The sequence below is a fragment of the Anolis sagrei genome, chromosome 3, assembly GCF_037176765.1.
Source record: "Anolis sagrei isolate rAnoSag1 chromosome 3, rAnoSag1.mat, whole genome shotgun sequence".
NCBI lineage: Eukaryota > Metazoa > Chordata > Lepidosauria > Squamata > Dactyloidae > Anolis > Anolis sagrei.
Window position 1 is genome coordinate 113308357 of NC_090023.1, and position 61829 is coordinate 113370185.

A 61829-nucleotide genomic window follows, 5' to 3' on the forward strand; every position below is an offset into this window, starting at 1 on the left:
AAGGGTTATGGGGATTACAGTCCAATGACATCGGGGAGTACTCATGCCTCTTCCCTTGCTTAATATGAACAAGAACTCCTATTGACTTGCAGCATTTATTTACAAGATTTCCATACTTTGAAAAACATTTTAAATGTCATACTACTAATCACTTTTTCATAAATGAATGTTGTCTTCAACTTTCATCCGGCTAATATAAGGGAGAAGACTCCTTCCATTGCCAGATCTGAGAGCTTGTACTGAATGGAACTATCACTGACAAGAGAGTTACACTTCAACAAGGAAACAATTGCATTACAATAAAGTAACCATTTAAGTTTGCAGAACACAAGAACATATTTTTATGAAGATTATAGATGTAGCTGTTCTCATTCTCTCTCATGTACAATACAAGCTAACCCAGAACTGACTACACACTAGCAGGCAGTGACTATCATATCTGTAACCCAGGGTTTAGATTACTTTCTGTGTCATAAATTGATGGCATTGGACAGTGTTACAGCCTGGCTGGAGGAGACTGGCTCCAAGCATACATTACTGTCTTAAGGAGCCCCAACATACCTTGACAGCAAAGATGAGCTAGGTTTTCTATTCCCGGTGTCTCTTACAGGGTAATGCCCCTGCTTTATTAAGAGGTGGATGAATGAACAAAGGGAGGAGAAGAATTCCCTCCCTCTGACATTCTCATTTCTCCACCTGTGGTCGGGTTCTTTTATCTGCCACACAGATAACACCTCTGCTATTGATACCCTTCATGAGAACAGGAAGGCTAGACTTGAATGATTCTAACATTCCACTGCAGGAATTTCTCTCTTTTTTAATGTGGAGATGTACTTAAATACAAACCTGCCAAATGAAGCATTTTGTGCCTTCCATGGTACTGTGGCAAGACTCACGCATATTTATTATTTCAGGATGTTCCCCCTTTCAAATCATGAGAAACGTATCCAAGAATTGATGTGGTGTTATGGTTTCAGAGTTGAGGTCTGGCAGACCAAGATTCAGATTCCCTGTTTGGCCGTGAAAGCCACTTGCTCTCAGAGGATGGTAATGGCAAACCCCTTCCAAACAAATCTTACCAAGAAAACCATATGAGATGTTTACTTTATGGTCACCATAAGCTGGATGTGACTTGATGACACAATGAGAGATGGGATATGGTTGTCATATTGAAATTTATGAGGCTTTTGCAGTCATTCCTCAGCTATGAAATTCAATGAGTGACCGGTGAGCACACATTTTCCTCAGTCTTGCATTTCACCCCAAGACTCTTGTGAAGGTAAATGTTGTACTCTTGTACCTTGAGCTTATTGATGGAAAGGCAAGATATGAAGATAACAAATAAATACATCATGATGATCAGCTGAAGATATAAAGCCAAACAGAGCACCTTGGCAAACACATTGTTTGGTCCATCCAGAGTTTGACAGAATCTTTTTGATCTGTTTCCAGAATGCTCCAACTGGCAAAACCACTTCAGAATTAAGCTTTTTCTAGGCTCTGGTTGTGATAATGTTCACATCAGTAGAACTACATTGATGTGAATACCACTTCCTAACATTCTTTTCAGCTGACATGGTCACTTGGAAAAGTAACTGTTTTCCTAATTTCTGGTATATTGTTGACAACAGGGAATCTTGCTGTGATCTGGTACACATCCTAAGCCAAAACAATGGCCAGTAAAAAGGGTACAAATGTAAATGACACACTGGTGGCCAATTAAGACAATTCCAGATCCTGTGTCATTCATACATTCCACCCTATTCAGTTTTCAACTATGTGGGTGGCTACTTCTTTTTCATTTTGCTTGAATCCCAACATTTCCACTGGATGGCAGCACATCTGAATAGGTCTCCTACATAACTCATGCATAAAACCCACCAAGGTGCATTTTTCAAAGGGCAAAGATAAAACAGGCAGGGGAAAGTCACTACACTTTGCACTGCATTGCTCATTATAATGACGATTTGCCAAAAGTAAATTGAAGAATTGCCATGTTTGGTTACTCCTGTATTACAGCTGCTCTAGAGAAAAAAAATGATAGAGCTACATCAGCCAATTAGTTAAGTTTGTTCAGCTAAGTACCGCATACCTTAATTAACTAATTCCACTACTTTGGAGTAGACCCAAGGCACTTGTGTTGACTAGACACCACTTTGGGGATACTGGGTTTTCTTCCCAGCCTCAGAACTCTCTATTGCAGAAGTCCAAGACTCAAAAAGCTATCAGTACCACCACCTCAAAAGCCAAGAATGCTATGAAGGAGAAATGACAGGACAAAACAAAGATATTTTGAAATTTAAGTAACTGAATTTTTTTTATTACCATGCCAGGCTCATAATGCCAGATTTTGGGAGACAAATTTCAATGTTTAGTACAGGAACAACCACAGGAATGCCCCTTACTCCATGTCACTGAAGTGATTCAACACAGGCAAATTTGTCAGCTGTGATCCCACTTGGTTTTTTGCTGTTTTCTCCAATTATATACCAATTCTTGACCTCAGGAGACAATTTCTGTCCATCTTCTTCCCCCACCCCCCATTTTCTAGAACTTTTGGGACACTTTTGTTATGATTTATGACAGGCACAGACAGGAAGTCCCCCTATTATTGTAGGATGGACTCTGACATACATCATTATCTTTCTGTTTTCAAAGTTTCTATAAATGGGGTGGGGGGCTGCATGGGATAATGTTCTGTGTAACCCCTCATGGTCCACTCACAGTTCTTAAAACATTAGGTAAATACAATTCATCCATGGTAAAATGGACCCAATTCTCCCCTGCAGCTGATACCTGGTAAAGTAGGTTGGGAAGGAGTTACTATCATGACAATAGTATCAGAATTAAGATTAAGTAATAATCATGAATATGAAAGAGTTGTTCTGTGTGTTCAGCTTGTTTCCAGCCTCTAGTGACTGTAAGAAAAACAAATGATGGGGGATGGGTTGCCATTGTCTTTGTCTGAAGATAGAATCATAGAGTTGGAAGAGACCTCATGGGCCGTCCAGTCCAACCCCCTGCCAAGAAGCAGGAATATTACATTCAAAGCACCTCTGATGAGAGAGTATGACTTGCCCAAGGTCACCCTGTGTTTCATGGCTAAGCTGGATTCAAACCCTAGTCTCCAGTGTCATAGTCCAATACTCAAACCACAACACCATGGAACAGTTACAGATGTATAGATGAGTAAATCTAGGTAAAGGTTCTGACATCACTCTTCTGTATCTCAGATAAATAATGCTGAATTATTAAATTAAGGGCACAAAATCTATGCCTTTTCTGGGTGTTGGGGGACTACCCCTCTCATTGTCAGCTATAAAGGAAGCAATAGTCCAACATCTGGCATAGAATCATAGAGACAGAAGAGACCACATAAGCCACCTAGACCAACCCCCTGCCATGCAAGAAAAGCACAAAGTACCCCTGACAGATGGCCATCCAGCCTTTGTTTAAAAGTCTCCAAAGGAGGAGTTTCCATCACACATCAAGGCAGAGAGTTCCACTGTTGATTGTGCTTTTCCCGCATGGCAGGGGCTTGGACTAGATGGTCCATGTGGTATCTTCCAACTCCTATGATTCTATTAACAGCTCTTACAGTCAGGAAGTTCTTCCTAATGTTCAATTGGAATCTCCTTTCTGTAATTTGAATCTATTACTAATCCCTAGGGCTTCAGAAAACTAGCCTGCTCCCTCCTCCTTATGACATCCTTTTGAATATTTATGCATAGCTTGGCTATCATATTTCCTTTCACCTTCTCTTCTGCAAGCTAAACGTACCCAGCTCATTAAGACACTTACCATTTACTATTTTAGCTGCTGCATCACATTGTTGACTCGTGTTTAATTTGTTGTCCACTAGGGCTCCAACATCTTTTTCAGTGTTCTGTTGTCGAGTCAAGCATCACTCATTCTGTATCTTTGCATTTCATTTTTTCCTACCTAAGTGAAATATCCTACACTACTCTTTGTTGAAATTCATTATGCTAGTTTTGGCCCAGCTCCCTAATCTGTTGAGATCATTTTGAAATTTAATCCTGTCTTTTCGAGTATTAGCTATCCCTTCTAATTTTGTGTCATTTGCAAACTTGATAAGTATGAGCACTAAAAATTACAGAAATCATTAATAAGGATCTTGAAGAGAACTGGGTAACCACCCTTTGGGTTTGGTCATTCAACCAATTACAAATCCACCTAACAGTAGTATTGCCTAGCACACATTTTTCTGCTTTGTTTTCAAGAAGATCATGGGGGATCTTGTCTAAGGCTTTACTGAAATCAAGATATACATCTACAGCATTCCCAGCATCTACTAAGTTTGTAACTCTATCAAAAAAAGAAATAAGATTAGTCTGGCATGACTTGTTTTTGAGAAATCCATGTTGACTTTTAGTGATCACAGCTTTCTTCTCTAAGCAATTACAAACTGCCTCTTTAATTATGTGCTCCAGAATCTTTCCTGTTATTGATGACAGGCTGACTGGATGGTAATTGTTTGGGTCCTTCTCTTTTCCCCTTCTTAAAGATAGGGACAACATTTGCCCTCCTCCAGTCTGCTGTGACTTCTGCTCTCCAAGAATTCTCAAAAATTATTGCCAGTGGTTCTGAAATGACTTCTGTTAGTTTCTTCAGTACTCTTGGATGTAGTTCATCTAGTCCTAGTTGAATTTGTTAGAGTAGTCAGGTATTCCTTGGCTACTTCTTTGTCTTTTTGAGGTTACATATCCCCTATTGCCTCATCCGCCCCATATTTCTCAGGTTGAATAGTGAGTTCCTTTTGGGAAAAACTGAGGCAAAGAAGGTATTGGGTCATTCTGCCTTTTCCCTAACCCCTGTCCACATAGAGGTCCTGAAAAATTACGTGAGAGCGTTTGAAAAAGATGGATTGAAACTGGATGCCACTGCAAATAAATTTTAAAATGTAAAGAGGAGAATAACTAAGAACTAAATAACTAAGAACACTAACCACAAAGATAGCAATAGTGAAAATAATATGATAATGCATTGTTTGTTGTTATGCACTTTCAAGTCCAATCATAGGATTCTCTGACAAGAGTTATTGAGAAGAGGTTTGCCTTTACTTTTTTAGGCTGAGGGCCCTTCCACACAGCCCTATATCCCAGAATACCAAGACAGAAAATCCCACAATATCTGCTTTGAACTGGGTTATCTGAGTCCACACAGCCATATATTCCAGTTCAAAGCAGAAAATGTGGGATTTTATTCAGCTGCGTGTAAGGGCCCTGAGAGTGTAGTTTGCCCAAGATCCTACTATCAATTTGCAACTATTAGTTCATTTTCTTAACCTGTATTATCTTATCCTATCTGATCTTATAGCCCTGTATCAGTAAGGATTGTCCAGATCATCATTTTTTCCATTTAGTTGATAGAAGGAATCTCAATATATTTGAAACATTGTGCTGAGGAAGAGTTCCATTAATATTGTGGACAGCTGGAAAATGGGTCCTAGAGAAAATAAAGCCTGAACTATTCCTATAATCCAAGATAACTAAACTGAGATTGTCAAACTTTGGCAATGTCATGAGAAAACATGACTCACTAAAAGAGATAATAACACTTGGTAAGGGAGAAGGCAAAATGAGTGGGAAAAGAGGAAGACCAAACCACATGTGGATAGACTCAGACCCCTTCTACAAAACTGTATAAAATCCACATTATCTGTTTTGAACTGGATTATCTGGCAGTGTAGACTAGGACAATCCATCTCAAAGCAGATAATGTGAATTTTCTGCTTTGATAATCTGGATTATCTGGTGGTGTAGAAGGGACCTCAGTCAAAGAAATCACAGCCCTGAGTCTGCAAAACCTGAGCAGGGTTGTTAATTTCACTCACAAGGTCAACATAAGTCAAAGCTGCCTTGATGGCAGTTAACAACAAATGATCTTGTAGCAATTAAATGGGAGCTGACACCATTAAAATAGCTTGGTCTAAATCCCATGAATAATTCCAACTAGAGTAAACCCAATGAATGAATTGTTAAATAGTGAATCAATACTTCTGTAAATCTTTTTGATCCAGTAGGTCTACTCTAGCAGAGATTTCTAGTAGGAGTTAGGCATTTAAAAAATGATGTAAGGTGTAATGGCATTTGATCCATGATAGATTATTCACATAGACATCATCCCTGGATATTGCAGTCAAGTTATGAACATGCATGTGTTAACAAGCCCTCTGACAGGAGTGTCATTGAGAGTTCTCACCACTTCTGTCACTGTGACAAGTAATACATAGATACTTTCCAAGGATATAGTTTTCATATGAATTTTTTTAAAAAATAAACTTTTTAGGTAATCCCCATTTTAAATATCTCATGGTTGGAGGTTATGAAAATGATGTTTTAAATATTTTAAAACATTTAAAAGGGATGTAGATCTACAGAACAGTCATGTTTGCCTAGCCAAAGAGTTTTACAGAGCTTAATTTAAAATATACAGAATAAAATTTTACAAAGAGCAAGATGGTGAGTAGTTGGTGGAATGTGAAGAAATGTTTTGGGGAAAGTTAGAGCAAAGTATGCACTCTGCAATCCAGTTATCACCTTAGTGTGTGCTGTTGACTGGTCCAAAAATATGATCAAATCTACCTTGAAAGTATCCACATAGGACTCATTTTGTGAAAATATTCTCATGACTGCGCCAAGGCATTTCGCTGTTTGAGTAAAAGACTATCTGGTCCCGGATGGATCTAGTATATGTAAGAAATATAATTGGTGACTTACTTGCTGTAATGTACAGTACTTAACAGTAAGATTTTTTTTCCCCCAAAATAATCAACAATAGTGATGACAGCAAGCAGGAGGGGAAGAAGACATGGCACCATTAATACTGCATCATGTATCTCCCATATTGTTTATTTACAATATTCATATAATAAAGCAAATTCAAATTCCTTCTGAACAAATGCTGGCAAAAAAAAAACATTATAGGTTCCCTTAGGGTCATGAATAATCAGAAATTACTAGAAGGTAAACAACAATAACAACAACAATCCTAATAACAGGTTGTCCTATAAAAAAGAAGGAAATGGCAATCATGGTACAACTGGTCGAATACCGCTCAAGATTTTTTTCTGATAGAGAAGCATATTATACCAGTATAATTCAGAGTTAAGTTGGTTCTGACCTTTCCATTCCACATCTGTTTATAGAATGGCATACATGTATCTTAGACTTATAGTGAACCATATTTTCATCAGGATTGTTTTTCAATAGTACAACTTTGAACTCTGAGCAGAGAATCAAATATCTAGGTGCTTCAGCAATTGTACACATTCAAAACTAGAGCTCAGTAAGAAGGGCTCTAATCTGATGGTTAGACAGCTAATTAACAAGTCTCAGGGTGCAGTAACTGGAGACCATTTTGGCCTGCATCTTCTCTTTGCCTTAAATAGGGTTATACTTAAGCTGGGGAAATCATTTATCACTTGCAGGTCAAAGACCTTTTTAAATCGGTCCACAAACTGGTTTTCTTTCTCCTGCCTGAACCTCATGGCCCAGATGATGACTGTGTTGTTCTTACACAAGTGATCAAAGGTAAGAAACAGTTCCTCCAGGTAAGGGTGGTGGTAGACGACATCTGCCGCTAAAATGTAGTCAAACTGGCATGAAGACTTGGGGAAATTCTTCTCTAAATCCACCCCCCAGAATAGTTCTTTCACCTGCGGTTCATGTTTGCATTTCATCTTGCTGTTTTTAAGAACATTGTACTGAAGGTTTCCTATCAATTCAGGCAAGTCTGTTGCGATCACACGTGCACCTGCAAGAAGGAACCACAGAACGAAAGTCAGTCTTAAGGACAATTGAAAAGGCACAGCAAATTTGGCTTTGCAGAAATTAAGCATAATTAAATTCAAGAATCCACTACTGCCTAACCTGACAGATATAGGAATGTCATATGTCCAAGTGGCAAAACTGCAAAGAAACATTATTTTTCTTTGGATAGGAGAGAAAGAACAAGACTGTACTTCCAAGTAACGACGCCATCACATTGGCAGTAGGCAGCGGCAGCACTCCTCTCTGTAGTGAGGCATGGGCAATCCGGTGACCCACACCACACCTCCCCTCATCACACATCACCCATTGGAAGGCCAATCGCATGGGGGGAAGCATAGAGAACATGTGGTTCGTGTGGCTTCCCCCCTTACATCTGCTAACACGGGAGGCATCACTTGTTGCCTGGGTGGCAGCGGCAAACCGGTTCCGCCCCTCTGCATCCACAGAGTAGGCACAACATCATGTGAATGGAGCCGGCTGGCTCCATGGGTGACCAGGGCTAGATTGGCATTTGCCACCAAATCTAGCCCAGTCTGATGAGGTTGTTATTGTGCTTTAAATTGTAATTATTAGTTGCAATTAATAATTGTATGTATAAAAGCAAATTGCACACATAGGATATCCACCCGAGATTGGAACAATGGTGTCAGGCCACAAAAGTTTTAACTCTTCTCTTGCCATACAAAGTGGAGTTTCAGGATTAAAATCCAAACCTTCACCAAGAAGCAAAAAATCCATATCAGGTTCCTGAAAATTTGTTTGATTCAGAATTTAGTTACTTGACTTCATCTCATTAGCAAGGTGGTCTTCAATCAAACTAATTTTTGATCTAACAGGCTTTGGATCCACTTCTTGCTTTATGTTTTAGATAATATGAACATTAGACAAGGTATTTTTGAAACAGAGAGCATGGTTAAATACAATGGTTCGTACATACCAAGTAAGCTGGCTACTATGGAGACCAGACCGGTTCCAGCTCCAATTTCAATAACATTTTTGTCGTCTATATTGTATGATTTCACATTCTTTTCCAAAAAGTGGCATAGAACAAGAGCCTGAAGACACAAAACAAAACAAAAGACAATGAATAGTAGATTGACAAGGAAACTGTACAGAAACACAAAAATGAATATAAATGGATTTATAATCAACAAAAAGAGAAGGAGCCATGATAGCGCTTAGACTTGTTTACACTTCCAAAGAAAACCCAATTTGTTTACTCTAAATGGAAGGCTCATTGTCCCCACAATACACAGAATCCTCTGGTGAGTATCCTGCTTTGTTCTTTGCTTTAAACCATATTTAGGGGGAAATCAGGGGCTACTCCAGAGTTCGCTGAAAACTCCAGAGCTTCAGAGCAATGTGGACAATGGAATCAGATCCAATTCAGTCAAAACCACTCTCCAGATGGGACATTGGTGCCACCACCCTTTCCCTGAGGTTATTAACACAGTGAAAGGAGATGTATCTTGCCCATGTTTCCATGACTTGTTTGCCAAGGAGTACCATCCAAGCTCCTGGCCATCACATGGACACTGCTGACATCAGAATGGGGCACCTACACAATCAGAAAGAAGGGAGGCAGAGACACCCATGTAACTCAAATGAAGCAGCATCAGGGATAAGGAGGAGGTGAGATGTGAGCCACCCCAACAAAGCGAAGATACTCTCAGGCCAGCAAAACAACAGCCCCAGCTTCAGCACACACCTTCCAGTCTGACCCAGGGCAAATTTTCACCAAGCTAAACTGTCTGGGATAGATGATTCCATAGTGAAGATTTGTACAATTAGGAAGGTATATACTGGTTTTCAATTGAGTTTAAGTGTAATGGTTTTTTAAATGATTTTACAAAGTTATATGTAGTAATTAGTTATTGATTTCTTTGGGTACTGTATATTGGCATTGAATCTTTGCCACTGGTATGTTGTAAACCACCTTGAGTCCCCCCAAGGGTGAGAAAGGTGGTATATAAATGCTATAAATAAATAAATGCTGTATGTGTACATGTGTATAATGAAAGGAAATGGCACCGCGGTTTAAATGAATAATCATGTCCTTTGGCATGTTTGACATATGAAAAGAGCTTGTACCTTTAATAAAGGGAAATCCAAAGGTTCTTGGTATAGGCAATGATTCCCAACCTTTAGTCCTCCAAGTGTTTTGAACTTCGACTCCCACAGTTCCTAACAGATAGTAAGCTAGCTGGGATTTCTGGGAGCTGAAGTCCAAAACAACTAGAAGACTAAAGGTTGGGAACCACTGTTTTAGAGTACTAGTGTAACCTTTTTGTCCTTCACATGTTTAGGACTATAACTCTCTTAAATACCGCAGCATTATTAGGATGCTATTTAGAACATCCAAGAACCAAAATTCAAAACAGCTCTCAAGAGTCAAAGTCTTCATACTGTTCAACCTATAAATCTCCCTGTTTGGTTGTATAGTGTCAGGAGAAGGTGTTGAGACATCTTGTCTAAATCCATCTAGTAGAACTAACAACTGTAGCTTCACTTAATCAATGAAACTTACACAAGCGCTTACTTTTCAAATCCCCACAGATTTAATGGGACTCTTCCAACTTGAGCTAACAACTGAATTTAGCTCTTTATCTTTGTTCTCTACTCTACTGCTCTGAAAAAGAGCCCTGAAATTGTTATGGGTATTTGAAGTTTTTATCTTCTGAACTGTCTGTAACAGTGATTGTGAAGAAGTAAAGGCACCAGTTCCTGTATGATCCTATAAACTAAGCAGGATCAGCTCTGATTAGTACTTAAATGAGAGGCCATCAATGAATAACAGGCCATAGTTCAGAGGAAGAAGCTGGCAAAATCAGCTCTGAGAATTCCTTGCCTAAGAAAATCCTATGAAATTCATGGGTCACTATAAATCAACTGGTGACTTGAAGACACACATACACACACATATACAGCAACTAAACTGCTGTAGGAAGAATGTATGACTCCACCACTCCTCCACCCATCTACTAGGTTCATTTCTTTGGGGACGGGGGAAGGCTCTATCCTAATTCCATACTGGGCAGAAGAAAGGAGACTTCTTTTCATCTATCACCATCAGAGAACATGGTATCTTACATGGCATCTTTAAAATACCATTCCTCAGATATGATTAATTTTAGTGGGTTTGTGTATCACTATGACAAAGAATCACAAATATTGCTTTGTTTCAAATAACAGCACCAATAACATAGTTTGGCTACCTTACCGAAGGCCAGACCACAGCTCCATAACTGTCAATACCTTCCCTAATCTTTATCTTATGACCAGCAAAAGTAAATTCTTCCCAGGGTTGGGTGGTTATCACTGAAGGAGAGAAACATCTCCCCATGATTTCTGCAACTATCTCTTCATCTCCATTTTGTCCTAGTAACAAAACAAGAATAAGATTACATAGCATAACAATACTGAGAGGTAGCCAAGATAAGAATATTGAACTACTTGCCAGGCTACTAGCCTCCATTTCAGCACACAGCGCTCTTAGCCACCAAACCATTTGAGCTAAGCCACTGCCCATAAATGTTCCAAGCAAGGAATTGTTTAGTATGATATATATAGCCAAGAGGAATTGTTATCCATCATGCTTGCTTACTATATATAAAACTGTAACAATAGAAGGTCATTCCTCCCTTCTTCAGTACCAATGAAGGAAAGAGCCATTTCACACTATCCAATTATAGCACTATTATTTTTACTTTAACTGCCATGGCAACGTCCTATGAAATCCTTGAGCTTGTAGTTTGGTGAAGCACTACAATTTTCTGGCTGAGAATTGTAAATACTTCTCCTTCAATTGCAAATCTCAGATTTCCGTAGGATGTTGCCATAATAGTTCAAGTGGAATCAAAGCATTATAATAGTGTGGAAGAGTCTAAAAAAAAACAACTTAGAAACAACTTAGAAAAGTTGTAATATTCTTGTTGCTGGTTTAAATATCAGGAAAAGAACAAAAGTAGAATATATAAAAATGATATTAAGGACTATATCAGCCATTTCAGACCTGCCCTACAAACACAAGCTCATATGTTCCACTGTAAATAATTTAAGAAGGTAGTTTTTTTGAGGTCTATTTCCACACAGAGTGACACATATGCAATTAAAGATGTCCACATTTTTTATTCTTCTTTTGCTAAGAATCTAATAGACCACTGTTCTGTTTTACAAAAGCTGCAAGATACAGATTGTGCATCCCTTATCTGGAATTCCAAAACCCAAAATTCTCCCAAATCCAAAATTGTCTACATGAGTGGCTGAGATAGTGACACATTTGCTTTCTAATGTTTCGGTACATACACATTTTATTTTATGTTCAGTTACTTAAAAACAATGTAAAAACCCTCAGTTATGGGCCTCATCATGCGCAGCATGGCAAATCCATGGGGCAGTGGGGGGGGGAGGAATGAAGCATCCTAAAATGCTGCCAGGATGCTTCCTCAATGGAGCCCCACCCCAAGTAGCCTTACATGTGATGGTGTCTGGTGGGCTTTGTGGGGGAAGTGTCTGACAGCATTTCAAGAGGCTTTATTCTGTCTTTGTGATGAGGTGTTAAGTGTATGAGGCATATATGTGATACACATGCATTTTGTATTTAGAATGAGGTCTTATTTCTATAATATATCATTGTGTAGATATATAAAAATAGGGGTATTCCAAAATATGAAGAAAAAATCTAAAAACTTCTGTAATCACAAACATTTTGAATAAAATATATTCAACACAATAAACATGTTACTGTTCTAAATGGGTATAGGATATTTATTTATTTATATTCTTCTTCCTAAATGGCATATATCAGGATTCAATAGGACACTGCCATGGTAGACAAAGTGGAATGATATTGGTATTATTGCATGGCGTGAACAAACGGAGTGACTTTAGAGACAGCAGAAATCAAGATGTCAAGGATTTGGGGTAAAGGATCCAGCTATGTTCTCAAGTGTCTCACTAAAGCTCTCTCAAACAGTTCCAGCTGTCATCTACAGAAACCTTAGATTGTGGCGAAGTGGTTTATGTAGCACATGACCAGAGAGAGTTTGGCTTTTTGACAGCACATTCCTTCTATGGCATAGTGGCAATATAAACCCACATCACAGCTGAAATAGTACGAAGGCCAGATGACAATAGATTCGTGCAGTGTCACGACTCCAAAATCACCCCTCCCACTCTCCTTCCTCCCTCCCTCTCTCTCTCTCTCTCTCTCTCTCTGGCGGGGATCCCTAGATGCTCTTGGCTTGGCCCAAGCAAAGAAACCCCTGGATTCTTGGCCTTCTTCCCCACATTATGGCCTTTAAGTGAAGCCTGGGAAAATGGAGTGAAAGGTTTGGGAAGAGCAACATGTTGGTTGAGTTTGGGGAAACGGGCAGGGATCCAGGAAGCAAGTCTTTCTTTCTCCCCTTTATCAGTATTTTGCACATATACATACATACCCACACATCCAGGGCTGTATTAAGCTTTCAGCAAAATAATTGTTGTTGTTGTTGTTGTTGTTGTTGTTGTTGTTTAGGCCTCATTTTCAACACTTAAATGAAACTTTCTGAAAGTTGGGAGGGGAAAAAGAGAGGGGAGGGGTGAACTGGAGTAGGAGTCAATCAAAATTAAGCGAAGAGGGAGGTGGAGAAGGAGTGACCCACAGACATTTAATTTTATAAAATATTGGCCTTTTACTACTGCCAAGTTGTGCAGGGCTGCTTTCAAGTTCACACGTAGACTGGTGTTTAAAGGTATGATGGGGTGGTAGCGTATGTTACTTCTTAGCCTGCAGGGAGAGGCAGGTAATTATAAATAATAATTGTTGTTATGATTATTTGTTTATATGGTTTATTGTAGTTTTTATTTTAAAATCTCCAGATCTGTGGGTGCTTTTGTGTGTTTGTCATAAATATTGTATTGTTCTTTCATGTAGTTCTTTCACTACAAATAAGACTTACGCAGTGTACATAGGAATTCGTTCATATTTTTTTCAAACTGTCGTCTGGCTCCCCAACAGTCTGAGGGACTATGAACCAGCCCTCTGCTTGTAAAGTTAGAGGACTCCTGCATTAGGCATTTCAAAAACTTGGAAGTTGTGAGTTAAAAGCAAGAGAGATTGCCATAGCAAGTAACTTGGTTGTGTAACAAGGACATAGCCACATATTTTAAAAATTAAAATGAGTAATTAGTAGAAGATATTTTTAAAGGACATTTTTGGACAAATTAAAAAGTATTTTTTCAAGAACTTTTTTTCAGAAAATTAATGAACAATGCAATGAGTTACATTTTAAGCAATTAAAGACATTTTCATAGTCTGAAATCATGGAACACCTTTGAACTAACTGGGGGAAATAAGTTAGTGGCATACATTTTCACAGAAGTCTATTTTCTCAAATCCTTTCAAGCATTTTAAGGAGTAACAATAATGAATTACTTCTCAAACTCTATTATGAAAAACGGGTGCTAATTTCTTTTTAGAAATAACTTCCCATACTCTGACTATTTCTCTGCCATCATTTCACCCAATTGTGGACTTGCTGGTTCCCTCATAAGCAATAACATTGCTTTCCAGGGACCATACTAACATGCCACTTCCCACTCTGCTTCCTGTAATCTAACTTCAGCAATCAGGGAACACAAATATTTCAGGTTCCACTTGTTACCTTACTTGCCCTCTGAAGTATTTTTGATCACCTTTCATCCTCTTCCTACATCAGCACAACCTAGGGAGATCCTGTCTCGTGGAGGGCATCAGAAGGGTTAATATTAAGCTCATCTCAAGTTGCAATCAAGTATATTATCCTATTTACTCAGAAGTAAGTCCTAGAAGTGGCTTCTGATGCGAGAAGTCTAGGATTGCACTTGCCATGGTGCATTTAAGACCAAGCAGTTCAAAGAGGTTACTTTGGGACTACGAGGTGTACACATGATTATTTATGCAACATGCCCCTGCGACAGATAGATTAAGGTGTTAATGTTTGCACACATTCTATTCCACCCTATTGGATCCTTGCTAAAGTATCATAAATTGACGTGCTGTTTTATTTAGCTTGCACACCCAAGCATGTTCTTCAAAACCGCTAAAGGTCCACCTTCTACTCTTTCTTGCTTCTATTTTAAGGAAACTTAAACCTGTGAAATGCTGAGTTCACATTGACACCATCATCCTTTAGTGTAGTTTTTTATTCCTTTCTTATGTTAGCAGATTTTCCCCCCTCTTTTTAATTGCTTCCGGAAATGTATCTGGGAAGCGGCCTCCAATGCATATTTTCACACTAAAGAATTTAAGTGTTGCAGATTTCAACATGTGAGAACACTTCTGTAAAGTGAAGGGCAAGGAGTCTTTCAGAAGGTACTAAAAAGGATGCAGGAGTTACTAGGTTACGCTTCTTTAAATATGGCCCAAGAGAAATGAAATTCCTGCCAAGATCTTGAAGAGCTGACAATCTCAGCTGCTTCTTTCAAAGAGTCTTTCCTAATTCCTTCCATCACATAAAAATATGAGTTTTTCAATGCCCTGGCTTAAATTGGTTTTATAGACCTTACTTTTGTCTTATTCAAGATGTCAGTCATAATGGGATCAAGCCTAACCTACAACTGAAAAAAAATTGTGAACACAGGGCCAGACCAAAAGATGTAGCTTTTGAAGACAAAAGACAACATACCTCTATCATTTCATATACAGAATTGACTGGAGGCAGAGTCTTAATACATGTTTTTCAATCATACCAATCGGAACTGTTCTGTCAGCAGAACCAATGGGAGATTTGGAGAATAGTACTCCAGAAGAGTAAGCTTTCTACACTCTCATAGTATCTTCTATAAGCAGGTTAGTTTGAAATATATCTAGATAGGTCAGGCAGTGCACACACACAATTGTTATTATTTTATTCATTTAAAGCCTGTATTTTCTCAATAATGATAGTCAAGGTAGCTAACAAGATGTTAAAGACAATTACAGATTTAAAACTGTAATTTAATAAAAAGTTTTAATTAAAAAACCTAAATAAAAGTATAAACATTGCTTTAAAACAATGAAACAAGGGATACAATTTCACATATTAAACATTAAAAAATAAAAATATTAAAAGACAACCTACAAATTTTAAGAGCAGTATGAAAAGTCAACTGTGCATAAAATTGTTTTAACTTACTGATGGAAAAATTAAGGACATGGTCATTCTTGCCTCCCAAGGGAGGAGATTCAGAAGTCTCAGAGGAGCCACCAAGATGGTCCTCTGTCTTGTTCCCACCAAATGGACCTGAGAAGGTAGTAGGCCAGAGAGTGGGCTCTTCATATGGTCATGGGCGGTTCTACGCAGACTCCGTAATACTGTTCAAAGCCAGGTCAAGGGTAGAGTGTCCACAAAATGTAAATATGCCTTCCAATGTCAGAAACAATGCTTTTTTTAAAAAAGACACCAAAAAGTCCAAAATAAGCCAGATAATGTGCTGCAGCTGATCAGAGTATATCCCATGCAGGGCTCAAAACCAAAGTATACTCTGATCATCTACATTGCATCGGTTCATCTCAGTCAAGAGATGGTCAAGAACAAAAAATCCACATTTTTCTGTAGTTGTGTGGCTCCCGATACTGCAGTTTATAGTGTAATTTTAATCCGCAATTAGATACTATGACTACTGTCCTAGCCTTCAACAAGTACCTGGGCTGTTCATGTAGACAGTGAGCAGCAAAGTCAATCAGTTTTAATTCACTTCCAAACTACATTATAGTGTCTGTGTAGGACTGCTGTTAAAGTGCTAATGGTTTCATAAAGAAGTTAAACAGTCTTTCAAATAACCTCGCTCCAAGCTCTGTATAGGGCTTAATAGAGTTGTTCCTAGGAAAGTACTGGCAATCAGTTGAACTTTACAATGAGGGAATTGCATGTTCCCAGTATCCTGCCCCAGTTAATAATTTGCTTGCAGCTCTTTGGACCAAATGAAATTTTTGCACACTTTCCAGCCCCACACAGAGTACATTACAGTAATCTAAATATGATGTAACCAAGGCGTGTGTTACCATTGCCAGATGTGACATCTCCAGGAACAGGCGCACTTCATGGACTAGCTTTAATTGTGTGCATATACTGCTGTTCATTACCAAAACTGTGTCTCCAGGTGCAGGGCTGAAACCAGAAATATTTCCCAAACAAGAAACCTGCGTTTTCAGGAGTCTAACTCTATATAACAAGTTTGCCTTCTAATACATTGCCGCCTATTTTGTGACCCAGAGCAACTTCCGCCTAAGGTTGCTCTTTCACACTTCTAAAAAAAAAATTGCCTTGCATATGAATAAAAATGTGATGAAGGTGTTATTAACACTCTGAATTTTGTCATGAATCGATTCTAACATCAATAGCATGTTAAAGGAAAAGCCATTCAATACTAAATGCATACTAAATAAATGTGTAACGTTTGGCCCTGCAATGACATTTTCCACCACTTCCAAATTTCTAGTATTGCATTAACTTAAAAATTCATTTGAACATTTAGAAATACAGTTTAGGCATCCGAAGACAAGGGGTAGTCAAAGTTACCAAGGAGCAGTGAAGTATGTGAATATGCAAAGAATTTAGGGGAAAGGGGGAAATTTAATCAGGAGAGGAAATAATTGCTCGCATTCTCCGCTTCCATAACTACAGCTCTGCCAAATATGACTTTTAGAGAAAAAGACACAGTTTTAATTTCAGTCATTTCCTGCCCATGTTTCTCTGAATTGACATATATCAGAAAAATTAGGTATCTTGTACCCCTTCATAAAAATGTGACTGCTTTCTGATCTCTACTAGTTTGTGCTGAAAGAGCAGCAAACCAATCACCAATCAACCAACAATATATTACTGTCACAGATCTGCATAAAGGAAGACAATTTTACTATAAGGCACATAAGATGGAGTGAAATGCAATACTATAAAACCATAGCCCAATTATTAGGAAGAGTGAAGTGACCCTCTCAACGGAGGCTGCATACTTCAGCTCTCATAGAGGTCCCAAGTATTATCAGTTTATGAGTTTATAATCATAGTTTCCTGCCATATATAGGAAGTGATATTTGGGTTGAATTTTTGCCTCATTGGTTAAATATCTTGGCTAGGTATAGAAACACTGCCTAACTTTTAAAAAAATGCTATTAATTGCTTTAAACAATTGCTCCCTAATTGCTTTGAAATGATTCTGTGATTTACACTAAACACATAAGTCAGTGTGATCTGGCTTTAACTGGGGAAAGTTGCTTAACTTGTCTTTCACCCTGGGCTAAACCAATTTGAGGGGGGGGGGGGCAACTTCTGAACCATGACTCAGGTTCTCCCCTGTGTTAGGGCCTTTCAAGACAGTTGAGACTGTTCCCACTGGTTGTAGCTATCTTGACAACCCTCCTGTGTTCCCGAGAGCTCAGTTGGCCAGGAGAGGCAGGATGCCTAACCCTTTCTGCCCCTTCCCCCCATGCCATGGCTGCCTACGGTCACAACATGGACACATACCTTACTCTTGGGGAAGGGAAAACTGAGGAGTAGAGGGAAAGTATTCCAGGACAAATCAGCTTGTACATCACAGCCTATTGTCTGCCCTGTTGTCTGTAACCTAGCCGGTCTGATATTAGCATCTGCCAACCTTGGCCAATGGCTTGGTCTCTTGGGTTTTGACAGTGCAGTTGCTGGTGCTTGCCTGTGTCATCATTCTTTTCCCCCCTAGGACATGGTATTCCAAGCGGAGGGCTGGCTCTTCTTTTCCATCAAAATTTCACACAATTGCCCCAGCATTAATTTGGCATGTTGTGGGACACTTAAAAATATGGTCAGATCCAGTTGTTTCGAGTACAGCTATTGTGACGATGTAAACCTGCCAGTCTACTGACACAGGAAGGGACTCACCAGAGAACATTTGGTCTTTGTCCTCCTCAAAGTTGAACCAACTCAAAAGTAATGAAAGATGTAATACTATTACTATACTGAATATTTAAGCAACATCCCAATTGATTTTGTAAAACAGGGCCACTGTGTCACACTTTGATGCAAGCAGCAAAACTTTGCGCATTAGTTTATTTTCATGGCAAGGCAGCAGGACAAACCAATCAACCAAGCAAGGAGAATATTTACCTTCTTTGTGATCTGTCTTTCTAGATAATTCATCTGACACAAGATGTTTGTGCTGTGTTGACTTTGAATCCATTTCATACAACGTATTCAAGAGATAAAGATTCTAAGTACAAAAAGGGAGAACAGAAATATCCAAATACTAAGAAAAGAAAAGGATGGATTGCGAATTACTAATATAGTTAGACCTATAGCAATAATTTTCTTTGTCATGCATAAGCTTTAATTAATATGTTCTTCAGTAGGCTAAGGGAGCAACCATTGAGCCTTACATACTAGGAAGTGTAGTTAATATTAAGATGTGTCAAAGACATAAACAAAGTCATTTGGCCCCGGTACAGAATGAATAAAATGTCTCCATGGACACTGCAAACATGATATTTCTCACAGTGGTGTTAGAAGAAGATACAATGCTTGATGTTTTTTCCATAAAGGAAATGCTATCATATTCTGGGGGGAAATATCTGTATTTGCTTTAATAAAATTTGCACATGCATAGCTACAATACTTGGTGAATATTGTGAAATTATGTGTATGTATTATGTATATATTTGTGTGGAAGAGGGATCGAGATTTCTTCATCTATGCATCATATAATGCTGATAAATACATTTCAGTGCCAACTAACATTCCAATTCTACACCTTTGTCTGGAATTGTCAGAACCAATCCTATTTTATTCATACACTGTAACAGTAGTTGGAGTACCCGTGCTTTCCACTCAATGTATTTAACCTCCATGAGTATTGTTTACCCACAAAGACAACAGAACAGCTAATAGCAGAAGAGATCACAGTGAATAAGTTGGTGTCTAGCATTGTCAACACACACAACTGCATAGTAACAGTTGTCATGGAACAGCAATAGTAATAAATATTCCCACAACAGGGTTTCTTTTTTGCACAGGGGTTACACATACCAGGAATAGTTTTTGCCATTCTACTAGAAGTGGGAAGTCATTAATCCTGAGATTGTTTTCACAACTAACAAGAAACAGCAACATATACAAAGAATAAGCATAGACTTTGTCATATAGACAGTATGCTTACCCAGAAGTATATTCTACTATGAATCAGTATGCATAAAATCATGCAGTTCTCATTTTGTAGAGACACAGAGAAATAGAGATCACCCAAGAATCTTTCTGCACTTTGAGTGATAGCATTGTTTAGCATTACTGACTTGTAATCTGATAAAGTATGTGCCTCTGCAACTATTTATAAAACATTATTGTACAGAGCATTATCTGTAATTTAGAACAGCCGACAGAACTCAGAAATGTTACTTTATTGCTGTACTGGCGAGATTTGTACATGTTTCGATCATGACTGACATTTTTCCAAAAGGAACCACTCCAGAATAAAACATGCATAGCATCATATGAAATTCTAGAGGTATTAAAGGCTAATCAAAGTGATGACTGTTAATTTAAAAAAATTCCATAAAATCAGGAGTCATTTTAAAAATACTGCAACATACCCAATTAATTTCTTTTTGTCCCAGTTCCTAGAAAAAGTGAAGTTGAAAAAAAGTTACATCTGCAGATCTTCGACCCAATGCTGGCTACTTCATGAAGAACCATAAAGTTTGAAACTTAAGCCTGTTCATCATCAGGAGAAGCTAATAAACCCTGAGACAGCTGCAGTGTGAACAGAGTGGGTCCACCCCTTGGTTTATATAGGCATTGGGGGGGGGGGGGGAGAGAAAGAATTCAACAGACTTATGTAAGAGGAAAGAGGATGTTTCCAAGAAGAAACAGACATCTAGTGTGATACAAGGTATACTCATCACTCCCTAGTCATAAATTAGGAAAACAGGCATGCAATCCTATCGCCAACTTGCCTGGGAAAAAGTCCCATCAAAATCAGTTGGGTTTACATGTGAGTAAACAGGACTAGGACTGCTCTGTAAATTACATTATGTAACACAATTTTTGTTCCTCAGTAATAAATGTCATTTCCTAATTGGTTCTATCATGAAAACATGTGGAAAGTATTAAACTGAAAAAATTTGTCTTTGCAGGACATCCAGCAGCAGATTTTGCTACAGTTTTTCAATGAATATCTCATAGAGACTCGACCAATACAAAATGAAGTTTCTGGAGTATAGCAACTACTTTCAAAATAAGGGCCACATAATTAAATAGGAATAACACTTTCAAACTAGGAACAGAACATTTTTCAAATGTTGTTACATAGTGTTATATGTGCTCTTACTACTTTAAGTATCTTACATCTTATTTTGAATGCATCATTTTCCACATCCAGGTAACATTATAAATGGGAGTGCATGGCTGGGTGGTCAATATTATATTAATGTATTGATTTGATTTATACTCCACTTTTCCCCAATATGGAAATACTGGTAAATTCTAGTTTTGTTTTATAAAACTTCTAGTTTTAAAATGTTGGAAAATTGAAAGGCCATCCATTATGTGATATCTAGTCAGTAGAGGATGCTATCTTCAGACCTTGTATAATTGCTCAAACTGTAAGAACTAGACTTGTGCATGGATTCATTTTGGCCATTTTCCTTCAGCTTCTTGAAATGCCCATAATGGCAAGGACTCTGCCACCATGTTTTTTCAACAGAGCCAGACCTTGCGGCTGCTGGTCGTGGCTTCTTCTGCTCTATTCAGGAGCACACAGCGCACAAAGAGGCTGTGTGTGCTCACATGGGGTTGGCCTCTTGGGCCAGTCAGAGTAGAAGAAAGCTGTGATGTGTCTTATGCAAACTGTGTCTATGTAATGGGGCGAGCACCTCCACTACTCAGTTGCATCCTGGCTCTAGAGAGAGGTGCTTCAGTCCAATTGCCTTGCCATTCGCTCTCAGCTTTAGCTTTTGGCTTGGCCTCTCTGTAGCACTGATTTTCCTTTATTTTCTGGATTATTTATTTAGTTGGACTGGGAGTTAGAAAGTGTGGATGGGTGGGTGTGCTTTTATTTTAGGGTGGCTCTGAGCCTTTAACTTCTTCTCTTATCTCTCCTCCCTCCTCTCTTTCAGAAAGTAGTACTGTTAAAAGATTATTATTAATAATTATAGGAATTCCAGCAAACAACAGCGCCTTATTCTCAGAAAAACTACCTATACCTAAACTTACCACCAACACCTAATCATTTCTGGATCATACAAAGTGTTTTTCTACTAAGGGAACATGCTGCTTACCTACTTGCTTCCAACATGTTGTGAGAACAATAAATGCAAAAACTTCGGAAGAAGTTTCTGGTTTTTTTTATTAGTAAAGAAAGTGTAATAGTGGGCTGTGTGTGGAAGTACATCTTTGACATTTGGCAGGAAGAAATGTTGCCCTGGTGCTACTCCTGGAGAAGTTACGGGACGGGGACAGTGAGGGATACCTTTTTGGGAATTTAAAGGATATTTTATTTCTCCTTAAATAAATTCCTAAAAATCAGGGGATGACCCAACCGTTGTGAAACTTTATGGGCCATCAGTAGTCGGTGTGTCCTCCAAGTGTGGCCATTTACATCCCAATAGTCCTAAAAATGACAGAATGGAAAGCTCAGGAATCCCCCCCCCCCCAATTGTCACCAATGGGCCGGATCAAGCTGCATTCCCCCCACCCCCACCCTGAATCTGGAAAGCAGAAATGGCTTGAGGTTAAGCTGAAATGCACAAGTCTAGTAAGAACCAGAAAAATACTTATGCATGAGTCAGGGAGAGAGAAGCTGATGTGGAAATATATTCACTACTTTGAAGACAAATGTACTTTTCTTTCAGAAAGTGCTATGAAAGTTCTACAAATCTGTAGCATGCTTCCATTAAAGTTGTGGCAACATCAGGTAGGTTCTGAAATGTTATCTATAAGCACACCTTTAATCTCCCACAACACAGAGCAATTTAACAAGGATTTTCTTCTACATATCTACAATTCCTTTTGTTTTTAAGTGAATTATTATATAAATAAATATGCCTATGAATTTAGCCTCTCAATTGAAGCATCACACAAGATCCTGGGCTCTTCTAGCTGTAAATGTTTCATGCCCAATCATTGCACATCTTGGCTCCCAATTGCAGCCCAATCCATGGCTGGAAGCTAATGAAAATTGAAGTTCAACTACATCTGAACTACCAAGGCCCAGCCCACACATCAGAGAGGCAGCTGGAAGGACAAAATGGAACAGCATTCATCTTGTTGTAATGGCTACATAGCATATTTTAAAATATATATCCCATATATTTTCCAAAGTTTGGAAAACAGTGATAGATTAAATACCAGGGACTGGGGGATGGGCGGCACACCTAATATCAACCACTGCAGATCCTACATAGATGCATGAAAGAACAAGGGAGTGTCAACTGGTATGCATGTGAGCCTGTATGATAGTTTGATAGATTTTTGAACTCCTGCCACTGCTTAATGTAACCCATGAACATCAGCACTTAGCACTTAAATGGGGAACTCTTGATCCAGCAGATGAAGAAACAGTTCCATTTTCATCAGCATCAACAAGCCCAACCAATGCAAAGTAATACCTTGTTGACATTCTGCAGGGCTCAAGGTCTCCCACCTTGCTTTAATGGGTGTTCTTACTGCTACAAGGTTGCTGCTGTCACCTCCTGGATTTTTCTAATGTATAGAAGTAATCTGGCATACATGTTAGAAATAAAGCAACACACATTGCTACAATCAAGGGAAATTTCTGAGAAAAAAATTAATTACTGACTCTGACCAAATAAGAATCTCTAGCACTCATGTCGCTACAATCAGTCACCAATAATGAGACCATTCCCCAGATACTTTGGACTAGCTTCCACAATTCCCAGCACATTTTGTTCCCTCATATTCTATTCTCCTTATTTGACTCTCCCTTACATTCATGGATGAGTATATTTTAGTGACCAGGAATATTTTATACCTGTGCTTCACCTCAAAGTCAACCCAAGATCATAACACATTCTAAATAAGGATGGTTCCTGAAATGTCTTAATCCAAGATTAATTCTGGGGCAAGTGACGAAGGTTATATAAGTCAACAGTAACATCTTCCTACAGACTTTAGAAAGTATCAGCAGGACTGAACTGTGCTCAGATCAGCAGAGACATGGCTGATGAAATGCGACACGGTCTATAAAATCTCCATGCCTGAAAGGATGGATTTGTTACCGTTATGAAATACTACACTAAACAGAATGATAGGGCAGAGCTTTTGTAAGTCACCTTCACTGTTCATCCGCAGAAGGTAATTTCTTGTCGACTCACTATGTATGCAATCGGCCTTCCACATTTTCAGATTTAATTTTTGAGGATTTGATTATTCACAGATTTGATTGGCACGTTCTTTCTAGGAATCTTTAGGTCCTCTAGGGTAGCCATATGGGTCAACTTCCATATGGGTCAACTTCCAGCTGTCACCCTACAGCCTAGGGATTCCTAGAAGAGTGTGTGTATGTGTGTGTGTGTGTGTGTATACACACATACATGCAGTAAAAAGTCCTATTTGGACTAAAAAAAACGTCCTCAGAGTACTTGGAGCCAATGGGAAATGCCATCTAGATTCAAAGAGTAACTTCAAATGAAGCCCTTTCCTAAAAGCTGCAGCAAAATACATAAACTTTGATAAATTAACTTTATTTATATCCCACCACCATCTTCCCGAAGAGACTCGGGGTGGCTTACAAAAGCACACACATAAAATACACAGTACAAAAGCACAGAAAATCATGACAACATAAATTTACACAGAAATTGCACATAGGGAGGAAAGAGTTTATTTCCACCTTGACATCTGCTGCAATCTGCTCCAATGGTTATTATTTGTAACCACTACAACCTGATATTAAATCTTGGATTTAGCTTTGTGAGTGACTCTTTAGGTCTGGTGTATATCTTCCACCTTTCAGCTTCACTGGAGTCTAGGTTCTAGTGTTTTCCACAGCATGCTTAATACTGAACAGCTCATCAAATTCCAACCTTTGATTTGCCTTTTTATCCCTAGGCTAAATAAAATACAAATCTTGTAATTTATCCTAAAGGAAAAGTTATTCCAGCTTCCCAGTAATCCTAATTGCCCCTTTTCTGCAAAATGCAGCTGTTTCCCTTCAGCGATTCCAAATGTTATTGGGTCCATTTCTTGGTTTTATGAATTAACAAATCAGGTGTGTATTACTTTCCACACACTTTTCTTTAAAGCAGAAAAAAGATTTAAGATTTTTTTAAAAAACCACTAAACATTTTACAATTGTCAACAAGAGCAAAGCATTTCCTACTCTTTTCTGCCTGTTAAAATAGTGTTGAGTAGCTGTATTCTATTTGGGCAAAATGAAGAAAAAGACACCAGCTATGACTCATTTTATAAAAGAGTTTGAATGAATTGCCTTTGAACTTAGCAAATCTGACTAATTTTCTCTCTTTGTTATGCTAAGGGAAATGTATGCCCCTATTTTCCTTTTATTGTCTCAGCTTGATTTGCCATTATTCATTAATATATTTTTCACATGCTTTACAGCTGAAGAATAACCATTTGTCCCTCTCCCATAGGATACAGTTTTGCACTGAATGCTACACTTAATTGCTCTTGAGAATAGGCAAAAAATAAAGTATGAAGGAACTGAAGCGGGCCAAAATACTTTCTTCTAGCAGATTGCAGAAACCCTGTACGATAAGCCACTCATCACATTCCATGAAGTGTGAAGCTGAGTGACAGGCTGGCAACATTACAAAACAATTTCAATTCATTTATGAAGAAAACATACAACACATCACGATTTACCTTCAGAAATTTCCTGAGGTAGACTAATTCATATTTATTACTTTGGAAGTTTCCTTAAGGGTGGGAAATTTAGTATCACCTTGATAAAATAATTCATAGTATCACCTTGATTAGTATTACCTTCAACTCAAGCTTGCAAACATTCCTCTGATACAAATAAATAGTACCAATACATACAAAAACACAATACAGGTGGGAATTTTTACTTAGTGAAGATTACACTGTGTTGCTCACAAAACAATTTCTTTAAAAATCACATTGCTAGCTAACACTGTTTCTTTCGTCTTCCCCTGGAAGATTTGCCCCTTGCTTTCCCACCGCCAAATACAGGCCTGGCTCTCACCATTGGCATTTTTTCTTCCTCACTGGAGCTGCTACTCCCTGCTTCAGCCCATGCTAGTTCACATCCCAGATTTGTTTTGTGACACCCAGTGTCCGTTTTAAGCACCTTGGCTGCTTTTTCTCTTTTGCTCTTGCCCAAGATTTCATTCTCCAAATCTTCAGCTGAAGACTCACTAGATGCCTCTGAGAGTTGAATCTCTCCTATGAAACCTCCCCCCAAAACACTCTGATTCGCATGTGGCGGTTGCTTTTTTCTCTTGCCTCGGAGGCTCTGTGTAGTGCATGCCCCTTGCTCTTCACTTTGCTTGCGTTTCTTTCTTTCCCTTTTCTTAAACTCTTCCTCTAGGACTGCAGTAGCCTCCAAGACTTCAGTTTCCTCTTCTTCTCGCTCCTTCCTCCTCATACAAGTCACAGCCCTACGAACCCTATGGCTCTTGATGGCTTGCTTCTCGTGCTGTGCAAGCCTGAAGAAGGAGTCGATACGGAGTTGAGTCTACAAGAAAGAGAGGCATTCCACAAGACAGGTTAGCAGAAGAAAAGTTGTATTGTATCCTTACTCATTAGTGGGCATTCAGATTGGCAGCTAGTTACCTCCTTCTTAAGGACATTGTGAGTTCTATGCAATTTAAGCAGGCCAGTTCACTTTAACCCATTGGGTTTTTCATTCATTCTTCTCAACTGACACTCAATTAGTTGCTCACAGAATCATAGAGTTGGAAGAGACCTCGTGGGCCATCCAATATAACCCTCTGCCAAGAAGCAGGAAAATCGCATTCAAAGCACCCCAACAGATGGCCATCCAGCCTCTGTTTAAAAGCCTCCAAAGAAGGAGCCTCCACCACACCCCGGGGGCAGAGAGTTCCACTGCTGAACAGCTCTCACAGTTAGGAAGTTCTTCCTAATGTTCAGGTGGAATCTCCTTTCCTGTAGTTTGAAGCCATTGTTCTACATCCTAGTCTCCAGACCAGAAAAAAACAAACCTGCTCCCTCCTCTCTATGACTTCCCCATCTCATATTTATACATTGCCATCATGTCTCCTCTCAGCCTTCTCTTCTGGAAGCAAAACATGCCCAGCTCTTTAAGCTGCTCCTCATAGGGCTTGTTCTCCAGATCCTTGATCATTGTAGTCACCCTCCTCTGGACACATTCCAGTTTGTTAACATCTCCCTTCAATTGCAGTGCTCAGAATTGAACACAGTATTCCAGGTGTGGTTTGGCCAAGGCTCTAATAGAGGGGTAGCATGACTTCCCTGGATCTAGGCACTATGCTCCTATTTATGCAGGCCAAAATCCCATTGTCTTTTTTAGCTGCCGCATCACCATAGTGATGGATAAAAGGTGATTCTAGATGGAAGCCACACATTCCCAGCCCAGAATTGGAGTATCTTGTGACTTTGGATAGTCCTCTGTGATCCACATTAAGAGCAAAAGGAAGGTAGTGGGAAGAATCTATAGTACTGATCAATAAATATGTACAGCTGGCTTAATCCGGAGAACAATTGCTGGACTATTTGCTACACTTTTTACTTTGCTCTGAATCCAAGGAAAAGGCTTTCACAAGCAGGGATAAATCCAGCTCGGGGATAATAAATCTCACACAGTAGTTGATAAGTTTTTGTAGATGTTTTCAATGGGTTCTTTCTACATATGAACGCAGCTTTTCTCATCCAGGATGATACAATGGTCTTTAGATTATTTGACAAACTATGGAATGAAATTGTGTGTCATTTCTGTGTGTTTAGTATCTGCGCACCAGTTCATAAATGGTGGTCTTTTTAAATGGTGCCTCTTCAGCAATTTCTAGCCAATTGCTACATGAAGCAAGTAATCTGTTGTTTAGATACTTTTTGGCAGCTGTAAATGCAGGGATTATGAGCATCATACAGCGTGTGACTACTCTGCCATTTCATATGGATGGTTTCCTTCAATAAACAAAAGAGAGTTCTGTGGGAAAGTTACCTGCCCTAATACAGGGACAATGAACATGAAAGAAAGCAATCTGGATGGTTCCTTTTTTAACCATGACATCGCAAGTTATGTGTTGTAAGGAGGCCAATTACATCCTGACAATAATTTCAAGTCTACTGGAATAGAAGAGGAGTGTTATCATTCCTGGCAAATTTTCAAGCCACCTGTAGAGAGATTGTTCATGCCAATTCCTGAGTTTAAAAATCAGGAGCTTTGAACACAAGCCAACTGCAAATCCCTTTATGTCCATCACCAGGATTCTGGTTATTTATAAGTCGTTACTACTTGTAGTTGAATACATTTAGACCATTTTAACAGACTGGAGACTGTGTAAATTATGGCTTCAGAGCAGAATCCACATTTCCTCTAAAAAGGGGATTCGTTAACCAAATCAGATCCACTAAATGATTTATGCTTATAAGAAAAATGCAACGCTGGTGCTGTCTTGTACGAAAGGAAAACAAAGGAAGTCATATGGTAGCAGAACGCATGGGTACATCAACCAATGAAAACAGGAATCTCCTAAAGTAACTCTGACAAATGTAAATCAATGGAAACAATGGCATCATGTAGCTTCTGAGAGGCAAACTATAACTCCAGGTAATGAGTGGCCAACCATGTCATGCCAATACCACCACAGTGAATTAAGAATAGTGAGGCTTTTGTTTTGGGGTTTGTTTGTTTGTTTGTTTGTTTTGCCTGGTTGTGGCTAAAGAGTGGTCTCCCCCATGCTGCACTTGTGCTTCTTCCCTGGCTCAGTAGGGACAATCCACACTGAGACACCAAAAGGAAGAAGATATGTATTGCAGCAAACACTAGAAATGCAATTTATTGCAGCCTGCCCTGAAGAGATTTGCTCTGAAATTAACTTATTTCACTGCTTTCTCATATGTCATTGGTAGAATCTATTCAAGTTCTTCACACATTTTATAAATAGCGCATTATTCATTTTTCAATGTATATTGTGAAGCAACTGAAGTGGAACGCACCATTGTAATATCACTGTTGCTTATCTCATATTTTGAGATAGATCAAATTCTTTTTTCACCCATCGTCTGCTTTTTTGGTTTTATTTTTAATGATGCCACACTTTCAGAGTGACAATTGCCAATTCATGATCATACAAGATGGTTTAATTACAGATATATAGCTTCTCATTGCAATGTTTATCAGCTGTGAATAAAACTAACCTGACACTTTATTACTTATTATCACCCAGACAACTGCCTAAGTTCACAATGTCCTATTTTAATTAATACCTGTTGAGCATTCAGTTGTTTCAGAACAGGAAGCAAGACTTCGTCTGTTTTTAACTTATTCCAGCCAAAATGGCTCTGGCAAAAGGTATAAACAGTTAAGGGTCATCAACAGAACTAAATGAAAAAAAATTAAAGGAAATTCTTAGAACAGCACCATATAGAGAAAACAAGAAGTGTCATTTGTATTTCACAAATCTATAAAAGTTCTATGTAGTCGTGTGATGACCACACAAAAATTGAAACTTTCTTTACTACTAAAGGTTTAGGTAATTGTAAAATTTGTGAAATTATCTTCACTCTTAAAACATTTTCAAGCATTTCTCCAGCCAGAGAAATTATAGTTGCCTTTTGTACTTAAAAGACAGGTTTCCACTGGCTAACTATAGAATTTAACAACAACACAAACTGCACCCTATCATACATGGGTGTATACAATTCACCTATACAAAGCATCTACTGGAAAGTATATAGTTAATAGAAGAATGGCAGTTTAACAAGGAAGAGACAAACAGAGGGGAAAGGATATTCTCTGATCTCTTCCAAGTCGGGTCTTCCCCACACGAATGACCCCTTGGATTCATCCACCACAGGATGCAGGTACGCTTCTGCTACATCAGGATTTGGAAAACCAGGTGCAATTTCCAACTGCCTCAATTTTTTCTTCACTTTAGTATCATACGGGTTGGGCTGTGTTTTCTTACACTTCTGAGCTTCAGTCCACCATTCCCTGAAAAAAAATCACAACTCCATTAAAAATGAAATCTCTAACACACACGAAGTATCAAAGCAAGGCAGCTTTTTGGTCATTATTTTGGTCATTATATCTATCACAGGGATTAATAACTTCATTGCAAGGATTTAATTGGAAATCTTTAGAGTCCTCTGTCAGAATTGGCTTGACCTCTGTAATTTCCAAAAATATTCCCAATTCTGCAATATAATACAAACATTGGTTCCTCCTAGGCAAGAGGATTGCAGCAATGAAAACAGACCAAAGTTCTCAGTACACACTCAGTCCCCAAACACCAGTTGATTATTCTATGCAGCAATAAGGGCTATATGGAGGAAGAGGTTGCATAAATCCTACTGCAGCTAAGGCCAAGACTCTTTTAGAAATCAGAAGACAAACACCCAACACTGTGACTGCTTCTTTTGATTTAAGTCAATATTTCTGTGTTTGCAGAAGTCAGATCTCTGGGTTCGTAATGTTTGTGATGAAAAAGAAACAAACATTGGAAGACAGCCATTAGCTGCCTGAGAGAAAAATCACGTACGTCAGCTTTAAGAGAGGTTCCAGTCCTCGTCCGGGAAATTCATTCAAAATCTCCATCGCTGTTACATAGCCAACACTAGGAATGCCTTCTGTGTAATCACTGCCAAGGAGATAGGCCAAATTAATTAACTTGTTTCGATCCAAGCCTGAAAGAAAGAAGAAGTAAACCATATGTGACAGAATTAGTATGTTTGCACTAAGAAAGATTCATTCATTTTGTCAATTAGAAAAAGAGGCCACTGCATGCTCTGAATACATAGTATGCAAAAGCATTGAAGATAAAAAGTACATTTAACAGTTCATATCCAGAAATTCTCAAACACAAAGTTGGATTCTTCTGCTAAATCTTCATATGTTTACATAGTGATGATGATGATGATGATTTTTCTGTGTGTCAGGAGCGACTTGAGAAACTGCAAGTTGCTTCTGGTGTGAGAGAATTGGCCATTTGCAAGGACATTGCCTAAAGGACAACTGGATGTTTTACCATCCCATGGGAGACTTCATTCATGTCCCCGCATGAGAAGCTGGAGCTGACAGACATGAGTTTCCCCTGTTCCCCGAATCTGAACCGCCGACCTTTCTGTCAGCAGTTCTGCAGGCACAATGGTTTAACCCACTGCACCACCGGGGGCTCCATGATAATTATGATGATGTGGTGATGACTTCTATCTTACCCTCTTCCTAATTTGGGAATCAAAGTGGCTTACAATAAATTAAAAATATACATTTTTAAAAAAATGCATAAGATAAAAAAATTAGATGATTGAAAAATTGAAACAAGATTAAAGCAAACATTAAACATGCACATACACATCAGCACAACGATTAGTAAGACTCAGCACATTATTTTGGTGGAACAGGCTCATGAAGTCAATGAGTCTGGAGAAAGTCTCTAAGGTCCCAATTACATTGCCGTGTCATGCAGTTTGAAATTGCATTATATGATCTGTGTGGACTTCTATAATGCAGTTCAATGCAGTTAAACTGCATTGCAGTATATGCATCTACACCAGTGTTTCTTAAACTGTGCTCCTCCAAGTGTTTTAGACTTCAGCTTCCAGAAATCCCAGCCAGCTTACCAGCTGTTAGGAATTGTAAGAGCTAAAGTTCAAAACAACTGAAGGAGCACATTTTGAGAAACTCTGATTTACACTAACTATATAATGCAGTTTCAAACTGCATTATAAGGCAGTGCAAATGAGGCCTCTTCCACATGCCCACATGTGAGGGGCAGGACAAAAACAAGACAAGGGGCTATTTAGTAGCACAGACTGGTTCATAAGTGGAAAATATAGTCCTTCAAATACCCCAAACATGAGCCATATACGGCTTTATAAGTCAAAATCATCAATTTTAATTGTGCCCAGAAATGGATCAGTGGCTAGTAAAGCTATTGCAACAAGAGAGGTATGTCTTTCCTGTAGCCAACCCCTGTCAGCAACCAGACTACAGTTCTTTGGAGCAGATGAAGTTTCCAAATACCCTTCAAAAGCAGCTCCATGCACAGCACATAGCAGTACTCCAAGTAGGGTGTACCTAAGGTATGTGACCAGGGATGGAATAGTTCACACTAGTTTCTCCAGGTCGTTTTTATGGCATCTGGCCCCAGTATCCCTTGTTCGCTTTGACTAATCTTTCTCTGAAATCATGTTTTAAGAGTACTTTAATTAAAATGCTAAATTTCACTTAGTTCTAGCTACTCCTCCAATTCAAAACAGGTATTATTCAGAACTATTAGATGAATCCCAGGCCCCTTCCACACAGCTCTTTACAATCCACATTGAACTGGATTATATGGCAGTGTGGACTCAGATAATCCAGTTCAAAGTAGATATTGAAATAAGAGAATGCACAAAAAGACTTACTACAAAAAAGACAAATCTTCAATTTCTGAGTATACTAAAGCAATCAAATATTAGAAGAATTAGGGAAGGCAAACTGTTGCAGTATATGATTTATGGGCATTTTCTTTCCACACATCTGCCTTGATATTCTGGGTTATATGGCTGTGTGGAAGGGCCCCCAGAAAGCAACCTTGGAAAACATAGAGTCGTCTTTTCCCTAACCTAGCCTCTTTCTCGTGCATTAGACAATTCTCATTATACTTCCATGCCTACTTCCACTGAACACAAGGGCACCTGCTGCCAAATTAAGAGTAAACCACCAATCTAAAATCCCTTTAAAAAGGGGGGAAAAAAGATTCTATTTGGCTATCTACCACTTTGATGTGAAATAAATAGTGCTATACTCACACAGTGAAATCATAATGATCAAAATATACTACATAAATCGGATGATATGTGTGAAGTAGCATAGAAACACCCAGAGTACAAACGCTCTGTGTAAACAAGATATTTGGCCTTACCCAGCTGATTCTGAAAATCCACATACTGGTAATACTCCACATACTTGTTTTGACTGAAGAAGTTTTTATACACATGCCGTGCTCCAAAGAGCCAAATATCACTGTCATCTGTGATTGTCCCAGAGGTCTGATCAGTAAGGTCTAAGATGGCACACTGAGCCTCCGCTTCCATTGGGGCTTCAATGTATGGAATACCAAAGAGACGCAGAAGCTCCTGTAAAGAAAGTCAGATAAGTTCAGTTTTTTCCCTCTAATTGATTCCAATATTTTCCTCTAACTAGGTCTCGGTTTTTTCCTCTAATTCAGTGGTTCTCAACCTGTGGGTCCCCTGGTGTTTTGGCCTACAACTCCCAGAAATCCCAGCCAGTTTACCAACTATTGGGATTTCTGGGAGTTGAAGGCCAAAACATTTGAGGACCCACAGGTTGAGAACCACTGCTCTACTTGATTCCAAGATTTCCCTCTAATTAGGTCTAATTAAGGAATGATTCACCCATCTCTGCATATCACTTTATGCCATGTGGCTGAAATCTCTGAACTGACTTTACTGGCTCTACATTTGATGTGAAACTTCCATTTGTGTTTCTAATGGCTTCTTTATCACTGCAAGATGCTACTTGATGTTGTCACCAGCATCACATGAAGCAATGCAGGATTCTGCAAATATTCTCACTAAAGAAATCAATTTTGTAAAGTGCTCTATTATACGGATGCTTAAGCAGGCACACGAAACTTTGCTGCACCAATCTGAGTGCATAATAAAGAACCTTCCTCCATTATGTCTGATCAAAAACAAGCTTTTGCAATGGGAAGGAATCAACTGTGTGCTGTAAAATAGTTCTGTCATCTGCCATTAATCCACTTTCAATCATTACATTAACATGTTGTACTGTGCTATTCTTTGGGGAATATTTTCTAAAGACAACTCTTTTTTTTGGGGGGGGGGGGGAGTGTTCGTTTTTATGTATCTTCACAAATCGCAACTATATTATCTCATAGTGAAAACGCAATGGCATTCACACTTTTCTATTTAATGTGATTTGAATTTTTACCTGAATGTAATCATGTAGCAAAAGCTGCATATCCAGATATAATCTCAAAACTGGTCTCCATGGGAACTTGCTATCTACAGATTGTAAGCTGTGTAACTGAGTAACCAGGACACTATTGACACTAAATATACGACAGGAAATTTTGAGCTCAATTCAACCCAAAGCTTCTATTTGTTAAATGCATTAGAAAAAACTTAAAGCACTTTTCACAAAACACCCCCATTTTCAGAAGATGAAAAATAACTAGGGATGTACCTAAAAAGAAAAAGAAAATTTGGACTGATCCCTTACATTAGAGTTCCTAGAAAAATGTATAGCAAAGGGTTGAAAGCTTTTAAGGAACAGCTGTCAGACTTATGCTCTAGGCAACCGTGGTTCCCAAATTCTAGGGTTCCACAAAAGCATCAGAGAGGTTTCGTGAGATAGATAGATAGATAGATACATGCTAGGAGTATTAAGGTTTTACTGAAATTCAATGTACTTCAGCTTTAGAAAAAAAAATGGCTTCCCATTGTTTAGGAGAGAGTTAGTGTTCTGTGAGGTAAAACTTTTCTGAACTGTTCCATGACCCAAAAATTTGGGAACTGCTGCTAGGTGGGCTCACTGCTTCCAAAGGATTCCCAAAATAATTGATGTATGCCTTTTAATACTGTTTTATCTTTTGTTTTAATGATGCTGTATCCCACCTTGAGCCACAGGAAGAGGCAAGTAATAAATTCATTATTATTTGATAGATAACAAGATTACTACACAGCAAACAAAATCGCTATGCTGGCTTTTGTATTTGATTACACTTCGGACACTTCCTAAGTGTCTAGGACTGTGTGATGTATCAGCGAATAATGTGTTCAGGACCAGATAGGGTGGCCTTTTAGAGCTGACAGATGGTAATTTTGTCAGCGCCAATTGTTTCTAAGTGCAGGCCAGGGTCTTTAGGCACTGCACTCAGTGTGACAATCACCGTTGGGGCCACCTTTACTGGCTTGTGCCAGAGTCCTTGCAGTTCTATTATTTATTATTATTATTACCTTGTTTTACTAGCTTTTGCATCCACTTTCAGTGATGTTATTTTAAAAAGCTATATTTATTTGTATACGTCTCTTCCCTAGAATCATTCTGCCAGCAGCCTGATGCGAAAGAAATATTTAATATGCAAAGCGGCAAAAAGAAATAAGTAGGCAATTTGCTCCTTTTATCACTGACACCTCTCTCTCTCTGCCTTCAGAAGCTTCTTGAGTCCTTTAGAAGAATAAAATAGGAAAGAGGGCCACATACGCCATCTTGAGGTCTCTGAAGAAACAACGCGCTATACATGTAATAAATTGTACATATATAAATAAAATATGGGGTGGTATAAACACCTTAATATAAATATCATATCCACCATTTTTAAATTAAAATGTATTTTTTCTTTCTATGTTCAAAAGTATCTATTTCCAGCGCTTCACTTCAATTAGTACTAGTTTCTTATTAAGGCTCTTTTCTCCTTCCTTCCAACTCTGTCAATTGAAGCAAAACACTGTTATCAGTTGAATGCCTTTCCTCCTCAATATAGTCTGTTTTTATTTCACAATGTAAAAGGGAGGCATGTAAGCTACACAACAGCCTTGTAATACTTCCATGGGGTTGAAATGGCAACACTAGCACTAAACAAATTGTAAAAGAAACACTATTTTTCACCCCAATGAATACAAATGTATAAAGCGACTTATACCTGTAGTCCGATCCCTCCTTTCAACTGTGCCTGACTTGATATTTTTTCCAAGTCAACACGATCATACAGCTCGGAAACCACACAACACTTTAACTTTCAGAGTTTGTCCTTCTGTAAATTGGAAATTTCTAGGAACAAACAAGTTGGAATAGAAAATGGAATGTACCTGACTTTCTAAAAACATCTGTCCTGTCACAGTGGCAGCAATGCGTTCCTGCTGTTTTTTCTGAGCATGAAGTGTGTTTTGTTCAGCAGAAAGATTCATTTCCATGACTTCCAATTCCTCCTGTAACACAATTACTCTGTTAAAGGCAAAGTCTCAAAAACTGCATATTCAGTAGACAACAACTTTAAATGGAGAATTTGTTAGAAGACTCTGTTGATTTAGGTTACACATCAAGAGAGCTGGAATCTTAACTCAGAATTTCATTTCAAAGAAAATCCCAAATTGCTAATTCTCATGATTGCAGATAGAGCCAGGTAACTTACAAGTGGCAAACCAATCATGAGAAGGAAAACCTTAACCCCAACTGAAGAACAAAGTAAAGAAAAGTTTATTTCAGGATTATATGTAATATGGTCAATGGTCAGCTTCAGGATACTGGGAGATATAATCCAAAAAGCATTTTTTTCAAGACCTGTTCTAAGTTATAGGGAAATCATAGCGGCTGCCCTTGTGGAGAGCAAGTGCATCCTTTCAAATATCTGCCCAAAAAATTACTATCTTAATAGTAAATTTATGAGAAATACGAACAAAATATTTTAAGAATGCAATATTCAATGATTAAACTCCCAAATTCCTGGCTTCTTTTATGAAATTGTCAGTTTGATCAGCAAATTGTTGATATTTGAAGAGTGCAGTGGGATTTTTGGTAGGTGAATGGAAAAATACATTATGGAATATGGCTTTGAAGGGAAAAAAATGACCTATCAAGTAAAAAGTGTTAAAATTAACAGGGACCACGAATCTTTTGAGTAAGTTGGCTTCCTTTTCTTTCTTATGGTAATACAAAGAAAAATTTGTTCCTCCAACTATTCATTTCGGTTTATGGAATGATGTAATGTCATACATAATTAAAAGACATACACATGTTAATCTGCAATATCAGTATGCAAAGGGAACTTATAGCACCTTAAAGATCTACACTGACCATTTAATGCAGGTTGAAGCTTCAATCTATGGCAGCCAGACAATGAAATCCCACCAAAAAAGTCCTTAATTCATCAGTGCTCTGTGGTTTGTGTAATCACCATGAGTGCCTCAAACTGATTCCAGGATTTCCTATGTAATCATCTGTACAGTGAAACCACTTTCTTCAGTATTTTTTTTCCCATGTCAGGAGTAACTTAAGAAACTTACATGTCACTTCTGGTGTGACAGAATTGGCTGTCTGCAAGGATGTTGCCATGAGGATGTCTGGATGTCTGATGTGTTACCATCCTTGTGAGAGGCTTCTCTCATGTCCCCGCATGAGGAGCTCGAGCTGGTAGAGGGAGCTCAACCCCCATCTTGCGGATTCCAACCACTGATCTATTGTCAGCAATCCTGCCGGCACAAGGGTTTAACCCAGTGTGCCACCAGGGATCCAAGTATTGGTATGAAACTGCATTAAATGGTGAGTGTACATGGGGTCTATGAAAGCTTATGCTACCAACTTTGTTATCTCTTTAAGGTGCTACAAGATCCCTTTGTATACTATCATATGATGCTTGATCTTCTTTTGTAGGCATTTGTTTAATGCAACTAACTGTGTGGTTGATTTTGTTCTTCAGATGATTCAAATATTACTGTTCATGTTGTGGAACTGTTTTTCTACCACATTTAATAAAAATTACTGAAGAAGAAAAAAAGAAGGTAGCTTTCTCCGGTTCATGGCTCTTTCCTTATTATTTGCATAGCGTCAGTGATAGCAAAATTTCTTACCATACTAATATCTTGCCACTCATTAACTGCACCTTCCTCTTTGCCTTCTATTTCGGCATCCTGCAATGTAAGTGGCTCTGCATCTTCACCAGAACTTTCTGGCAGGCTCTCTATGGTGCTGTCACTTCCTCCTTTTATATCCACTGCATCTTTGGGCATCGTCTCCTCCATTTGAGCAGATGAGGAAAGAGGTGTCTCATGTGTTTTCTCCTGAAATTCTTCACTTAGCTCAGCATCCACTTCAATGAAGCTACCTGATCAAAGCACAAAAAAGCTTCTTAATCTCTGTAGCACACTAGTTCTGTTAGCAATCTGTTTGGGGGGGGGGGGGGAGGACCCCAGAGAATATTTCCATTGTAGAGATCTTTCCAGCAAAGTAACCTGCTTCTCCTGACAACTATATCTATAAAAGAGGAAAAAGGACAGCAGGCTGGTCTAGAGATCTCAAAATGGACGTACAAGAGGCAAAAGAATGGATGAAAATGAGAGGAGCAGAAGAGAAGACCTACAGACATATTACAATAGGATGCAACAGGACATGTGAATGGATAAAAAGAACCTGTAATTTTAGCACAGCCTCATATAGAACTATATCCCTATCCAAAAAAAATGCTGACCTTCACTTTACATCATTCCAAATATTTATTACCATCCTGTTCGTTGCCTCCGTTCTGTTTTAATTTTTATATTAATGATATTGTGGAATATTTGAATATGAAAGAATGTCACAGTCCAAAGATTATGGATAGGGAGACAAATATCTTGATATACGCAGATGACATATTATTGTTATCCACTACCCCAGTCGGGTTAAGGAGGTCCCTGCAAAATCTTAGCCAATATTGTACTGAAAATGCCCTCACTATAAATAAAGAAAAATCCAAAATAATGGTTTTTGGTAAGAAAGCTAAGGCTTCCAACTGGCACCTTGACGGGCACAAAGTGGAGCAAGTGAGGACATTTAAATACTTAGGTCTTCATTTTACGGCATGAGGGGCATGGACCCAACATCTAAAATTAAGTATTGCAAAAGCTGATAATGCTGCACAGGCAATTCATAAATTATGTATCCACAATTACCCGGGCTCTCTGCGCCCCTTTCTGAAGGTTCTTAAGGCAAAGTTGTTCCCCATCGCTTTGTATGGAGCTGAAATATGGGGTGAGCAAGGCCCTTTATTGGTAGAGAGATTCCAACTGCGCCACCTGAAAATTGGCTTAGGTGTGGAGAGATTATCCCTGTCAGCTGCAGTGAGAGCAGAGATGGGAGTACCCCCAATCTCCACCACAATTCTGAAGAGGCAGATCAATTGGTGGTACAAAATAAGACAAATGCAACCATGCACTCAGCCCTATGCCTTCTAGAACAAGAAAACCACAAAGAGTGGTCGTCTTGGCTTAGCAGATTTGGCCACAAAGTTAGTAGGTTAGGTTTTGCCCCCCATGAGTTAACAAATTTTGGGGCAAATGTATGCTCAATTGTATACCAAAGAGCTCTCGACATTGCTGCACAAAATGATCTAATGAACATAGCGCAAGCTAGAGCCACTCCATACCTGGCCAAATTTAAATGTAATGTGGGCATGGAACCTTACCTCTCTTTTATACTTCCACTCTATATTAGAAATTTTTTTACCCGGGCTAGATTTGAGCAGCTCGACATTAAGTCCAAGCTGGGACGACATCAGAATATCCCCTACATGAGGAGAACCTGTGGGTGCCATGAGGTAGATGCAGAAGTGGAGGACTCAGAACATTTTTTCTTAAAATGTCCCTACTACAACAGGATCCGGTCTTACTACCTAGAGCCTCTGCTGGAGAAACATACTTATTCAGAGAATAAGGAGAAATTGCACATCCTTCTTCAGGGTTCAGATAAAAACTCTATTTTAAAATTGACCCTTTTTACCCAAAAAGCGCTGGCCATCCGTGAGAAGATGGAAGCAGAGAGAGGCGAACTTGCTGCCATCAACAAAACTCAAACTTAAAAACTTAATATGGACACGCCACTAGTTTTACCTACCCATGCCCCCCACCCTAACCCTATTTGAAGGAATTAATCAATTTTTAATCTTTTAACCTCTTTATCTTGTAGTTGCTCAATTATTTAGGAGTGGGTTGACAGGCCAGTAGGCCATGATGCCTTGTATTCATATATGGTTTTACTGTATGTGTATGTTTTGTATGTTTTGCATGTTTTGATATGGTCAAAATTGACTAATCAATAAAGAATTGTTGTTGTGTCCCATCCTACAGCACATCCCTCCCCTCATCCCAGCTATTTTTCCCCTCCACATATATAAGATTTTAAAGTTTTGCTCCTTGAAAGACTCAAATTTTCACTTTCCCACACACTTATACACAGAGAAGCTTTGAAGTAAATTTTCAAGTTCTACCTTTTGAAATATACAACATGAATAATTGTTGGGTCAAGGATATTTGCTTTACTTAGCTCCTCGTGTATTTATTACATTTTTATCCTGCCTTTCCACTTTTTTAAAAAAGTGCAAGGGCAGCTAACAACATCACTAAGAAACAAGCAGTAAAACCATTCACCCTCACTAAAAATAGATTGAACAATAAAACAATTAACTTTATATCCAGCTATGGGTTTTAACTGCTGCTCTGAAATGCCTTTCTGTTTAGTCCTATCCTTTACTTTTCTTTCAGCAACACCAAAGCTATTCACAATTTAGATTTTAAAAGAACACCAAGAAACACTAAAAGAAAATTCACAGGGCCTGAAACAGTTTGATCAAAATATGAGCACATGCTATTTTAAGCAAAACATTTGCTTAAGAAGGATGCGGAACAATGGCTTCAAACTACAGGAAAGGAGATTGCACCTGAACATTAGGAAGAACTTCCTGACTGTGAGAGCTGTTCAGCAGTGGAACTCTCTGCCCCGGGGTGTGGTGGAGACTCCTTCTTTGGAGGCTTTTAAACAGAGGCTGGATGGCCATCTGTCAGGGGTGCTTTGAATGAGATTTTCCTGCTTCTTGGTAGAAGGTTGGACTGGATGGCCCACAAGGTCTCTTCCAACTCTGATTTCTCAATATCTGAAAGAACGCTAAAAATATATATGCCGAGTTTCTACAAGTAGGATGTTCCACCGAGGTATGGTCAGTTCTATTGCATCCAAAAATTCAACCATCAATGTTTTGAAAATATCTTTTAAAAATCCAAAAAGCAAACCTTGATCTTGCCATTTTATATAAGAGACACCATTTTACTATAAAACTCTTTATAGCTGGACTTGAAAATCCACTCATATTGTCTGTCTGTCTGTCTGTCTGTCTCTCTCTCTATCTATATATATATATATATATATATATATAAATGAGAGACACATGCACATATAAAATCTAATGTGACAGTTTGAATAGTCAGATGCAATCATAAATTCTTATTTAAAGTTCACATACCATCAGAATCACTCTCTTCAGACTTTGATGGAGATTCCACTCTTTCCTCACAAACGTTTCCTGTTTCTGAAGGAAATGAACATTCATGTTGCACAATAGAGGCACTTTTCTCCGGCTGGTGAACTAATTCCCTTAATTCTTCAACTTCATCATCTGACAAATGGGAATGAGTGAGGGCAACTGATGGAATATGTGCTGAAGACATCGTCAACTGCTGCCTGTCCCTGCTTGTGCTCTTGTCTCTTTGGAGTGACCATATTTCCACCCCTCTTTCTTTTTCTTTTTCCACAAGAAGGCTGTGTGGGCCTTCAGGAACACTCTGATCCTTACCCAATGCCCTTTCTTCATTCATGCTTCTCTTTTCAGATTGCTCTGTAAGTAAAAATGGAAATTCTTTTCCACTCTGGCTTTGAGGTACCTGACTTTCCTCATCTGAGCTGCTGACCAGAAAGCCCTTCACAGAAGATCTCTCATCTTGACTATTACCAGCACTGTTGAGAAAAGATGGCCCCAAATTATCTTCCTCTTCATACAAAGCTTCCTGAATTGCCCTTAGTGTTCTTGGTGACACATTGCCTGCATCTATATCAGAGACATACTTTTGTTTTGCCAAATCTGACTGGTTTTTGTTTTCATCTTCCATTTCTTCTTCTGAACTACTTCCCAGCATAGCCGCCTGGATCGCAAGAACTGTTCTGGGAGAAGGAGGTGTTGGATCTGTATTACTTGTTGACTCAGTCTTTGAGAGATCACACAGAGGTGGTTTTTCATGAACCAGGGTTTTGGAAGTATTCACATCAGGCTTTGAATCTTCAGGCATGGGCAAATGGCTTGCAGATGTTGTTGGTAGATCTCTGAAAATCTCTTTTTTGGACTGGATACCTGGAAGGGAAAAGCGAACAACCAATATTTTACTGCTATTACTAGTTTGATGCAATAAGAGTCAAAATCATACAGAAACGAAGATATGACAACTATTTGTGACAGTCCATTTGCCTTAATTTTAATACTTTATTGTGCATTATTTGAAGCCCATGTGAAATAGGAACATTAATGTCCTGCTACCTTTTATGAGGATGTAGTGAGAGGTATCTTCAGACACAACCCTCCTAGACTCCACTTCTTTCAAGAAGCCCCCGTCATCTTCATACTGACTCTGAATTTCACCTGTGTGCTGTTCATTCATCTCCTTTTGAACCTTTTCTATGTGCCGATTTAAGCTGCTTTTCTTAAGCAATCCTTTTAGCTGGTACTGGGAGAAGTCATTGGACTCCTTTAAATGAAAGAAAATAATTAAATGTCAGCTTGAATGAGCTGAACTTCCTGTATTTGGGGGGGGGGGGTGTTATTTACTTTGTGAGAAAAACAAAAGTCAGGAGAGAACATGATCCTTATCTATTTTTTAAAAAGCCATATACACACATTGCTTTCTGTTTTGAATATCATTACTTACATGGGTGCATTTAAAATATAAAAGCCTGAAAATCATCAGCTGACTTTGCAATAGTTATATGAAATGCAGAAATATTTCTTTCTCTTGTACATTTTTCAGTGTGGTGTCATGTCATATCCCTTTATAGAGACCTCATCAGAAGACAAGGAGAGAGCAAAAGGAGGAGTTAGCTCAGGTAGGCATACATTGTTTCTTTGGTTCTAGAAGTGAAAGTGGAATCATCCAGAAAGATATTTTTTGGACAGAAAAAAATATGAGGCCAGTATAGGACATTTGGGGCTCATAATATGGGATTCTGCCCTGGATAAATGATTCAAGTTATTTCTCAGCCATATGATCAAGCCATCGTGTAGTTCCCTTAATTTTCATAAATAAAATGGTTAAAGAGAGTGGTGTGTTGTACTAGTTTGAATGTTGGACTAGGACACTGAGAGACCAGGGTTCAATGCCCTGCCTGGCAATAGAGATCCAATGGGTGAGCCAGGGCAACATAATTTGTTTGTAACTTGGGGACTGCCTGACCAGGTTGGGTCACAGGAGTCACAGAGACTACTGTACAGAAGAATAATACCTGGCAAAGTCAATGAAAAATTAAATGTCTCTGACCTGGAATGCTAAGCAGGGCCAGTTCTGGTTAGTATTTGGATGGGAAGCCACAAATGAATAGCAGGTGCTCTATTTCAGAGAAAGAAACTGCCAAAACTATTTTTGAGTATTTCCTCTCAAAGAAAACCCTATTAAATTCATGGGGCCGCCATAAATAAAAGGAGACCTGAAGGCACATACACGCGCACACACCCAACCATGGGCTGCTGAAAGCAATATAGGAATACATAGAAAAAGATAGCTTTAGTATTTCTGAAAATAAAATAGTTCCAATGAAAATGAGGGGAAAAAATTATATTTTCTGTCATTTTGAACGTTGTTTTTTGGAATATGTAAGCATGAGTCCCCTTTCAGGGGGAGAAGGGCAGGGTATAAATATAGGAAATAAATCTATATAAATAAAAATGTAATGTTCATTTGTGGGATTAACAGAAATCAAAAACCACTGGACACGTAACAACCCAATGTATGTCCTTCACTCAAAAAAATTGATTTTGACATTTGGGAGTTGTAGTTCCTGGGATTTATAATCAAAGAACATTCTGAACCCCCCCCCCCCCCCACGATGGAATGGAACCAAACTTGGCACACAGTTCTCCCATGACCATGAAAATACTGGAAGGGTTTGGTGGGTAGTGTCCTTTGGTTTTGGAGTTGTAGTTTACCTACATCCAGAGATCACTGTGGACTCAAACAATGTTGGATCTGGACCAAACTTGGCCGGACCAGGCTTCTCCCTCCTTCCTTCCTTCCTTCCCCCTTTCTCTCCCCTTCCCCTTCCTTCCTTCCCTTCCTTCCCCTTTCCCCTCCCTCCTTCCCTCCCTTCCTTTCCTTCTTCCTTCCTTCTCTCCCATGTGGCAGGGAGAAGCCTACCAGGTGGGAACACCGGGCCAGGCGCTGCCTCCGCTTGTTCTCCTGCCGTGGCTGGGTGGGAAGCAGGAGGCACCTCGTGGCCACGGAGAACAAGAGAGCGCAGCAGAAGACGATCTGCGGCCATGAGGTGCCTCCTGTTCCCCTCCCAGCCGCGCCAGGAGAACAAGCGGAGGCGGCGCCGGGTGGGCGTGGCCAGGCAACGCTGGCTTCCCCGGGCCGGCATCCCCACCCAGTAGGCGTCTCCCTCCCACACGGAAGGAAGGAAGGAAGGAAGGAAGGAAGAAGGAAAGGGAAGGAGGGAAGGAGGGAGGGAGGGGAAAGGAGAAGGAAGGGGAAGGGAGGGAAGGAAGGAAGGGGAAGGAGAGAGAAAGGGGGAAGGGGAAGGAAGGAAGGAAGGAAGGAAGGAAGGAAGGAAGGAAAGAAAAAGGGAGAAGCCTGGTCCGGCGCGACCCCACCTGAAGCCGCTCCGGAGGGAGAGAGAGAAACGGCAAGGGGCTTTGTGCCAGGCCAGGCCGCGCGGGCCGGATAAATGCCCTTGGCGGGCCGTATCCGGCCCGCGGGCCTTAGTTTGGGGGGCCCTGATCTAGACTATAGCTTCCATATTCCTCATAATTAGACATAATGACTAGAGCTGATGGAAGCTGTGATACAGTAACATCTGGAAGACTGCAGTTTATTCTGTTAAGTCAGAATAGTGTGGTTTGAATGTATACACAAGATCTGTGGATATGATGTCTGATAGTAAAATGTCCTTTAACCTTTCCCCATCCTCAGAGCCACAAGTGCTTTTGGGTTGCAATTGCCATCATCCCCAATCTGTATTCCAGATAATCAAAAGTGATGCAAGTTATCATTCAATAATAACTGGGGGCCAAATTGGGTAAAAACGAAGAGCACTGACAACTATGAAAAACATATATAGTTGATCCTATCCAGATTCTACATCAATGGATTCAACAGTCCTTTGAAGTCACCCATAAGACTGATCTGACCCTCAATGAGTTTGACATCCCTAATCTAGAGCCACTGGGTGCCAGATCTTCCATAAGCAGAAAACACAAAGCTGGGAGCAGATTTGGGAGAGCCCTTTCTTCACTGGTCAAATAGCAAAAATAGTGCTTTCTTCTACAGAGTTCCTGTGCCCCTCAACAGTTTAGAGCAAAAACCTCTGTTGGGAAAACATTCTCATGCAAGACTTTTGTATATGGAGGAGTCAGTGATATGGTGCTTGAATGTTTTGGTTGAATCCCTAATTACTATAAATCTTTGCTGGAACAAAGTCAGAGAGAGCCTGAAGGATAGGGGAGTATGTTATTAGGCTGGCCTCTGGCTTTAAGGAGAATGATTTTAAGAATTCAGCTCAGCCTTAGTTAATTAAAGGAACCTGGTGGGAAATTACCCAGGAGGATTGGCCAATGCAAAAGAGGGAGCCTGGATGCAGGCATAAAGTTACTCTGCTCCATGAATTGGCCAAATTGAGGTCTTTCTTATTGCTTTTTCTGGGGTTCCCAAATGGAAAGAGGAAACTGGGTATTGTATAGCTTGCTTTCTATTTACCTCTATATTTGCTTTGCCATAAATACATTTCTTTCTTTATTCATTGATCACCAGTGTGTTAATTGTTTCTGGATCCACAAGAACTAATTTGCAATTTGGTGAAACAACCTCCTAGTAAAGTGGGGAGTGTTGAGTGGAGAAAAGGAGTGAATAAACACTATGGTAGAGGGCAAAAGAACATAGAGGTTGGGAGAAAACAAGGTAAAGAGCACCAGCAGGGGAATTAACAGGTTAGAACCTATGAAAACCTGATACTTCAAGTTGTAAGTAATACACAATCTAAGGATTGTAGAGCACTTTGTGTACTGTGCACTACAGAAACATGAAAAGAGTGACAAACAGAAGTTTCTAATTTCCTTGGAGCAAAGGTTAAGGCTGAAAATGTGATAACCATATTATTTTAAATGGTAAATATGATAACACACGAACTAGTTGCCTAGCAAAGGCAGTGCTCTAAATAGCCGTGATTATACAAATGGTAGGGATGGATTTAAAACACCTGCTTTGAAGCAGCAGGGTGCCCCTATCCATAGCTTATGTTTGGAAAACACTGCTAAAGAAATCTGCGGGTTGGTCAGCTGTTCACACACTGAAAAAACAAGTGCTCCATTTACTGTTTGCTAACTATGAGCGGGTGCTGTACATCTGAACATTATATGATTGCCATTCAATCACTTTGCAGGGGTCCTCAAACTTTTTAAGCAGAGGGCTGGTTCATGGTCCCTCAGACTATTGGAGGGCTGTACTACAGTTTGAAAAAACAATGAACAAATCCCTATGCACACTGCATATATCTTATTTGTCATGCAAAAAAAAAAACATAAAAGAAAAATACAATATTTTAACCAACGTAAACCTACCAGTATTTCATTGGGATATGTAGGCCTGCTTTTGGCTGGTGAGATAGTTAAGTGATTCAGATTGTTATTGTCATTTCTGAATTAGGGAAACCTTAAGTCTAAAGTGTAGGTCGGGTAAATGACCTTGGAGGGCTCTATTCGGCCTACGGGCCTTAGCTGGGAACCCTTGATTTACAGAATAATCCTATATATTTAAAAGGCAAGTTTAGTAGAGCTTAGTCAAGGAAAGCAAAGGTATAATAGCTGCATGAAACCTTTAAAAACTGGGAAAGATTTCTTATACGTAACTCTGGTAAAAGTTAATCTTTAACCTCTCATACTTAGGGCATCACTTCAGGCAAGCTTATTGAAGCACGCTTTTGTAATACCTTTTGTTTTTCCTAGATTTTTTAATTTTAATGGTTAACAGAAAAAAAGACACAAATAAACATATAATAACAATACATAAACACAGACATACCTAATAAAAATTACATATAGTTACACAACACACATCTCTACTCTAAATACATATAAATCTAAACATAAATTGATTTCTTGCATTTTCTCTTTTTCTATAACTTTGTATTTTTCTTTCACCTTATGTCCCACGAATAGTTTACTTCTGTTTATATTATTATTAATACATAAATGCCATGCAGCAGCAAAACAAAGCCAATGGGATTTTGGCTTTGCGGGCACCCCAACTGAAGGGAGATGTTGACAAGCTGGAATGTGTCCAGAGGAGCATGACTAAAATGGAGAACAAGCCCCATGAGAAGCGGCTTAAAGAGCTGGGCATGTTTAGCCTTCAGAAGAGAAGGCTGAGAGGAGACATGATGGCTATGTATAAATATGTAGGGGGAAATTATAGAGAAGAGGGAGCAAGCTTGTTTTCTGCTGACCTGGACATGGACCAATGGCTTCAAACTACAGGAAAGGAGATTCCACCTGAACATTAGGAAGAACTTCCTGACTCGGAGAGTTAGTGGAACTCTCTGCCCCAGAGCATGGTGGAGGCTCCTCCTTTGGAGCTTTTAAACAGAGGCTGGATGGCCATCTGGCAGGGGTGCTTTTAATGTGATTTTCCAGCTTCTTGGCAGAATAGGGTTGGACTGGATGGCCCACAAGGTCTCTTTCAACTCTATGATTCTATGATATATCTCAATGGTTTAGGTTTCCAAACCTATACATGAAGTATTTTCCTTTCTCTCAGATATATATTGGTAAAAAGGTTTCCATTCTTCTAAGAATGAGTCCAGTGACTTATCTCTCAATAGCATTGTTAATCTGTCCATTTCTGTTATTTCCCACAGCTTTCATGGCTTTTAACTGTAATTCCCAGGTTTAAAGTTTTTCTTTTGATGTTATGAATTTGGCTATATATAATTTATTACGTCTGTTTTAATTTGCTCTCTCAGTGATCTAGGAATGTTATGTAATGTTTTAAGTATGCTGTTAGCCTTCCTGAATACAATTTTGCACTGCAGCAGGGCAACATGTCTATTCAGTAACATTACAGAGGACATACGCTTGATAAGCATGATCCTAACATGATCTGGCAAGACTGCATGTTGTCCTTAATCCCATAAGAATATCTGTCAACAAATCCGCTCTGTGAAAGGAAGCCAGGAGGACAAAGTTTTGCCATTGAAATTGCAGTAGAATATCCACAAAGATAACAAGAAATGAAAAGCCTTTTCACTACAAAGCATTTGACTTCCACATAAGGTGTTTTGGTTCTATGGAGAGTATGAACTCTCTGCTGTTGGGATCCCCCTAAGCAAGGATTCTCTCATAATTTCAGGGAAATCTTGAGATTGATGTTGAGGGTTTTCTTACCAGATCTCAAATTAGCAAGATCCTTTGGTGGCACAAAAAGACAAAAAAAAAGTCCTGTGCTTTACCTCAGGCATTGCCTCAAATAACGTCCTTCTGCGCTTTGTGAATTCCTTCATGTCACTGAGGATCTCATGTTTTACCTCCGGGGGCAGGCTCTGGAAATCTTCTGATTCAACATCAACAGAATGAGGGTTTTCAATTAATTCTTCCTGTTCAGTTTCGGGGAAAGGCATCAGACAAAAAGTAGGTTTTGTGAAATTAGGCCAAAGAAAAGCAAAACACAGACACATACTAACAAGCTTCATAAGGACTGTAACAATAGAATTAAAACATTAGTTTTTCTCTTCTTAATGGAATATATTTGAGGAAGCTTTGGGGTACTATACAGAATTAGCTAAAAAGGACCCAAAGGGGTAGTGTGAAACTGACATATAAAACCATTTTACAGTCCATTGGAAGACTGATAATAAAATCAATGTCAGCTTCTCTACTTTATAAACAATGACTCAAGTGTATGTGTGTGTGACTTGCTTCAAGTGACTTGTTATTTTTTGGCATTCCCTTGAATTTTATAGAATTTTCTTATGTGAAAAACACTTAGAGGTGGTTTTGCCATTGGTTTCTTCTGAAATATTCTTCCTGGCTTCTCTCATCCTCAAAAGCCCTTTTTTCCTCACTTCCCTCACCCACAAAAGCCATTTTCCTTGCCCCCTCACCCTCAAAAACCTTTTTTTCCTGGTCTTCCTCGCTAAGCGGATCCTTTTCTCCTCACCTTCCTTGCTTCCTAAACCGTATTTCCCTTCCACCGCTCAATGTTTGATTGTGCTTTTCCTGCATGGCAGAAGGGAGTTGAATAGGATGGTACCTGGGATTTCTATTATTACTACTACTACTACTACTGCAAAGGGTAGGTGGTCATCTGTTGGGGGTGCTTTGTACTTTTCCTATATGGCAGAAGAGGGTTGAACTGGATGGTCCCTGGGGTTGCTCCTATTAATATTATTATTACAAAGGTTGAGTGGCCACCTGTGGGGAGTGCTTTGATTGTGGTTTTTCTATACGGCAGAAGGCGGTTGGACTGGATGGGCCCCAGGGGTTGCTCTATTATTCCTATTATTACTATTACAAAGGCTAAATGGCCATTTGTTGGGGGTGCCTTGACTGTACTTTCCCTGCATGACAGAAGGGGTTGAACTGGATGGCCCCATGGATTGTTTTGTTGTTGTTGTTGTTATTGTTGTTACAAAGGATGAGTGACCATCTGTTGGAGGTGCTTTGATTGTGCTTTTCTTGCATGGCAGAAGGGTGTTGGACTGGATGGCTTCTGGGGTCTTCCACTAAAATACTGTTAAGTTTATGTTGGTCAAAAAGTTTTCCCGTGCCTGATATACATATATAATAATAATAATAATAATAATAATAATAATACAAACATTTCTTGGGGCTACACCAGAAACCTTTGTTTCAAAAAGGGTTCCCCAGATGAAAAAGTTTGAGAACCCCTGCTTTAGGCTATTTAACCCAGTATATTTCTATCCCTTTACTGTTCCTCAAAGACATAAATAGCAAACACACTCCAGAAAGAGTTGTTTTGGGTAAAAAGTGTCTCTGATAAAGCTTTCTCCCCAATTCTTGTTTCTACAACAAGCCAAATGTTTAAAAATCCAATTATCACAGGGACAGAAAGTGAGGTTAAATCTTCTAAACAGGAGCACAGATAGCAAAGCAAATACCACAGGGGTGTTAACCTTTCCATCCAAAGCTTATACGCCTACCTGTTCCAACTTACAAACAAATTCAATTTAAGAACAAACCCATAGAATCTATCTTGTCCGTAACTTAGGGACTGCCTGTATCTGCCTTATTTTAACCTGATTGGGCTGCTTTCAGAGAGACTTTCATTTTGTAATAACAAATGAATTGGAAAGTACTTTTTACTAGAGTACCTTTGGCTGCAACAAAAAGGTATATTACTATTATTTAACTGCCTTTCTCTATAGTAATATCCAAATTGTTTCTTAGAATTTCACTCTTAGTATTCTACGCAGTTACATAGTGTGTCATGCAGAGCACATATATTATATTAAACATGACAGTAACAAATGGCCTGAATTAACTGCTTAATGCTGAGTCAACACATAGGTCAATCCCACTGAGTCAATGCATCTAAGCTGATTGGAACAGAACGATTTAGACTAATTTCTTCAGCATCTACCATCAGCTGTGTTTCACGGTTTAATGTGGAGTTATCTCCATTCTACTCTTTTGATGAGATTTCCTGGATCAACTGGTTTGTCACTACTAAAGTGAAAACACAAGACTAAATGGATCTTCAGTCTAAATAGCTAAGACCAGTACTGAAGCCCATAATACATCATGGCAGTATCCTTAATGCATCACATTCATTATGAATGAATGCCTGGAGGAGGTAATGAACTGAATGAGGAAAAACTAATTGAAACTGAATCCAGATAAAAGAGGAGTGCTTGCCATCAAGGGTCCTAATCTGGGGGTGGAAGTGTGTCAACCAGTTCAGGATGGGGTTACACTCCGATAGACACTGTCGGCAGTTTAGGAGTGCTCCTGGATCCGTCTCTCCAAATGTCAGTCTATGTAGATGTGTCAGTAAAGTGTGGTTAGTATCAGCTTTGACTGATATGCCAGCTGCACGCCTTGCTAGATTTGGAGGACTTAGAGATGGTAGTGCAGGCACTGGTAACCCCCAGGTTGGACTTCTACAAAACGCTTTATACTGGGCTCCCTTTGTACCAAGTTCTGAAACTCCAGTTGAGTCAAAATGCAGGAGCCAGATTGGTTACACTGCAGAATATCCAGGAATAAACATATTACACCTATCCTAAAGTCATTCCATTGGTTGTCAATTAGTTTCCAAGCAAAGTACAAGGTGTTGGCTTTGATCTTGAAAACCCTACATGGTTTGGGTCCAGGTTACCTACAGGATCACCTTTTTCCATACAATCTGCCCTAAACACAGGTCCTCTGAGGGGCATCTGCTCCAGCCTGCAAGAACCCGACCATCACCCAGAGCTATCGGAATTTAAAACCGATCTGAAGATCTATCTATTCTGGAAGGTCTAACCAACCAGCTTTAAAATGTTTTAATATGTGTATTTTATAGAATGTTTACAATGATTATGTGTTTTAACTATATTATAACCCGCCTCAAGCCACGAGGAAAGGCGAGAAAGAAATAAAAGCATTATTGTTATTATTATCATCATCTCAGTAATTGTAGGAAAGTCCTGAAATACATTACTTGATTAATGCTATATTCAGAAGGACGGTGGCAGACTGAGAGAGGATATACCAGTTACAAGAATAGAAGTTTGTGGGATTCCTACATACATCAAGTTGACTACTTTGGAAAATGACACCATACTAGCCTCTCTCCTCCACCTACTTACATTAATTTAATAGGCTCAGGATGGAGGGAAAACGTGAACAAATCTTACACTACCTTAGTTTCCATGTGTTCTTATTGCATCCTTAATTTAAAAAAACAATTAGCACTATTGATTGTGACGCCATTTTTTTTTTTTTTTTTGGCACCAGAATTTAATTGAAGCCTTGTTAGCACATCAACACCCATTTCAGAAGAGTGAGGCAGATATTTAAGAAAGAAATTTACCTGCAACATCTTTTTCTGGGTCATTCTCTCTTCCCATTCTTTTTCGTCATCTTCTTCTGAGCTGCGTTGCAAAAGTAAAAGTGGTAACTGGCTAAGGATCACAATTAAAGATAACATTTTTCTTCTACCTTTTAAAAGCTTGCATCCTAACAGAAACCAACCTATTTTTCTTGTCATCTTGTAAGGAAGGTAACACATAAATATCATCTACTTCTTCTCTTCTTACTTCTGAAAGGCTAGGAAACTCAGCAGTGCTGAAAAAATAAATAAATATCATTAGCAAATATATATATACAGATTACAAGTTAGAAATGTACAACTAAACACAGGGGGAATGTTCTTGCCTCTTGCCTGCTAAAGCGGTTTTGATAGCTTGCCGTTTCAGGAAAGTTCTCAAAAGTTTTTCTGTCGTTTTCTTGGAGTCTGTGGCTGCAACCTCTTTTCGTTGTCTTCGCTTAGCCTGGAAAAAAAACATGCAGAAGAGGCCACTTAATGATATATGATTACATTATTTTAATATGTTTGATACTTGGATAATATCTTCTCAGACAATGGTACTTCAGATTACTTTTCTTTTTAGAAATTGGTTATATTAATGAGAAATTATGGTAGTCTATAAACTATTAAAGAGGCAGCATTTACAAAAGTGAGACAGAGAGCTCATGAAATGCCATTTATGTATCAAACAAAGATTTACCCTTCTCTTCTGCCATTCTGACATAACTAATTAACTAGTGTAATCTAATTCATTTAGTAAACTGTCATTCTAATTCTCTAAGGTTGCAATCCTGCTCTCTCAAAAGTACATCTGGCTACACATTTATACAACTGAGGTGTAAATTGCAAAAATTGTGTACAAATCTCTGTTTAGCAATGTCGCACAAAGAACATACCAAGGTCTGCCTCTTCAAAAGTGGTGCTTCTCCATCAAAAACGAAAACGGGTCGAATGCGAAAGAACAATAGTTTGCAAAGTCGATGAAATAAAGTGAGGAGATGAGCATTGGGCACTGAATTTCCATGACGATCCCTTACTCCTTTAACAGCTTGGTTCAACCAAATGCTGATATCTTATGAAAGCAGTCATAGGAAAACAAATGAAGAACCCAATAGTCACAAATAAGGAATACATCACATGTATGACAGTCACTTATGTCTATTGCTTACATTTCACAAAATGAGAGCCTATCCACGAAAGCACTCTTAATTTAAGGTAGGAATCTTGCAATCCTCCTGGTATTGTTGGACTCTGATTCTCATCTGTCTGACTAGACGGAATAGTGAGGAATGGTGAGAACAGCTACTATTAGGAAGAGCACAGGTTATCCACTAGATGGCATAGGACCCTGCCAGACAGTGGTATCAGGTATCAGGACCACTTCACATGTCTTTTAAGGGAGGTGATCTATCCTCCTTTCCTGGACATGCTAAAACCCTACTCCAGGACTGAGAAACCCTTTAAAGCAGGTTTAGGGGCTGCAGAAGAAATGTGGAAGACAGAAGGGCAAAGAACTCTTCCTAGCACAATGGAGGACATAGCCCCGTTCCACTGTGAACAACTCACAGGCTTTCAAAAATTAAATACCATTCTAATTTTAAAAGATATTCAAACAAATATGACACTTTAAAAATATACTAGAAGGAATAGCTTTACCTTTTAAAATCAGTATGTTTTTTTTAAAAAACTAGCACATATCCAAAGGGCTGCCAGAACAGAAATGTTAGTTCAATGAAATCTATTCATTTCCCCTGCCAAACCTAAGAATCACTATGTACAAGATCAAAGGCTGACATACTGCAGAATTCTGTTGCTTATGGGAAAGCTGCTTGGGCAGAATGTAGGCACTAAAATGATCCTGTACTCTACCACTCTGCTTAAGGAATTGGGGCTTTTTCTGTCAGCAGATTCTTCAAGAAATGCTATTTAGCAAGCTCAATTCACAGTGTTGGTTATGAACTCTATTAACATGTGGAGCTCGGATCCAAGGCATCTGAAAGATCATATTCTTCTGTAAGAGTTGATCAAGATTGTGTTATCTGTTTTACGGTGCATCTACACTGCAGAATTAATTCAATGTGACACCATTTGAACTTCCATGGGTCAATGCTATGGAATCCTGAAAGTTGTAATTAGGTGAGGCGCTACTATTTGACAAGGAATGTTAAAGACCTTATAAAATGACAAATCCAAGGATTCCATAGCATTGACTCGTGGGAGTTAACGTGATGTCAAGCTGCATTAATCCTATAGTGTAGGTGTATCTGAAATTTCTGGCCAGAACTGAAACACAGGTAAATGCAATAATCAGAAGCAGCATCATAAAATAGCCAGATATTCATACAGTTAAATTTCATTATTAAGGATACCAACAGCAAGGATTTTCCCTTCCAGTGTTTCCGGGTTTATCGGTCTTCCAGAGCACTCCAGTAACTTCCAAAGCCCCTGAACTCCCATCTTGTACCAAGCAATGTAAAGGAAGGTGAATCTGTTGGATGCAACAACAATATTAGATGGTCAAACATAAATGAACTTTATCAGAAACAAAAAATGTGCATAAAATTCATATGCAGCTGCTTATTTTATTATCTATTTCACTCATTATTATCTATTATCTCCTAATATGATGAGCACTCCAAAGAATATAAATAAGAGCTTATTATGTAAATAAGACCTGAGTAGGAAAAAGCTTTAATAATGACACTAAAGGTGAACTTCTAACTTTTAGAAAACCTCTATGTCTAACCTCAATTGTGGGAGGAAAGGCAGCCAAGAGAATAAACAGGTATGCCCAATCTCAGCACTATTTTCAGTTCCAAGGTAGCTTGTGATCACATAGTTATGTGAAGAGATATGCACCTCTGAGCACCTACATATGGTGTCTTTTACTAGTGAAAAACAGGACATTGTTCTCAGCTCTTCCATCATTTATGTTTTAGAATGCGGAGTAAAGGAGGAAAAGAGATTCCACCTAAATATTAGGAAGAACTTTCAGATGGTAAGAGTTGTTTAACTGAAATATGCTGCATCAGAGTGTGGGCGGAGAACTTGATGCAGCATATTGCACTGTTAAACAGCTCTCACCATCTGAAAGTTCTTCTTAATATTTAGGTGGAATCGCTTTTCCTCCTTTACTCCGCATTCTAAAACATAAATGATAGAAGAGCTGTGAACAATGTCCTGTTTTTCATTAGAAAAAGACACCATGCAGGTGCTCAGAGGTGCAGATCTCTAAGTCCCTACATGGCAGAAAGGGGTTGGACTGGGTAGCTCTTGTGGTCTCTTCCAACTGTAATATCCAAAATATCTCATCATATTTTTCTTCACTGTCCCCCTATCTTTTGTTAAACAGCCAATTTATTTTATATTTAATCATGTAACAATTGTATAATGTCTCACTGTAAAGGAGCATTTTGTCCACCTGGCTTCCTATCTCCAACTTTACTGGCAGTAGCAGCCACATTCTCAAAAACAGAAAAACCGAACCAAAAGAAAAAAGATTTTTTTAAAACCTGCCAGCCAGTCTTAAGCAAGACAGACTTTCACATGGGATGAGAAACACAGCCACGTTATGACAGCTTTTTAGAATAGAATAAAAAGCTGTCATGATGTAGCTGTGTCCCCTGGCCCATGTGAAAGTCTGTCCTGCTTAAGAATAGAATAAGGAGCCCCTGGTGGCACAATGGGTTAAACCCTTGGGCCAGCAGGACTGCTGACTGAAAGGTTGGTAGTTTGGATCCGGGAAGCGAGGTGAGCTCCCACCTGTCAGCTCCAGCTTATCATGTGGAGACATGAGAGAAGCCTCCCACAGGATGGTAAAACATCCGGGTGTCCCCTGGACAATGTCCTTGCAGACTGCCAATTCTCTCACACCAGAACCAACTTGCAGTTTCTCAAGTCACTCCTGACACACACAAAAATCGAATAGAAAGCTTTTGTCATCATTGTACTATTGCATAATGAAATTACATGCCTTCCCTGCACACACCACAAAAAAACACATCCATTCCTTCACACACACACACACTACCACCACACAGTACCCAATGCCACATCAATGTGAAACCACAGTTCAACATAGCCACAGCTCTAGGATAAAAACTATCCTTCAGTCTGTTCATCCTTGTCTTTGTCACTCTGTACCGTCAGCCAGATACCAATACCGGTATTTTTTTTTTTAAAAAATGTTTTTTAAAGAATATGCCTATTTTTCCCTATTTAAAATAAGGAAGGATATACGTATCAAGACCTCTTCACTGGATTTGCTGTATTTAGACAACATTCTTATTCACAGATTGAACATCTCATTTCATTTATCCACGCTTCAAATAATATTCCCCTTCCCACTCCACAAATATTTATGGGCTTCTCCAGATCCTCCAACGCAATTCTATGTTATGCTTCCATTCCAAGTGTTAACAAAATATAGAGTTCACTACTGTCCATGGTGTGTCAGCTATCCATGGAGATTCTTGTGGATATAGCAGTGCTGTACATCAATATGCGATAAAAATATACACGCCTCTTCATAAAACCAGCATTCATTTTTGACTGGTGGCAGCTCTGGGCCAAATGTATGACCAGGTTTTCTTTGCAAAATAGGTTTGAGCCTGAGAAAGAATGCCTTGCACAGCGTCACCCAATGACTGAATGAGGATTCTGGCCCTAGTCTTGCAGATACATCTACACCAGGTATGAGCACAGGCAAAGTAGCTGACAGGGGAAACGTAGGCGCCTGAGGCTGTCAGGAATTGTGGAAGTTGAAGCCCAAAACACCTGGAGGGCTGAAGGCTTGCCCATGCCTGACCTACACTGTAGGGTTAATGTGGTTTGATACTACTTGAACTGCCTAGCTCAGTGATATGGAATTGTGTGAAACCTAGTTCATCCAGTCCAACCTGCTACCGCGCAGGAAAAGCCACAATCAAAGCAGCCCCAACAGATGGCCACCTAAAAGCCTCCCAAGGGAATGCTGCACTTTGAGAAGTTTTTATTTACTTACGGCATTGGGACTACAGAGGATAGATGATCAAAAAGTGAGATTGTAGAAAAATGAGAAAGTTAGATTTTCACGATCAGCTCAAATTTACATATATACACACAGAGAAAGGAAGGAGTGACATCTTTTTTTTCTCTTGTTAGCTGTAGCTAATGAAGGAGCCTCCACCACACTCCACTGCTGGGAGTTTGGTGAAGCAATGGCACTCTTTGGCAGAGAAGGCTCAGACCCTGTAAAACCACAGATCCTGTGATTCCAAAGCTTCCGGCGAAGGCAGTTGAAGTGGAGTGAAGTGCATTAACTTTACAGTGGCAAGGGATGGTCAATCTGTACCGCCTTTTATTGCCACACGAATCTTTACAAAACTTTCTGTTCTGCGTTGGATGGGATAATGAGGCTCCTGCGGGGCCTGGGGAAGGAGTTGGCTGGCTTAATAAGAGAAGGAACGCTCTTCCTGGAAGTGGAAGGAAAGGAGGGAAGGAAGGAAGGGCCAATTCAAGCACCACCGAGAGTCGCAATCTCCCCTTACCAATCTTCTGGTGTTGCCGGCGCTGTGATATGACGTCACCGCCGCGCTGCTTCAGGCGGCGGGAGCCCGCTGCTTGCTGGGAAACGTAGTTCCCACGCGAAGTCGCCATTGATCCAGCCATTGTTCTTCCTCTTCCCGTCCCACCCCTTTTTTTCCCCTTCCTCTTTCTCCCCTTCCTTCCTTCTCTACCTACTCTTGGACTGCAATTCCCAGCAGTCCTCCTGATCAATCTACCTACCTATCTCTATCTAATCTATTTACCCGGAGGGTTGCTGGGAGTTGCAGTCCAGGAATAAGAGATAGGAAACATCCAGGGATTGGGATGCTCTCAAAGAAATCCCAGAAGAAGAAAGCTTGCATCTTGGAAGCAGGGCATTTGGATCATCCTCCTTTCCTAAAGGGCCTGGTCTAGGGGATGCTGGGAGCTGTATGTCAGACTGCACAGAGAAGCCATTGAAATCCATAAACATCTGGACAATTTCAGCAGAAAGGAGGAAACCAGGAAAATGGAACAAAATCTGGCTACCAGTATTAAAAAATCTAAAATTAGAACAGCACAACAGAGAGGAACCAAACAAGGACATCTAATCACCTCTCAACAAATGATTGCCCCAGGCTCTGCCAGGCCATCAAATGCTAATCAAGGTGATCAGTTGAAACATTCACACCTAGCTCCAACAGACAAGAGTACTTTGTCCCACCCTGGTCATTCCAGATATATAAACCCCTTTTCCTAGTTCCAACAGATCTCATTACCTCTGAGGATGCTTACTATAGATGCAGGCGAAACGTCAGGAGAAAATGCCTCTAGAACATGGCCATATAGCCCGAAAAAACCTACAACTACCCAGTGATTCCGGCCATGAAAGCCTTATATAAATGCATTTATTTATTTCTCCATCCCTAAGAAGATATACTGGAGAGGAGGGGAAAATGCGGCCTATCGATGTGAAAACAGTAAACTCAAATAAGTGAAAAGGGGGCGTGGCCTAGAGGCGAGTGGGCGGAAGCGGAAGGCCTGCCGAGGGCGGAGCGGCCGCTCTTCCTCTCTGTCCGGGGCGCCTCCATGGCTATGTCGGCCCCGGCGCCGGTTGCGGAGACCTTCCCCCCGGCCCGCCTGAGCTACGCCACGTACGACGAGCCCCGCTACAGCCGCCTCCTGGTGGTGGTGAGCGGGAAGCCGCACATCACGCCCTTCCTGCGCTACTTCTCGTGCTTCGGCGAGGTGGAGGAGGTGTGGGGCGCGCGCAGCAACCTCCGCACGCGCCTCCAGGGCCCGGTCTTCGTCAAGTTCGCGCGCAGCTCCCAGGCCTTGCGCGCCCTCGAGGCGTTCCGCGCCACGGGCTCCCTGGCCTGGCCCCGCTTCACCCACATGACTGTGGCACAGAGCAGGGTGCCTGGCACATCCCAGGAACTGGAGCTGGACCTGCAGAAATTAACTGTCATACGGGTCACAATCCCGTGGTTTTTTACCGAAGGCAAGTTGGTGGACAAATTTAAGGTCTATGGAGTCATCGTTTCATGTTACATCCTAAGGATCGAGTTGAGGGAAATGAAAGGGGCGGCATTCATAGGGTTTTCAACGCCATCCGAAGCTGCTTTGGCCATCGAGGAGTGTGACGAAAGGTTTCGAGCCGGTTGGGCTGAGGCCAAAGCTGAGCTCCCGAAACACCCTGTTCTGAGATTTGGTGTGTGTGGTGCCCAGCCAGGGCCAACAAGGCATGCCGTCCAAGGAGCCACCTTGAATACTATGTGTCAAAGCAATGGTCCAGCTAAGAGTCTTACAGAGCCAAGTAAAGTATCTGAATCCAACTCTCCTGTGAACAATCCCAACCAGGAAACAACATGCAAAGAAGTACAAGAGAGCAGCTTGAATGCTTTGGGTCAAACCACCAGTCTGGCTAAGGTTGTTCTAGAGCCCAGTGAATCACCTGAAACCAAATCTGATGGGAACCATTCCAAACCCAGAACAAGCAATGAAGTACGAAAGAGCTGTGTGAATACTTTGGGTAAAGATGTGCCTGCAATGAAACCCGTGGCACCCTCTGAATCCAACTCTCCTATGGCCAATCCCAAACACAAAACAACAAGCAACGAAGCAGAAGTGAGCAGCTCAAATACTTTGGGTAAACATACCAAATGCGATCAGAAACATATGTCACCTACTGTGATCTGCACTGAAAAGAAAACAGGATCTGAAATGCAACGGAGCAACTTGATCCCTGTAGTTACTAGGGCCACTTTGAATGTGCCTGTGACCAGGACTGAATCTGAACGTGGAAGTACAGGACAGAATACCATCAGCCACAGAATGTCAGGGAGCAATTTGATTATTTTAGCTTCCAAACCTGGTTCATCTGCAGACAGCTCCTCCAGAAATAACACAGAACAAAAAGGAAGCAGAACATGTAGAAGCAACTTAATCACTTTAGCTTCAGTTGACAACACCACTTCATCAGAGCCTTCAGCCAGGACACTCGAATCTAGCGTAAACTACTGGGTAAATCACATACGAGAGGAGGTAAACCGCACCAGAGCAGAGAAAAGCAACATGATTGCATTAGATTATCACACCAGTGAAGTTCAGCAAGTTTCTACGCCACCAGAACACTCTGGATACGAATATTATGTGGGTGGTACAGATTACAGTGCCTCTTTGTCTAAAGCTTCAGTGCAGCCACCTGGCTCCAGTTCAGACTACTACTACTGTACAAATAGTGTAGAACAGCAGACAGATGACCACAGCGTAAACGAGAATAATGTGATGACTAAACCACTTGAACCTAATGTCTGCCCCATTTATGAGAGTACTGCGGAACCAGAAGCAAAATGTGCTGAAGTACAACAGGATACTGTGCTTACTACGGTAAAGTCCCTGAAATCATCTGAATGGAAGTTCTACATGGGTGGTGCACCTCGTAGAAAAAGGAGCCAAGGTAACAGCTTGCTTACCTCAGTGGACCCACCAGACCTTGCAAGTGTGGAAAGGAGTAATACCAGCAAACAGTCCATCTCTAGACATTTGTTAATGGTATCAAAATTCCCATTGACTCAAGAGCAAATATTTGGCTTATTTGATGTCATCCCAGGATTGGAATCTTGCGAAACTCGTCCGGGTCTTCATAGGAAACATGTATATGCAATGATTCAGTACAGAAATGTTGCATCTGCTGTGTATGCCAAACAAAGACTACATGGTTTAGACTATCCTCTTGGGAATCAGCTGCATGTTAGTTTCATGGAAGACAAAATAGATGGAACCGAACTCCTCCAAGAAATGGCAACACAGCTGGTGACTTCACATCTGGCATCAGTGATATGGGATAATAATTGGGCTCCTCACCTTCTGAGGCCCACTAAGTCTTGGATTCCTCCCCCTCGTCTCCAAACAGATGCTGTGCTTCCATCATACAAAAGGAAAGCTCCCTCACGCTTTTCTAAACAGGAGAGGCTTTTAATCATTTTTGATCCCTGTCCCTTACCTCAAAATGTCTTGGACAATGTATTAAGTCAGTTTGGAAATTTTGTAGCCAGTCATTTTATCCCTGGGAAAAATGGAGCGTATGCCATGTTTGCAGAGAGAGCAAGTGCTAGTGATGCCATAGCTATGCTACATGGGAAAACTGTGAATGATGTGAAATTGAAGGTGACCATGTCTGATCAGCCCACAGAGGACTTGCGTAAACGCAAGCGGTTAGTCTGACCAGGCAGAGATACATGCAAAGCTTAAAATTTTTCTAAGGGCTCCTGAAATAATCTGAAGACCTTGCGCCTTCCAGAAACATAGGGAAATGTGGCACTGGAGATAACAAGCCTTCAACTGAAAGAAGTTAAGGCATATTGCAATGCAGTGATGCCTCTAGAAGCAGCATTGTGATTTTCTGCATGTCTTACAATGAAGGAATCTAAAACACCTGTCAAAGAGAGAATACTTCTGCAAGAGATCTTTTCTGCCAACAAGCCATCTTTCAACTACCTCAAATCTCTGTTCTGTAGGAAAGCACCCTAGAGATGTCTGTTTTGTTACAGAAATGTTTTCTGCTCTCTAGTCAGTCATGATCTCAGATTGTGTGTTTTTAAGAATGTGTTTTAATCTCTATATGGTTTTTAAATTTATTTTTATTGCCCGTGTTTATTGGTTGACATGGCTTTGAATTGTTGCCTTTTGTAAGGCCGCTCTGAGTCCCCTTTGGGGTGAGAAGGGCGGGGTGTAAATACTGTAAATAAATAAGTACACTGAGCAGTTCAAGCAATTTCATTTCACCAAGATCCCTTTATGCCTACTTGGTTCCTCATATGGGCAAGAAAAATAGGCATGCCATGTTAAGTATCTGTATTACATGCCATGCAATTTCTGTGAACCAAACACACTGAAAGTGGGAATATGAACAATTTTGCCCCAAACTTTCTTACAACATATGCAAACTAGAATATTTTTGGGTTGCTGTGAGTTTTCTGGGCTGTGTGGCCATGTTCCAGAAGCATTCTCTCCTGACATTTCACCCACATCTATGGCAGGCATCCTCAGAGGTTATGAGGTTTGTTGGAAACAAGGCAAGTGG

General features: G+C 39.7%; 2 protein-coding genes across 6 annotated transcripts; both read right to left on the reverse strand.

Moving 5' to 3' along the window:
- Positions 1–6844: 6844 nt before the first annotated feature.
- On the reverse strand, positions 6845–24349 carry LOC132770214 (protein-lysine methyltransferase METTL21E-like). 3 transcript variants are annotated; one of them, XM_067466856.1, is made up of 5 exons: positions 23365–24349; positions 18875–18977; positions 11014–11171; positions 8731–8848; positions 6845–7776 (listed from the first exon to the last, which is right to left on the reverse strand). In XM_067466856.1, exons 2-5 carry the CDS (start codon positions 18945–18947, stop codon positions 7355–7357), a joined length of 771 nt encoding a protein of 256 aa, XP_067322957.1. In that variant the 5' UTR covers positions 18948–18977; positions 23365–24349; the 3' UTR covers positions 6845–7354. The 3 variants fall into 3 exon arrangements, with proteins under 3 accessions (XP_067322957.1, XP_067322956.1, XP_067322958.1); XM_067466855.1 differs by lacking the exon at positions 23365–24349 and adding an exon at positions 20350–22388; XM_067466857.1 differs by lacking the exon at positions 23365–24349 and adding an exon at positions 13232–13338 and having other exon boundaries at positions 18875–18963.
- A 234-nt stretch (positions 24350–24583) lies between these two features.
- On the reverse strand, positions 24584–57369 carry ERCC5 (ERCC excision repair 5, endonuclease). Of its 3 annotated transcripts, none has more exons than XM_060769584.2 (16): positions 57268–57369; positions 54109–54227; positions 52636–52811; positions 52087–52202; positions 51904–51996; positions 51743–51803; positions 48159–48302; positions 41989–42196; positions 40924–41805; positions 37502–37755; positions 35744–35863; positions 32812–33025; positions 30445–30589; positions 29697–29897; positions 29171–29255; positions 24584–26435 (listed from the first exon to the last, which is right to left on the reverse strand). In XM_060769584.2, the coding sequence occupies exons 2-16, from the start codon at positions 54194–54196 to the stop codon at positions 25866–25868; spliced, it is 3357 nt and encodes a 1118-aa protein (XP_060625567.2). In that variant the 5' UTR covers positions 54197–54227; positions 57268–57369; the 3' UTR covers positions 24584–25865. The 3 variants fall into 3 exon arrangements, with proteins under 3 accessions (XP_060625567.2, XP_060625566.2, XP_067322955.1); XM_060769583.2 differs by lacking the exon at positions 57268–57369 and adding an exon at positions 56742–56835; XM_067466854.1 differs by lacking the exon at positions 57268–57369 and adding an exon at positions 55502–55630.
- Between the last annotated feature and the right edge of the window lie 4460 nt (positions 57370–61829).

Excerpts from the sequence above, each read along its gene's own strand:
- LOC132770214 (XM_067466856.1), bottom strand. The coding sequence starts at position 18,947 with ATGGATTCAAAGTCAACACAGCACAAACATCTTGTGTCAGATGAATTA. Across the intron at positions 8,849-11,013 it reads GAGCTGTGGTCTGGCCTTCG|GCTCTTGTTCTATGCCACTT; the intron begins GTAAGGTAGCCA and ends TTGTGTCTTCAG. Across the intron at positions 7,777-8,730 it reads CATAGTAGCCAGCTTACTTG|GTGCACGTGTGATCGCAACA; the intron begins GTATGTACGAAC and ends TCCTTCTTGCAG.
- ERCC5 (XM_060769583.2), bottom strand. Across the intron at positions 52,812-54,108 it reads AGGGAAAATCCTTGCTGTTG|ATATCAGCATTTGGTTGAAC; the intron begins GTATCCTTAATA and ends TGCTTTCATAAG. Across the intron at positions 51,997-52,086 it reads ACCGCTTTAGCAGGCAAGAG|CACTGCTGAGTTTCCTAGCC; the intron begins GCAAGAACATTC and ends TTATTTTTTCAG.